Below are 72089 nucleotides of genomic sequence, written 5' to 3' on the forward strand. Positions count from 1 at the left end.
ACTGGAAAACATAAAAGAGATTCGTAAAGAACTTTAAACTTTATAAAATAAACTTTGAAGGAATTGGTGTTTGTTTACACATACATTTTCCAAATATGACTCTTTTCTCTCACACGGGTACTTTGAGTGTTTTCAGGAATTTTGTATAAGTAATTCTTCACACTTTTTTTTTCGATAACAACTACCCTATTTATATACAAATAACATAACTGTTATTAACGACTAAATCCTAAAACTGTGACACATGGCTTTCTTCCTTTCGCCAGATGCTTCCACGCGTCTTTTGCCAAACGTTACAACTTTTCAAATTCAAATTTACACTTTAAGTCGAAAGGACGTCTTCCTTCAGGATGTTTGTCGAATTATCAATATACTGCAATGTTCTCCATGTCTGTCAAAAGTACTTTTCTAGCTGCAAATATCTTGTCGAAATGACAGAACCTCCATTTTGTCGAAATGTCGAACCATACTTATTAATCAAATCGTTTTATCCCATGTCATCATTTGTCGAAAAAGTCATTTTATACACCAAATCTCATGGCGTCTAAAACGCACGTATACAAATAGTATAAAATTGTGTTTATCATTCTTTAATTGTTTTGGTCCGACCATAATGGTTATCGACTGACCACTCAGAGGGAGCCAAATTTCATCTAGAGCACTAGCATCCCATAGGAACTATCCTATGGAAGAATATACGTGATATATATCCAAGATACATACAATGGCTCCCTGCATCACACATCTAACAAATAAAAGGTTGTTACAATCGCCCCACTATATAAAGGATACGCACACAAAAATTATATTCATATTTTCAAATCTAATTTTCATTCACTCTTCCTTTCCACACACTGACTTAAGTGTTGGAGTGCTAACCTTGCAGATCATGCCCTCCTCCTCCATATATGAAGCAAAAATCCACCGTAAACGCCGATTATCCACCAATTTTAGTTCCACAATGGAACAGTGACACCGTCTGTCAAAATCGACTTCTGATTCTCGCGTTTTCCACAATAGCATATAATCTCTTTCATTCTTCAATTTGAAACTTCCTCCATTTATCGGATCAGAGTTCTTCAAATTTAACACTAGATCCTTCACATTCGATGTAGTCTGATACGAATCAACATTGATTTCTTGATTTTCCAGATCTTTGACTTCTGAACCTTTCAACAATGGATGGATCTAAAGCTACACGCTCCCCTACCTTACACAAAAGAACATATGTCGCTCAAGCAGTGATCAATCAACCGCCTTCACCTCCTCCTCAAGGTAGTGCAAATCAGGTGGTGGTAGATACTCCATTGCATCCATATTTATTCCAACCTCCTCAAATCGCAGGATCTACTCAAGTGCCCCTAGTCAGACCTCAGATATCACTGCTAACTTTGCAACCAGAAGCGTTAACTGGTTTCCAACTATTACGAACCAATATCGGAATACAGTGCACCAATGAGTTGTTGAACAACATATATAACACCGTTTGGAAACATAATTCATAGGAAATATAGGAGAGGTTGCTTCGTCTTAAAGTAAGCCTATAGAATGCGCCCCCGAGAGGAAATATTGTGCATGAGGCTTTTTCAAAGAGAATCCAAGCTTACATCCCAAAGTCGACCGCGTCCAGAATATACGAGGCTTCGAAATCAAAGAATCATCAAAAGAGTAAGAAACGTCAGACTCCTCCTCAGTGTCCTAAGGTAGACCGAGATAGCCATGCTCATCCGTAAAATTAGGTAGAGAGACTGTCGACAAAGAATCCGCAAAAACATTCTCTATGGAAAAGGAGATCCGAACGAGCATGTGCAACTTGTCAATGGACGATTGAACTTCTACCACGCTGGAAAAGCCTTCAAGTGTAAACTATTCTTGTTAACCTTGATTGCATAAGCTAGACAGTGGTTCTATGCTTTGTCGGATGAGACCATCGAGTCATGAATCAACTTGTATGAGCTTCTTCGCTCATTTCACATTCTTGAAAAGGAAGTAAGTCACGGTAGTCGTCCTAAGAGGGATTACACATGGAAGAAAGGCGAAGATTTATCATGAGTGTGCCAACACACAGTTCTGAAAGAGACAACTCAGAACTCTCTTTCCTATCTGAGAGTCATTGTGAACGAACAAGACAAAATACCACTGCTTCCGCAAGGGCCATGCCCTTAATACCGATGAATGAATCCAATTTAAAGATATCACCGATGGGCTAATCAAAAGAGGTTGTTTATCTGAATATGTGAAAGGTGGTAAGATATATATATATATATATATATATATATATATATATATATATATATATATATATATATATATATATATAGAGAGAGAGAGAGAGAGAGAGAGAGAGAGAGAGAGAGAGAGAGAGAGAGAGATTCCAAGAGTAAGTCCCTCGAGAGTTAACAAATGTCAGGACCATTGATGAGGATAAGGAAGCCATTAAAAAGAAGCGCCAATACTTTGTTGCTATCACTGGAGGGCACCTCGGAAAAACCCCCCATCTAAGGCGGCGATAAAGAGAAAAATCGCTGAAATGTTGGCAATCCACAAGAAAAATGGAGGCATGTCAACCAAAAATCATGACAGGATAATGCTCGGGTTCTGAGGCTGTGAGAAAATTGGAGGAACCCCAAACAAAATCTTCCCTCTCATCATAACAACAATGACCAAACATTTCTATGTTTCCCGAATTATGATTATGGTGGTAGCTTGTGCGATATCATGTACTTAGTTGTTTGAAAAGATGGGCCTCAATAGAGGAATTTTATCGCCTTATGAGGGGTCAGATTTGAAATTATTTAATTGTATGATGACCTATCCCTGGGGGTATGTCGAGTTAAGGATATCTATATGAGAAGCTAGGGATGTTCGATCCTCTGAATCACAGTTCCTTGTAGTCCCCTACAAAACTGTTTACAATTGCATCATAGGTAGACCCTTCACATCCACCTTGGACACCGTAGCCTCACTGATCCATCTCAAACTTAAATTCTATAATCTTCATTCAGAGTCGCTCATAATCAATGTTGGTCTTGAGGGGCTAAAAGGATACATCAAGCACTCCAGCAAGACTAAAATGAGAGAGCAAGGCAATGCAAATCAATGTTATTTCATTAACTGCCCAGCTCAAAAGCATGAACATTTGACCTCCCAAAAGGGGTTGATCGAACGAGAAGCAGAACATGAGGAATAAGTGGTGGTCAGTCCACCTGGTTATGTTTTTGAATTCATGTTTGATGTTTTATTCCATATAATTAGTTCTCTCAAATGTAGGATAAGTTCCCAATTATTAATACAAAATTACAAGTTCTTAAATATTCATTTTCTTTATGACTGTGTAAGGTTACGATGACTATAGGGTACGGCCAAAGAGATCAAGGCTCCAACACAAAGACTCAAGGGTGGTGTTGCAAATGCCACGTGTGTGCGGCCAAAATAATCAAAACCCACAATGTAGAGCATACATACGAAGAAAGTGGAAAAATCACTAAAATTAAAATAATGGTCCACCCTCTTATGGAAGCTAGCCACTCTAGACACTGCGGTGGGCTAGCCACACATCGACATCTGACCAGTTTTTCACCTGGGCGGGGGAAGGGAACCAACCCTTGACCGAGAACGGCCCTAGAGACGTCCAGAAAACTTCGAGGGAAGACCTCGTTAGTTTTCATGTAGCCCAGAGCGATGCACTCAGGGTCAAATGCATATATTGTAAACAGTTAAAAATAGCATATTTATTTCATTTCAGTTATTCTTTTCAGCAAATGTTGATACAAAAAAAGTAATATTCCACTTGTTAGTCTCAAAGAGAGACGACCTTCCCATCTTTGAGCATCTGGTCCGTCTGAATATGGTCCCTCAAAATATGTAGAGGATGGTAAAAATGCTTCACTTGTTGCAAGGCATTCTCAAAGGAATCCGAAGTAGCCATAAGCCTAGCAATAGAGCACTCAGTTAAACCTTAAGCCAAGGAAGCATTCATAAGATGAAGATCCTCTAGATCCCTTTGAACCACCAAAAGAGACGACTGAGTAGATGTTAAAGTAGCATGTGTATAAGCTATAGATTTGTCCTTCCTCGCGGAGCATTTCCTAACTCGATAAGAGTAGTAGAACCTTTTTGTATTTCTTGTAGGTACATCTCCCGCTGGAGCATCAAACCCCAAACATTTTCCTCTAGTCGTTGCTTCTCTTTACGATGATGGTCAAATAAGAAATCGTCCCACGGTTGGCCCCATTGATGATCAGAGCAGTAGATACACACTGAGTATAATGTTCCAAAGTAGACATTTCTTCTTCAATAGCATGCTCGGTAAGATTTTCTATGTGAGAATAATCTTCTTCTAGAGGAGATGTGTAACACCCCAATATTTTTTATAATTTATAAACAACATATTTGTTATAAATTTAATTATCATTTATATTTATAAATTTAAATATTTGTTTTTTGTGTATGGAAAACTTATTTTATTTAATAATAAATTTAAATATTATTTGTTTGTATATAATTGTTATATTATAAAATTTTATTTATGATTATTATAATTATAATAATAATAATAATTATTATTATTACTATTATTTTATTCTCATAAAATACTTTATAAGATATCCTTATTTTTATGTTGAACCATCCATTTTCGTAAAGAAAACTAATTTATTAGGTTTTTGTTGTTAGTTCCGTTTCCTTATTGATTTAATAGAAAAAAGTAAAATTTAACTTTTTCGAGCGCATACATATAGCGTCTAGATGTATTTGGAAAACATGTATCATACAACACATAATAAAATATTACACATGAATTGTATATATGTCTACACAATAGTCTTATACAAGATCACACAGAGAAAACATAATACGAAATAATGGAATCTTCAGGTCATCTTTGTTGAAAAAAGATTTGTTCAAGCTCCTAAAAAATTGTGATGATAACAAAGTATTTAAAAAATAATAGGGTTTACTAATGGGTATTCTAGTGTGCAGAATCAAAAGATATTAACCTTGATATAAATCAAGTTAATCACTCAGAACAACCATTAAAGGGAAGCAAAGTTATTATGAATCTGAAGGATCAGAACCAAGATTTCAGACTTGATGAGTCTACTCAAGTCTTTAAGATGTTGAACCCAAACTTACGTGAAATACAAATATCAACAAAGCCCTGAAGACTGGAATCATTTAAGGCAAGAAGACTCTACTTTAAAGGAATGACTTTGCATCTCCGGAACAACATTCATCAGCAATTCTGAAGATAAGGCTTCAAAGGAATTTTTCTACTTCAAGTCATCAACTCTGAAAGTGAAAATCCAAAGTAGTTCTGATCAAGACTCTGACGAAGACAAGCTCAGAACCTGTAAACTCTAGACTATGAAGTCTGATTTCAACCAGGTTCTGAAGACATACTTTTGCTTCTGATCATGCTTTAAATAATCTATAAAAATCCTCTGATTAAATAAAGATAAATATAAGGATAACAATCACCCTGAGTAAGCTTCAACAAACGTCTACAAGAAGTCTTTGATCAGAAGTTATCCAAAGAAGATCATGTGATAACGGTACACTATTTTATGTCTAATCAGCATAAATAAATACTGTCAGGATCTTATCTCTCCAACTGCTCTAAACTCTGCTCTGTTGCTCCCAACGTCTTTATGCTAGCTGAGTTTTGACTCACTCTATTGTACACCAGCTAAAGACCATCAACGACTACTTGTAACTTTGCTAGTTTTAATCCCCAACAGATCTATTCTCAGTACCTATTTAAGAAGAAGATTGAAAACATTCAAACAATCTATTATGACCAAGAATGAATGTGTGTTGAAGAATACATGACTGTGTTCACAAAGATGTGATACCAGTTTACAATATTTGTTAAGAGAGAGATTGTATTTATTCAGAAAACACAGATCTAAGAAACACACATTAAATAGAAAATGTAACCATATGGATTAAGTGTGTGAGAGCAAAGTGAAAATGACCAAGGAGATCATTAGAACAGAAAGGCACAACAAGAAGAAAATATGTGCAAGGAGAGGAGAAGAATGAACACTTCATTCTTCCACACTCAGGAGAAATCAACTTACGTTCTGCTCAAGAGTGTAAACCTTTGTGTATATGCTTAACCAAGAAGAACTGACATGAGCACAAGGTTAATACCATACTATTTTTTTTAAGAGAATTTGAATACTCTAGTAAATATGCTTAGAGTAAGTCTCTTTATGATTATATTGAGCAAATAAGTCTCTTGTTTGGAGCTTGAGCAAAAAAGTCTCTTGTTGGGTGCTTGAGAATTAAAGTCTCATGCTTGCGGGCAGAGTGGGAAGTCTTGATTAGGGTGATTGAGCATTGAAGTCTCATGCTTGTGGGTAGAGTAGGAACTCTCGATTAGGGTGATTGAGTGTTGAAGTCTCATGCCTGTGGGCAGAGCAGGAAGTCTCGATCAGGGTGATTGAGCAATTGAAGTCTCATGCTTGAGGGTAGAGCAAGGAAGTCTCGATCAGGTCTGATTGAGTAGGAAGTCTTGAGATGATGGCTTAAGCAATTGTAATTAGTCTGATTATAGTTAAAAGCTCTTGTGCTGCAAGGGGACTGTACTAATCTCGGTTTGAGTGGAATCAAGAAATATTGTATGTCTAATTATTTACTTCTACATTTATTTTCCGCTATGAAAATAAACTCTTAAGTCATACTCTGGTCTGATTCAACCTCTTACTTGTATCAGAATATGAGCTTGACACCTTAGATTCTGAAACAGAGTTGAAGAAAATGAAGTAAACTTCTCACTATTGTTACTCACTCTGGTATCAGACGTTGAACGTGGTTCAAAATTTAATATTCCAAAATCAGAAGTGAAAAGAGATTTTAGGAATACACAATTTAACCCCCCATTCTTATGTATTTTTATCACCTTCAATTGGTATAAGAGACTAGTTGTGCTTATTTCACTTAATAGTGAAATAGAAAAGATTCATTCAAAAGAAGCTACTCAAGCAGTGATTCATCTTTCTTTGAAGTTTTGTTTATTTGTTACAAAATGGAAACTACAGAAGGTAAAGAAAGTTGAGCTGAAGGAGATCAAGAAAATTGTTTCTACCCTAAGTCACTTGTTTTGTGAGTATGAAAGGATTTTTAACCTTTAAGACTGACTCGTGGGACAAGTGTGGTTGTTGAAGAAATTAAGAAACCTTTTCCGCTTTAAGACATTTTCTTTGTAAGTATGAAAGGATTTCTTAATTCTTAAGATTGACTCATGGGGTAAATGTTCCTACTGCACGAATCAAGGTTTAGTCTTGATTTTCCTGATTAAAAGGAAGACTGATTAGATTTCCAGTTCCTCAAAAATCAAGAAAACCAGAAGAAACTTATGTTTGAGAAAATTCTAATGGGGATTCTGATGATGAGGAAATGACCTTTCTTTTGTAATAGATTTCAACAGCTGAACAAAAGTATCAAGGAACTCTCTGGTAGAATCTCTAAATTCAAAGGCTTTTGTTTCAAGAACAAAGAAGATGGTCAGAATATCTGCTACAATTGCGACAAACCGAATCACTTCTGAAATGATTGTCCTAATCTACAAAATGAAAAATCATTTAAGAAAAGCCTTATGAAGGAAATTTTTAGAGCAAGATCAAGAAAGATCTCATGGAAACATGGGATGAACTTGATGATGAAAAAGATTTAGACAGAGAGCCTGAAGAAGCCAACTTTGCACTAATGGCTTTTACACTCTCTGATCCAGAGTCTGGGTCAGGTTCTGGCTCTGAATCTGATATAGAAGATTGGTATACTCTAACCTATCTTGGTCTGATCTTATTCATGGTTTCATGAGCCTTTTTCATGATTAGGCAAGGCACATGAAGGTTGTTAACAAACAACTTGAGTTAATTAAAGAAGAATTGAAATCTTCTAAAGAAACTTTTGAGACAACTGAAAGAAATCTAGATACTTCCTGGGCATGATATGGCTCTCAAAGATTTCTTAATAATAGATCTTAACAGAACTCTTCTTTCACCCATGATCTATGGGGTAAGCAAGAGCAAACAATATCACATGTGTGGTTTTCAGAACCTTGACATGAAAGAACCCTTTAGATCCATATTCTTCAAGTCATGCCTATGACTGACTATAGTCTAACACTGAAAGGATCTCTGAGTCAATGATAGAGAAGTTAAAGGTTCTGATAGAACCAGATACCTCAAGTCAAAAGTTCTGAAGAGTCAGGACCTAAGATCTCAAAGTTAGTGGTTTTGATGAAACCAAACACTATGATCTAAAATTAAAAAAAAGTCAATGGATTTCAACACCCAAGACTTATGGATCCAAGCTTCTGAAATGATTAGAACCTAATGCCAAAGCTTATCCATGACATAATTTCTTTAACAAGAAAGTTTGAAATAAGGCAAGATATTACTCTAAGGCAAGAGAACTCTTTGAGAAAAGGACTAGAGTAACAAACATAAAAGGACTCATATAATCCTTTTTTTTGTTAAACTTTTTGAATACATCATTTAAACAAAAAATCTTTCAATTATTTAATTTGTATCTTCAATTACATATATTATAAACAATTCTAATCAATTGAATTCAATGCATTTGTTTTCTTGTCTTCTCATTTTTTATAGAATATTGACTTTCTCTTTCACTTAAAATGACATTCACCATTCCTCTAAACTTTTAATTTTATTTCATTTAACACTTTTATAAAATATGTCATTAATTATTATTATTATTATTATTATTATTATTATTATTATTATCTTTACATCTTCATATTCCCCCTCTCTCTCTTTTGGTTGTATAGTTTCTATAACGATAAAATAAGAAATCTATTCCTTTGATACCAGTACCTCCACTAATCCTTCATATACATCAATCCTTAATCTTCAATCAAATAATTATGTAATTTCACTCATCTCTATATTTTAATTTGTCGATTCATACATGAGAGGTTATCGTGACCTTTGTCAGAGTTAAGGATGGCAATTTGACTCATTCATAATGGACACCTGCAAAATCACCCATAATATTCATCGCGTCTAATACCCGCACAATAAATATTTCTATATTTTAATTGATATTATTATATAAAAATGTATCTCCATCAATTATCAATTTTAAAAAATATATCAATGTTAAAATATTACGTATTTAATATAAGTATTAATTTGTTTGAACAATAATTCATTTTGAAAAGTTTTTAATATTTATAAAATTTTAAAATAATATGATATTTTATAATTGATCTATTTATTTTTAATACGAATACGGGTAATGGTTATGGATACTTACATACTCATATGCACATGTACGAGTGCTAACTTTGGCGCCCAAGCGGATATGGACTCGGATACGGAGATTTTTTCAAATCATGGGTATGGGGATGGATACTATAGTACCCTGCCCAATGTTGCATCTCGAAAAACATGCATACAAATCAGAGTCTCCACCAATGTTATTTATCCCAAGGGAGGGAAAGGAAACACTTAGTAAACCTACAAAAGGATGAAGCTAATGGTCTCGCAATCAAGAGACGGGTAAAAGAGTCGATTACGCAAGGGGAATGTATCATCACCCCCTCACGTCTGTAGTATTCTATAGGATCCACTCTTATTGTTCTGATCAAAAGAGGTGTGTTTATTCTAAAACTTACTGACTAAAAGGGAATGCATACAAAAGGATTGAATTATTTACAAACAAAAAGAAAGTTTTTATTATTGCGGTCGCTTAGGTTTTGCAACTCAATACCTACGTATCAATAAAGAATCAGAGCACCGTAGTTCTTCTGAAAAGTTTTGGTTTGTTGGTGCTTTTTATGGATAACCATCCTTATTGAAAATTTTCATAAGAAAAACCAAGCGGCAAAATAAGTTTGATTGGTTGAGTATTTTTGTTGAGAGAATACATCAAATGATCCACCCAAGGCAGGTGGCATCTGAGTACTTCTCTCTTATTGTTGAAAGAGTTCAAGTAGTATTAGAATGTTTTTGGATTTTGAATGGGAAAGGGTTTTTATTTTAGAATGAATACAAAAAGAGAGATAATCTAAGGGAATTCTAGAGAAAACCCTAATGTTAGCATGCAATAGTGGTCCTAAAGTTAGGATAAGAGGTAAACATCTACCTAAATTAGCATGCAAAGATTGACTTATGGTTAAGGATCAATGGGTCTACATAATATTGTCATGCTTGGTTAACAAACCTAAAGTCTATTTTAGTTCAATATTGACCAAGAATGACCCAAAGAAATCCTATGGGGGACATGTTATCTACATAAGGAAAAGAGATAGAAGAAGATGACAATCCATATCAAGTCATGGAAAAATAAGCAACAGAATACCATATCAAGTCATGGTAGAAAAGAAAAGCAATAGCAATCCATATCATGTCATGGGAGAAAAAGATAAAAGAATATAAGTACAAAGTAATCCATATCAAGTCATGGAAGAGAAATAAAGCAATGGCAATCCATATCATGTCATGGGAGAGAAATAAAGCAATAGCAATCTATATCATGTCATGGGAGAGAAATTGAAACATTCCATATCAAGTCATGGAAGAGAAATAAAAGTGAATTAAACAAGCAAGAGATAGAAGTGAATTATCAAGTCTAAACATGATTTAAGACATCACAAATTATCACCAAATGGTCACATGTTAACAAATAGCAACTATTCATTCAAACTAGTCATGAAAGGGAGGCAAAACTCAAACAAGTTGAGGCAACAACTTAAGTAAGCAAAAAGTTACCAAACCAAAATGGGAAGCAATAACTCATTAAAATAAACATGAGTACATTTTATCTAACTCCTAAAGGTCATGCATAAATGGTTTAAGCATCAAAGAGTTCAAGGAAGACGCACAAATAGACATACTAGCAAGCAACAATCCTAATGGGTTAAGTATCTAAACAAACATGACATGAGAAAAGTGAAGGGAAGGGAAAGAGATGAGAAGTCAAACAAAGAAGTATAAAACACATCAAAGACCTATGATCATCACCTAAACAAACTTGATAAAGATTCTCAAATAAATCACACAAGGGAAAGCAACCACATGACCATGACTGGACATAAGTCCTCATACAAGCAAAAAAAAGCAAAGAGAAGGGATCTATGGAAGTAATAAAAGACAAACATAAACATTTTATCCAATTAACAAAAGTCTCAAGATCAAGAATAAGGTCACATAGGCATTGAATCCATGGTATAAGCACCAAAGTACATAAGCATCATTCAAAGTTGTAAAGGGAAGTGAACATGAGTATGAGCAATTGAACACGGCAAAGTACATAAAAATGAATGAGACCATAAGCATAGACATGGTGTCAATAAGAAAACTCAAGAAATCACAAAGGCATCATATCAAAGCACACTCAAAGATTGTGACAAGCAATGATCCAAAATCAAACCCTAATCATGCTTCTAAAGGAAAATGAACTTCAAGCAAGCACATATGAAGTAAAAATAAGGAAGAAAGGTGCCAAACCCCATAAGTTAGAAGTATATGACATATTAAACTCCACTTACAAGTCACTCAAGTATCAAGAATGAATCACACAAGCTATGCTCAAAGATAGTCCAAAATATAGGCATATAAGCACACAAGTTCAAAGAAGTCTAAGCAATAAGTAAACAAACAATGAAAGTGTGACTTGTGCAATAAGTTAACTCAAGATGAGATTAAATAGCAACAAGGGAATTCATCCAAACTTAACACACACATCAAAGTCAAGTAACTTGATAAACAAATAAATATATCATCCCCGAAAAGGAGTCATTTAGCAACATTCAAACACGGTAACCAAAGATCAACATAGGGGTGCTTATAGGTCATGGGACAATAGAAAAGTCCTCTCAAAAGCAAAAAATACAACCACTAAACCTCAAGAGGTATCAACAAGCAAACAACCTCAAAGTCAAGTAACTAGTAAGTCAAAAGGTGGACATCATCCAAGCAAATAGTCATTTGTCCCACCAAAGTAAAAAGGCAAGGTAAAAATGAAATTGATACATAAATAAATGAGATAAGAACAATATCAAAATACACAAGGATGGATCCCAAGCTCCTAAGAGCTTGACCATCCATCAAACTCAAAACTAGGTCAAGAAGGAGAAGAATGTAGCTCCTAATGTGTCATCATGATGAATGGTAATGGGATGCCATTCAAAGAATCATAAGAGAAAAATATAAGGATTCCAAGATCAAGGAAATCATAAGTGTAGCAAGAGGAAGTAAATTCCAATGGACTCATAGTACTCAAATTGGAATGCACAAAACAAAGTCCAACTATGGTCCCAAAAGCAAACAAGTAGTACTCAAGATAGTTAAGCAAAGAAACATCAATTTGAGGCATCTAAAATGGTTTGTATGAGTGAATCTAGGGATCTTAAATGATGGTGAAAAGGTCAAGAGATAATAGGAAAGAGATCCCATATGGTTGCACAAGTGCATCCCAAAATAATCAACTAAGTGTAAAATGTATCCAAAGAAACAAACATGCTTTGAATAATTCAAGAAAAATAGTTATGAGCATAGAAAAAATATGAAAAATTATGCATAGAAAGATGAGGTCATAATCTTAAAGTGGCCCAAAGATATGTTTAAAATTATGTGTAAAATATGCTCAAACAATTAGCTAATTTAGGCTATGCACAAACAAGTAACCATACAAAGCAAACTTCAAAAATAGGTTCAAATATGACTCAAAATTAACAACCAAAACTCCAAATGGAAGCTCAAGTGACCTATATACATGTGTCTACATGTGTACAAAATATTGGAACAAAATTCAAATGGGAGAATTAAAAATCAAACCTTAACAAATAAAACTAGGTTAATTAGACATAACTATATACAAAAATCAAAACAATTAATCAAATAAATAAAAAAAATAAAAAATAAAAAAATGGAAAAATAAATAAAACTCAAAAGATCACTCATGAGTTAATTGAAGATTTTTAGATTAGTAGGGGTATTTTACATGAAAAAACAAAAGAAACAAATATTAAATAATAAAAGAAAAATGAAAGGGGGTGCAGACAAGTAATTAAGATATAAGGCCATTAAGTTGAAATGAGAAGTTGGGCTTGGAACAAAAGGGTGAGAAAAGCATAAATGCGCGCGGCCCAGTCCAAACCAACATCCAGAAAATAAAAATGAAATAAGAGTGGGATGTCACGTTTTAACATGTGGAACATTTCATCAACCAGTCATTTTCATTTTAAATACAAAAGGACAAAAAATAAAGACAACAAATCACACGCTGCCACCACTCTGTCTTCAACCTCAGGTCAATATGAAACACGATCCAAAGCCCTAATCTCATGCATACTCCAACAGTATCTTCTCACGCATATAACTTTGTCAACAGTTCATAAAAATGAATGAAATTAAAAGCAAAAACGCAAATCTCATGGAGTATAACAACATCATGTCAAGCAAATCTCAAAAAGATGGGTTAATCATGGATAAAAATAACACGAAAGTCAACAAACACAATTTTTTAAAAAAAGTTTCAGCAACTCAATCATCCCATATCCAAACAATCAATCAGAACACGTTAAACCAACTTCATACATCATATTCAAGTTGTTCATGACATGTGTATATAAAAAATGGAGGAGGTGAAGTGGGAAGAAATTTACCTAGTGGAGAAGATCCACTTCCTCTTGAACTTGTTTGAGCTTCAGAAATCCCTCCAATAAATCTTGGTATTCTTCTAAAGGAAGGGATGAAGTAGAACAAATGGAGAGGATAATCTTCCAAATGAAGAAAAGTTTTCAAGCTCCAAAGTTGCAGATTCTGGTTCTCTCTCTTAAATGGCCTCCCCTCTCGAAATTAGGTCATGGGCCTCTTATATATGGTGTTTGTGATGAGGTATGATGTTTGGCAATGTGAAAAAACCGTTGGAGGGCATGATTAGAAGTTTGTGCAAAAAATAAGAAGTGGTGTGCAAGGATGCATTTTGGAATGTGTTGTGGTCATGCTTGTTGCGTTTTGGAATGAGAAAAAAGGGTGAAAAACATCAGCATGGGCTTGGCACGTGACGGAGGGCAGACCCAATATGTTTGCTTGTTTGAAACACCTCTTCTTTGCCAAATGTATGGGAGAAATAATGTGCACGGAGAATGTTTGTTTGGGCCATTTAGGGAAAGGAAAAGAAGGTGTTGCGCGTGAAGTAGCCATGATGTAAGCAAATGATAACATCATGCACAAAACCAATGACAATTGCGATAAAGGAAATTAAGGATCAGTCATGTCCAAATCACTATAAATCCAGTGTTTCTTGGCCAAATGGAATGAATTAAAGCTTTTCAGAAAGAGGGAAAGGAGAAGAACAAGTTTCATGTTGGAGGAAAATTGAAAGAAGGCCTTGAGACCCTTTAAAAATGGCCATGAAAATGACTGCTTGAAATTGCATAACATAAAGCAAATTATAGGTCACTTAGTGATCTCGAGGTCCCAACTTGTCATGCCAATAACTTGTTCATTAAGCTACCAAATGAGAATTTTTTTGAAGCAAAAGTGGAGAGGGGATGGTGATCTATAACTCTTATGTTGAGGTCAGATCAAAATGAGGCTTGCAACTAAATGAAAAATGGGCATGAAGTGGGTTTCTTGAACTTATCAAACACTTACCAAAATTTTCACTAAGTATAAAACCAAATCAACAACTTAAGGTCATGACTTTAGAGGGTGACATCTTGAGTTGTGGCTCACCAAATGAGGTGTTCTTGGAACCATTGGAAAGAGTAAACTTGACACTATAATTTTTATGTTGAAAACATCATGAGATAAATCCTATAACATTCCTTAAAACTTCCATAAACATACTTGTAAATCCTGACTTGGAACACTTAGAAATTTTCTAAGTGTTGGGATAATTGAGTGAATTTGAAATATTAAACTTCCAATAACCATATCTCGAGCCATGATGATCCAAATGCTTCAAACTTGGTATCTCCTTAAAACTTGGAGAAAGAAGAACAAATTTCATGTTAAGTTCAGTTTTATTTGGGGTCTTGATTATATAGAACATTGGCCATGAAGGTAACTGCTCATTAACCCCAAACTTGCCAAAAATAGCAAGTTTCTAAAACCCTAATTTCTAATTTAGGTAGCTTTCCATAATTCTTGATTTTTGATGGATCTCTTGACTTTACTTGATCAAATTTCAACCATAGACCATATTTGACTTGTAGAATCTAATTTTGGCCAAAAGATCAAGAGTTTACTTTTTTAACCTGCTCAGTTGACTTTTCCCTAATCGAATCAAACCATTAATCATCTGAGCAATTGAACTTCCTCTGAATAGAATTGGTAGCCAATTTTCCAAACATAGATTCTTAGGGACACATAGAATACCATGTTATTAAGTCTTGCTCAAAAATTCAGAAATAAACTAATTTTATCACAAACCCTAATTTCAGTCTAAAAAGACAAGAGATGAGTGCACCACTTCACAACCTTGATTCCTCTAGGGAAAGTGGAGATACCTTTGAAAAAAGATGTCTTGCATAATAAAATGATGAAGATGTTTCAAAAAGGTTCATGGGTATGCCACTTTCTGAGATAATCAAAACTCCTAGCTTAAGGACCAAGGGATAAAAGAGGGTGATCAACTTCTAATATCTTGCCATTCTCAATCAACTGATGAAGTAATGGACCAATTGAGATGTCTTAAGTCATAATAAAACCCTTGTAGCTTGAGTGATCATTTGAGGATATCTCACACTCCTTGTACTGATTGTCACACTCTTCCTTCTAAAGCTTTAAGAAGGTTACAAGAGAGATGCATTGATCCCATAACCATAGAACCAATGATATGCATGAATGTATATGATGATAAAATACAAGCGAAGTATGGTTGAAAAGAAAAGGGTAAATTTTGGGGTATAACACCCAAACCTTTCCTATTATCATCCCTAGTCAGAGTGTCGTCGATGTTTTGTAGGTCGTCATACCTTACTCTTAGACTTACCTATGTGTTTCATTTCCCGATTGAAATTCTAAAAGAAAAAGTTTTGCTTTCAAGCCTACCTCTTCAATTCTATTAGGCTAACATACATTTCTTTCTTGTTTTTAAAAGTTTAACTGATAAAACAAAACATGATAAAATTGACTAATTTGTTAAGTATTGATGGTCATAGTTAGAAAATTATAAATTATATTTTATGAATAATAATTAGTTATCATTGTTTTGATTTTTGTTGCCTGTGTTGTTAGGTCTTTTGGGTTTTTTTTAAAGGAAAAATAAGCTATATTAGTATCAATGTTTGACAAAGATGGGATGATAAATTGGATAATCGTTCACGTTGGTTGCTACTGTTATTTTATTGTGTGAAAGCTTTGTTAAAGATAAGGGGGAGATTATGTTACTCATTGGCATGTTAAATTATTTATGATTGTATCATTGTTGTGTTTTATGTTGAAATAAAATATTTTGATTTATTTATGTTTCACTCTAGCATTGATCAACTAATAATGAAAGGAAATGAGGGGCGAATGCGATTAGGGATTTACTGTTCATCTTCAACCTAGTTTTCTGAATCTTCAATGGGGTCATAGGTTATTCCATGCAAGTTTCTTGAGGGTTTTGGAGAAAGCTCAGGTACGAAGGAAGGTATTGAAAAAGTTACGAATTTGGAAAAGCAACCAAAGTCTTTTGTTGAAGTTGTCGATAATGTATGCAACATCCCGTTGAGCCAACTGCCGAAGTCATGTGTCAAGGGAGATAAGCTAGCTATTGTCATTTCGGAAGAGGAGTATCATTTGGGTTTAGAAGCTTGCAAGCATAATCTTCATGGGAGGATTTTTTGACCAAAAGAGTGACTCCATTAACGGTTCAGAATTTGAAAAACAAGCTTTTGGCTCTTTGAAATTCAATTGGGAAATGGGGAATCACTTCTCTTGGTAAGGGGTATTTTAAATTTTCTTTTTCATCGATTGAGGATGTTAGGCGTGTGCGACCGATTAGCACTTGGAACCTTAACCTTGGGCTCTTAAAACTTTTTCCTTGGACAAAAGATTTTAATCCATGTCTGCTCAAGAATTCTTCCGCCCAGGTTTGGATTCGCATCCATGGTTTGCCTCAGGAATATTGGAGGCCCAAAATTGTATTTGTTATTGCTAGTAGCATTGGAATCCCATTGTGTACTGATTCTGCTTCCAGCAAGGGTTGCTTTGATTGGACTTTCGGTCATTATGTGAGGGTTCTGGTGGATTTAGAACTGACAAAAGAATTGAGTTATAAGGTCTTGGTGGAAAGAAAAGGTTTTGCCTTTTTCGTTGAGCTGAAGTGTAAGAACCTGTCGAAGTTTTGTTCTAACTGTAATATGATTATGAATAGTGTTAACAACTGCAAGAGGATTGAAGAGGAGGGTGGAAAAGGAATGGCTAAAGGAAATCAGAAAAGAAGAGGGGACGATGTTGTCATGGAAGATGATAAAGGCAATGATTTCAAAGGTTCTATAAAAGCTTATGTGTAAGTGATTGTGAAATCAAAGGAAGGTGGACCATAAAAACCCATTGACGTTGCAAGTCAAGATAGCTTGGTTGAGAATAAGGATGATGACTTAGTTGTTGAGGAGGGTATTTCAAACTTAAAACTAGTAACTCAGAATTCATAACAATAGAATTTTAGTCAATTTCTACAGAAGGACCTTATGGTTGAAACAATTGTAGTGTAAAATAATGATACTCTGGTTGGTAACTCGAGTAGTTTGCGTAATGATGTGGAAAATATGGATGCCTTTGATGAGGACTCATCTTTTGTTGAGAATACCAAAATAATCAACAAAATTGTTGATCTGAATACAATAGTCCAGGTGCAACAGAATTTGGATTTTTTGAATTCATCTTGGGCTAACATGGTTGAACAAGAAGATGTTAGACAAGGAATTAGTGATGGCGACAATGTTCAGGGTACTGGATTGGTTGACTCTGAAGGATTTCAAAAGGTTAGATCCAAATCAATAATGAAGGCCCATAAAAAGAGTGTGGCTAGAAGCAATTACATCACAAGGTCCAGGCTTGCAAGTGCCCATAATTCCTCATGAAATGTCTTTTTTGGAATGTGAGAGGTATTGTCAACTCTCCCACAAAATTGGCATTAAAAAGGCTTACTAAAAGTTCAATACCTAATTTTGTCTTAATTGTTGAACCTTGGATGGATTGCAACCTCTAGTTGGCTTAAAAGACTTAATCTCAAGTTTTTTATTGTAAATAATAGGATTGATCTTAACACTAATTTGTGGTGTTTGTGTGATATTAATATTTCTCATGAGGTTGTTTTCTTGGATGATCAACATGTTTCTTTCACCTTAAGTGTTATGGTAAAAAAAACTAGGGATTTTCGCTATTTATGCTTCAATCTGCTACATTGCTAGAAGGGATTTATGGTCAAAGTTACAAAGTGATTTTCATCAGTTTCAAATTCCTTAGTGTTGTATCAGATACTTTAATATAATCTTAGGGGCTCATAAGTATTGTGGTTCGAATAGCCCTACTATAGGCCCTATGGAAGACTTTAGGAGATGGACTGATGATAACCATCTCTTGAATATTCCCATCACTGATGCTAGATACACTTGGTCTAATGGTAGAAGAGGTATAAGTCTTACTCAAAAAAGGTTAGATAAGGCGGTGTGTAATCAAGAATGGATAGACTCTTGTGTAAAGCTTGCTTGTTCCACTTTTTTGAAAAATAGATTGGATCATTTTCCTTTGCTCTTGCAGTTTAGTTGCCAAGATGAAAGTTACATGTCTCAATTCAAGTTCCTTAATATGTGGAGCTCTCATTCGGAATGTCAAAATGTTGTGGATTCTGTTTGTAACACTGAGGTTGTACGCTGCCCCATGTTTGTGTTGACTAAAAAGTTGCAAATTCTAAAAGATAGATTGAAAGCTTGGAATGTTAGTTGTTTTGAAAATGTGTTAGACAAAGTTATTCAGGCTGAAAAAGATCTTAAAGATGTTCAAGAAATTATTGTAACAGATGGTCACTCGGAGAATTTGACAGCGCTTGAGAAGAAGGTGCAAGTCAGTTTGGATTAGGCCTTTGCTATTGAGGAATTGTTCTAGAAACAAAAAGCTTGTGTTCAATGGAATATGAAGGGTGATAGAAACACAAGGTTTTTCACAAATTGTATAAAATAAGGAACTCTACTAAGTCATTGCACTCTTTGAAAATTGGCAATAATGTTATTACTTGCAAGGACCAAATCGCAGATCATGTGATGCAGCACTTTAATGATTTATTTAACTCTTTTTATGTTTTGCAAGATGATTCTTTGGTGGATGAGGTTATTCCTAACCTGGTAACTGAGCAGACCAACAAAATTTTGACTATGATGCCTTTTGAGGAAGAAATTTACAATGTTGTCTTTAGTTTAAATAGAGACAACGCTACCGACCCTGACGGTTTTGGCCCCATTTTCTACCAGACATATTGCAAGACTATCAAAGAAGATGTCATTAGGGCTACACTTAAATTTTTCAAGGAGGGTTGGATCACTTCAAACTATAATTCGAATATTATGGTTCTAATTCAGTAGATCAATGAGGCTGAGAGTATTGAGCATTACAAACCAATAGCCTTAGAAAATTCCAAGTTTAAATTATAACAGAAGTTTTGGCTAACAGATTAGCTTAAATTCTTCCTCATATCATTTTGAAGGAGCAAAAGGGATTTGTTAAAGATAGGAGTATAAAGGATTCTATTAGTTTCACTTTGGAGATGGCGAACATTATGCAAAAGAAAACTATTTGTGGGAACCTAATACTGAAAGTTGATATTTCTAAGGAGTTTGATACTCTTTATTAGAATTTTCTCTTGAAAGTGTTGGCAAAGTTTAGGTTCAATGATAATTTTTGCCTTTGGGTTCAAAGAATTTTGCATTCAGCTAAGGTGTCTATTTATATCAATGGATAGCTTCATGGTTTCTTCAATTGTCATAGAGGAGTTAGGCAGGGAGACTTGTTGTCTTAGTTACTGTTTTGTATAACTGAGGACGTGCTTAGTAGAGGTTTGTCGCAATTGGTTTCTAACGGTAAGTTTAAGGTTATGCAAGCTTACAGGAGTGTATTGGTTCCTTCACATGTTTTATACACCGATGATATCTTGTTATTCACTAAGGGTAGTGTTAGTTCCCTTGATGACATTTGTGTGCTCTTCAAAAATTATGTTGACTATTCTGGGAAGGTGTGTAATCTTGCTAAGTCCATTATGTTTATTGGGTCTATGTCTCATTCTAGGCATTTTATGCTTTCCAATAAAATTGGTTTTTTGGTTGGTCAACTTCCTTTCACCTATTTGGGGGTTCCTATCTTCAGAGGAAGGCCTAAAGTTGTTCATTTTCTACCAATTGTAGACAAAGTCAGATGTAAGCTAGCAACTTGGAAGGCTACTCTTTGTCTATTGCTAGGAGAATTCAACTCGTGAAATCAGTCATTCATCGTATGTTAATGTATTCTATTAGAATATATTATGGGCATGTTAGTCTTCATATCCTTGAACTTCCTTTTATAGGACTAGGAAAATATTCGTTGGAGGATTTGAACATAACGAGCAAACTTAGTGAAGAAGTATGCCAAGAGAGACGTTGGAGACTAGCATTTGGTGTGAAGGTTTGTCCAGTGAATAATATAAATGCTCTCGGTACCTTTAAAAGTAATAGATATTTACCAAAAGGTAGAAAAGACTAAAGATGTCACATCTTTATTCCTTGAGCCTTGCACAACGAAGCCCTAGTTGACTTTATCCATAAATCTAGGGTTTTGATAAGACGAGACTACTTTTGTACAGTGTACAGATCAAATGCCCTTCATCCTTTCAGAATATGAGTTGTCATCAAAAGTTGAGTCTTGAGACCAGAGTCTGAACCTTTAGAGTTCGATGCCTTCCGATGCTGAAAAAACCACTTCAGATTTTGATCAATCAGAATTAGGAAAACATTGCTTCTCCACATATACTAACAATTAGGATTAGTTTTATGCTTGTGATTCTACACACTTGAACAACTATTAGCAAACCCTGTTGTTCTTTAAATACTTTGGTATCATCAAAACCTTTTAAGGGTATGAACAAATCTTGTTCCAACAAAATTCAAGACGGTGACGTCTCAACTTGAAAATTTGAGTTTCTCACACGATAAATTCCTGAAACATGAAAAGTGCATGGCCATAAATAGTGATAGGCGAGACATGTGGGAGAAAAACTATTAAAGGATGCATGCAAGGTAATGTCGGTCTAATCACAAGGAATAACGAGTTAAAAGCATTGGTCCAAAAACTTTAATTAGATTTTATGTTGTCCTTACTAAGGTTAAGTTCAAATCGAAAGATACTTAATTGTATTAACATTCACTACTACAAATAATAAATTTCATGACAAAGCCTTCAAATTTACCAACCTATAAGCGAGGTAAATTTCATGGGAGCGTCATGATTAATTTTTTTTAAAGAATAAATACAACATATTCCCTTAGTTATATCCAAAACAGATGGAATATATCTAACAGATGGAATATATCTACCAGAGACCTTATTCTGAATCCTAGATATTGTATTTTCGATTTTTCTTTTTTTTTTCAGTTGACCTAAGGACCATGCATTACTATTCCTTCGATGGTGCATTTCCCTTTTCAATTAATTTATTTATTTTGAATTACGAAATTAATATTTTGAAATGACTTTATTTTTCTATTAATTTTTTTATTTTTAAATTTTAATAATTCCTCTATTACTTTGCATAACCGAGGGGTATTATCTTTTGCATGAATTTCTCAGAATATGGCTCATATATATATATATATATATATATATATATATATATATATATATATATATATATATATATATATATATATATATATATTCCCTTGTTTTTTCTAAAAAACCGACGTCTAAGTCCTTTTGAATAAATTTCCAAGAGTATGACGATTTTCTATTTTTTATTTATTTTTAATTAATATGTTCCCTCAGTTTTGCCCAAAATCTGACGTGTATGTTCTTTTGCATGAATACTTTACAGAACTAGACTCTAACTTTTCATTTATCTATCAACACGCATCGTCTCATCGTCATTCTCTTAAAAAAAACATAGGCAATTTTCATCTTCTTCAATCTCAAATTCAATCATCTATTCCAACACAAGTATTCCAACATCAACTCTTCAAACTATCTCAAACGAATCTTCATCATCACGTTTTAGATACATGACCCACTTTATTACTGAAATATTATTGTTGACCACCGATATATATATATATATATATATATATATATATATATATATATATATGTATATATATATATATATATATATATATATATATATATATATATATATATATATATAGATATAGATATTTATTCCCTTGTTTTTCCTCAAAAATCGACGTGCAAGTCCTTTTGCATGAGTTTTCCAGAGTATGGTGATTTTCTTCTTTTTTTTTAATTTTTAATTAATCTATTTCCTCGGTTTTGCCCAAAATCTGACGTGTATGTTCTTTTGCATGAATACTTTAAAATACTAGACTCTAACTTTTCATTTACTTATTAACACACCTCGTTTCATCGTCATTCTCTTCAAAAAAACCTAGGCAATTTTCATCTTCTTCAAACTCAAATTCAATCATCTATTCCAACACCAACTCGAACATCAACTCTTCCAACTATCTCAAACGAATCTTCGTTATCACGTTTTAGGTACGTAACCCACTTTATCATTGAAATTTTTTTGTTGACCACTGAGATGTTGATTGTTTAAGAAAAATGGTGCCACTGACCACTGCAATGTTGATAAAAATGTTGTTTTTCTTGAATAGTGTTAGTTTTAGAAAATGATGTTATGTACTGACCACTGAAATGTTGAATGTATGTTGAATATATGTTGTTAGGTAGTATATGTTGAGTGTATGTTGTTAGGTAGTATATGTTAAATGCACTTGTTATTAGGTAGTATATATGTTTAATGTATGTTCTTACGTAGTATATATTAAATGTATATTCTTACATAAGTATATATTAAATGTATGTTCTTAGGTAATATATGTTGAATATATGATCTAAACTCATATTCCATCATGAATCGTGTTAGCTTAAGAATATGTTGAATGTATGTTCTTAATTTACACATACATGAGCGATTCAACCAACATCTCTCATACATCATCTGCTACAACCTTTGTTAATATTAAAAGTAAAAGAAATACTAGAGGTACCACGATGTTGAACAAGGTGACAAAAGCCTACGAAAGCGGTGTTCAGTTCCCGGTTAATTTTTGTCAAAGAACTTGTAAGTCTTATGGTGAACATGCTCATAGTTTTAGGGGTTGTGTGACAATACAAGGTAGAAGAAAAGTCAGTATTTTTATAGATAGTTGACACGAAGTTGACGGTGAATTTAAAGATAAATATAGGTGACCATTTATTTTTTGGTTAATACTAATATCAACTTTATTATGTAAACATAAGAATTGTTTATTATTTAAGACAATAGTAGGTTAAAAAAGAAATGGTTTGGATATGTTGGTGAGCACTGGAGGGGCTTTAAGACACGTCCCACACATGATTAGATTACATATCTAGATGATAACTTAGAGCCTTCATATGTGAAGTATCCATTTATTGATAAGAAAGTTTGGGAGGATTATTTCAAGTCTCGCACCACTCCTTATATCTTGGCTAAGAGCCAAAAGGAAAGGAAAATAGAGTTATAAATGGCTATCCACATAGATTGTCTCGTGGAGGATATGATAAACTGGAAGAGAAATGGTTAATGAAAAAAGAAAACAAAGAGAATTAGAGATGAGAGATCCTTTTAGAATCCTTGATCACAACCCATCTCCACCATCACGACATGAGAAATGGAAGAGGCCACGTTAAAGACCCAGAGGTGAGTTCACATCATAAGCTACACTCAAAGTGGCTGAAAAGATTGTAAGTGGATACCTTTTTCAACATTACTTATTTTAGTTAATTCAATTTGGTAAAGGTGAACTTTCATGTGTTATAGGATTTACTGGGTGAAAAATCCAAAGATGGTAGTTCTACGAGAATGTCATGACATCTTGGTAGAAACAATTGGATTCGAGGAGCATGGTGGACGTGTACGTGGTCTTGGAAGAGGTGTCGACTTGAGTTTTTATTTTGGACCATCACAAACAAGTAACAAAGTAAACCACAAGAAATAAATTGAAGAGATAATTTATCAAAAGGTGGGGGAGAAACTATAAGAATTATTAGAAATAGAGCAGGAGAAGTGAACTCAAGAGGAACATGAGAATGTGCATCTTGAGGATTAAGAGCGGTTAATGCAGTAGGTACATGAGAGGTTCTAGGAGGAGTATTATAAGTTATCTGAGGAAGTGAGGAAGAAGTGTATGCGCGATGTGATTAAGGTAAGTATAAGTTAAAAAATTTATTTTGTATGTTATTTTTATTGTTTGTGTATTTAAATTTTGTATATTCTGTTTCAGTTGTTTTGATGATTTAGCAATTGAAATCAATGGGTGTAGTCATCAACCAAAATTAAAATTAGTTCAACATACCTAAGAAAGTAGCTGAAAAAGTTTATGCCCCATAACACAATATTGACACCACACTATCTCAACCAGATAACACACAAAGACTATAAAGGATGATAGGGGAGATTCCAAACATCTACGAGTTTACATTAAACATGAACCAGAACAAGCTTATATACTTCATAAGAATTGTGTTATAGAACTTTTTTTTTTAGGGCAGATGATTGGTTTGACATAACCGTACTACAATTATGATGCTCATAAGTATAATTTTTACAATTATTTCAATTTATATTCATTGTTTTCATACTTTAACATCAAAATTTGAATTTTGTATTCATGCATGATATGTGTGTCGGATGAGAATTAAGAAAGTGTTGTTTCTTAGACCCATACAATATTCAATTTCAACAATTAGGACAAAGCGCTATTAAGATGTACATACAAAATAAGTTGGTTGATGAGAACAAATAATGTTACTTGGGACCGTTTTACCATGTCTAAGTATATATTAATTTGTGTTTTCTTTTATAAATCAATTATATACACATTATAAATTATTTTGAATATTTATGCATTTCACATTGGCAAATAGTTAATATATGTCAGAAGCAAAATATTGTAATCATGTTATGCTCGTTACACTATAAGCTTAATGAAATAATGCATGGTGTTTGAGCGGGTAAGTCGTATTATTTGTTATACTTAAATTTTACCTTTAATTTTGAATAGTTTTTATTCATGTTTAATTTTTACCGATATGTAGAGCTATGGAGGAATACAATTTTGTGAAACGTAATCTAAAAGGTAGAAAGTCAATGTTCCTTTTTCCAAAAGTAAGTATTACTTGTACTTTTTGATATTCTTTTATTTTCACTAATGTATTACTTGTGCTTTGTGTGTACTATTAACTAGTAACTATATAAAAATTATTTGTAGTCGTGAAAATAACCCGACATCTTTTTGTGTGAATACTATGTTATGAGACATATATTAAATATTGTCTTCGGAGACATTATCAATTCATGGGTTAAAGCATTAGCTTTATCCATATACATGTAATTTATTTATATTTGTAAAGTTAATGTTGTTGTTGTTAGCTTATCATAATTTAAATTTTGTTCAGATTATAGGTGTTTAACGATCAAACACCATTCTCACAAGAATATTAGATGGCATCTGATCAGGTTGGGTCGATGCCTTCCTATATTATTATGAATCTCAACAACACTAATTATTCTTGGTTGTTGTAAGCATTGTATAGAGGTTTTGTCATTGTAGATTCAAATATGTATAGGTTCAAACATGTACAAGTTCTCTTCCTAAAGGCTTTCTGTATCCCAAAGGTTATTATGGGTTTTGTATGCATTATATGGTTCTATTTTCAAATATGTATAAGTTCTCTTGGTGTACCATTTTGGATATGCATATATTTGGTTTTGTAAACAATGAAATTTAGTACTTTGTGTATATTTCGTTATGTTCTGATTTTGTCACAAAATTTGTAATTTCTAGGTAAAAAAATACATTCACTTTCCCTAAGATATTTACAAAAACTAAGAGGTATGTTATGCACGCTTTATAGTTTTAAAAAATAAAAAAAAATGTTGTTACTAGGAATCGAACCAATGACCTTTACAATTGTCCCCTCGGTTTTACAAAAACTGAGGGGTAAAATGGAAAGTTTCTTAAAGCCCTTTGTTACCTCGCATGTTAAACCGAGGTAAAACTCATTTTACCACTAAGGTAAAATGTAGTTTTCATAGTAGTGATTCTTTGTTTCTTTTTCTATAATTGGTCTTGTCATTATTATAACAAGTGGTGGATTGTTGTAATTAATAAAAATAATAATTACCATCAGTATGTTCCAAAATGACAAGAAAATATGCAACTGAGGAAATGAGTAATCGATGCATGAGAAGTAGTCCTACATAAAAAATTTCAGTCAATTTAAAAACCCTTATAAAGAGTTACATTCATTAACCCAACAAAAGAGGTAAAAAGGATAAAGTGCCACATGAACAAGTATGGTGGTCTCAAGTCTTATGCCATTTTTCTTTCCATACTCCCCCTAACCAATGTCTCAATCGGTAACACCGACTCATGGACCGGGTCTGAAGGTGTAGAGGCACTAATGGTGGCTTGTAGGTGCCACTTGAGCACTTAGGCACGATGCTCTGCCGGTTGTCTCTTGCTTAAATTTATTTTTTGAATTCGGAAATAGAAATTTTTTGTGAAGTGTTGCATTAAGCAATGATGACAGTCTCTCATTGCATGAATTTAGTTGAAGAATCAGATCAAAATAAGTGAAAGATAAGCCAAAATAAAGAAGAAAGACCAAAGAATGAGGAAAAAACAACTAAGTATGAAGATTGTGGACTTAGTGAAAATTTGGGTGAAAAGGGGAGAAAAAAGAGGGCATCTTCGGGAAAAATGACATACACCACCGCAGATGCGATAAGGGCCAAAAAAGATGCATTGCACGCCCGATGCAAGTCATCACGCGTGTGATGGTCTCTTTTTCTGACGTGTATAATCCATTCTGGGCTCTTTTTAAGGGGGATTTTTGCACTTTGATAAGGGTTATGAAAGTTAGAGACCAAAGTACGACTTAGAGAGCATCAAGGGTAATTTTTAGGGAATTTGAAGTCATTTGAGAGAATTACTTCAAGGGACTTCATATGTTATTTTCCTCTATCAATTGTGGTATTATTATCTGAATTATAAGTAGCTAAGATTCTCTAGGTTAAGTTGTATTATGATGAACCTATTTCAATATTGTTGGGTTATATGTTGATATGATTTTGTATGAACCTTTTGATCTATAGTGTCATTCAATTAGTTATTGTTCATAATCCTTTTTATGTGAGATACACTTTTAATATGATTATGGGCACATAGGGAATACTGAATAGTAGTCTATGTGTTTAACTTAGGGAACTTGTTGTACTTATGCTGGTTGAATATGAATAGGAGACCCCGACTAGTGGCATAGGGAATTAACATTTTGTACATTGCCTAATCCTTCTTATGCTGGCAGACTGGGGATAGAAAGCTCTGAGTAGTGGTTAATGAGTTATTTCATGAGGGGTCAACTATAACAGTTTTAATAATTCATCGTCGGGTTATAGTGATAAGATCATTATACAAGGCATCAAACATCAATAATAGAGGAATAAGGGATTCTAAAACACAACCTGTCCGCTTTCATAATTCTATTTAATCTCTTATTTACTTTTTGCTTTAAAACTCGAAACCCCCATTTTTATTAGTTTTCATACATTGCATACATTTTGTCTTGTTAGAAGCAGTCCATGTGGATTTTTCGGTTTTTTATTACTTCGACATTATCGATACACTTGCTGAGAAATCATCAAATTTTTGGCGGCGCTGTCGGAGATTGTTGATAATTTTAACAAGACGATGCTTGTGCAACGTTTAATTTTTATTAATTTTTTTTCAATTATAAATATTTTCATTTGTAAATATTCTATTTTTTTTCTTCTTAATTTTTCTTTTCTATTTCTTTTTCTTTTTAGTTTTATTTTTGTTTAATTTTTTTATCTAGTGTAGTGCTACTAAGGTATTCTTTTTTTTTGTATGCGAGGTCAAAACAGTCATGCAAGAGGACATCTATGCTACCTTGGCAAATTTTGAAGCTTATTCAAATGAACTTGCAGAAAAAACTCTAATACAACAAAATGTTAGAAATTATTCAGAACCAAAGCCTTACATTGATCATTCGTGGGAGGAGGATTCATCATCTTAGCTTGAAGAAACCTTGACTCTATTTATAAAGATGACTCAACTCAATTTCGAGAAAATCAACAGTCATCAACAAGTCGTGCGACGTAACATGGAAACATACTTCAAGATTTTAGATATGCAATTTGGTCAAATATCCAGCCAATTAGCATTAAAACTGAGATCTAGTGAGGATTTCTATAAAAATATATTAGATAGTCTTAGAGATGTGGAATTCGAAGAATACGTCAAATAAGAATGAGAGGTATTGGATGAAGGATGAGTCGAAGAAACCATGACTCAGTTCATAAAGATTACTCAAATCAATTTCCGGGAAATCAACAGGCAGAAAGAAACCTTGCAAAGGGACATAGAAGAATCCTTCGAGAACTTAGCTATGCAACTTGGTTTAGTATCTAGCCAATAGCATTGAGCTCTAGTGGGGAGTTTGATGGTAAAAATTTAGATAGTCCCGGAGATAAGGAAATTGAAAGAGAATTCAAATAGGAATGTGAGGTTGTCGATGAATGAGGAATTGAAAAAGAGAAAGAAGAAGAAAAGTGCACACCATATGAAAAAGAAATAGAAGCAAGAATAGAAGAAGCCAAGGTGAAAATTATATGTGTGAAAAGAAAAATAATGCAATATCAAGATTATATAGTTTTGGATGAAGTTCCAAATGCAATAATTTGTTTAGATGTAGATGTCCAACTACAAGATCTTCAACAAAAGAATAGTCCTACACATAACAATAAGGCTGATAAAATAGGAGAAATAGATGAAGTATTAGATGGAATTTATATCTTGTTGATACTATCAAACTGAAGAAAATATGAAAGAAAACCCCTTAATTCCTAAAAGTGATGGAATTCCTACCAAACAAAAGGAAGAAGAAGGATGATGTGTTTTTCGTGTCACATATGCTGCCCTAACACAAAAATCGAAAGGTTAAGCTTAGGACCTTAAAGAATCTCTTGATGGGAGGCAACCCATCAGATAAGTTTTTATTTCATTTGCAAAATGTTTTTGTTTTGTAGCATGTCACATTCAAGAGCAGTGGGACAAAGACTTGAGAAAAGGATTGAAAGAAGAAAGAGAGACTAAAAACTCTCTCTAATCCTATTTTTTTCTAATCTCTTTGCGCTTTCTAGTGTTGTTGTTGTTGTTTCAAGGAATGAGTCTAAAGCGAAGTCATTCCTCTCGAGCATCAACATCAATCAGACGAGGGCGGAGTGGGCCAAATAGAACCAAGACTTCAACAACACCATGCAAGACGTACAAGACTTTTTTCGCTCCAATGACATGTTAATTTGGAGTTTTCTGAGTTTGTATTAATTTATGTGATTCCCTTTTACGTCCAACAAGTCAATATCTCAATTAAATCTAGAGTATTAGCTATAATACTTGATTCCCCTTTGTACCAATAAATATATGTTTGTCTTTAATAAACAAGTTTGTTGTTGCTGCTTCTTTCAGATTTACAAAATTGCAATTTTAGCAATGAATAAATGAACCATAAGCATCATAAAAAACAAAGGAGATCATCAGGAAAGTTCCTTGCAGATTGAGAGTGGAGGAAGAAAGAAACAACCAACTACCTTGTACTCAATCTCCAGATACCTCAACTAGTAATGTTCGAGCCAAATATTCCGTTATTTACTTTTCCTTCTTATGAGAGTATCCGTATAATTTCTATTTTCTATAATTTTCATTATTTCTGATTTAATCTATTGGTTTGATAAATACACATTGAGACACTTGTTTGTGGTAAACTCTGAGCCTATTCAAAATAACCCATATATCATGTTTATATAATTTGCTAACCACTTTGATCCTAAGCCCTTTCTTCCGGAGACATAGCCACAATAATTAGTCAATTGACTTGAAAGATTAAATCTTTACACCCTCTCTTTGGAATTAGGTAGAAAATTTAGTTCCTTGGTCATATGCAAAAGAATAAGTTTGGAGTTGCTCTTGGAAGTGAGCAAAGTTTAAGTTTGGGGTTGGTGTATTAGAGATTTTGGTCAAAAATTCAAAAATAAAAATGAGAAAAATTAAGAAAAGCAATGTTTAAGACCATAAAATATTATTCTCTAGTATCAAATTAATTAAGCAAGAGTTGATATGAACATGAATATGATAAAATAAGGAAAATTAGGTACCTAACTCCAAAGGTTTAAGCCTATTATCCCAAGTTATTCTACCCTGACATAAGCCCTATTACAACCTTGAAAGACCTCCAAAATTGCGTCTTTAGATGACTTTGATTGATTTTATTAGAAACTTTACAAACTTATGGTAAAATACTTGTGTACGTCGATTGTGTGATTACCTTGTCAATTCGTGTGCAAAATTAATAAGCTGAGAGATAGGTTGAGTACTTGTTGTGTTGGAAGAATTGTTCCAAATTTGCTCAATTGAAGCCGGGAACTAGAATGATGATCAGGTAACACAATTGATGATGTTCATTCGTTATTATTGCAATTTGTTTTTCTGTTTGAAATATGCAGTTGCAAGCGAGTTACTTGATGACAAGCAACGATTCAAGTTTGAAGTTGTGATGACAGACTGTCATTACATGTATGTAGTCGAAGAATCAGATCAAAACAAGTGAAAGATGAGGCATAATGAAGAAGAAAGACCAAAGAGTGGGGATAAAATATCTAAGTATGAAGATTGTGAACTTAGTAAAAATTTGGGTAAAAATAAGCAAAAAGAGTGCAGCTTCGGAAAAAATCACATGCACCATCGCGCGCATGATGGGGGCCATAAAAGCTGCATCGCGCGTGACACAAGTCCTCACGCATGATGGTTCCTTTTCCCGGTCTTTTTCTGACGCGTCTAATCCATTCTGAGCTTTTTTCAAGGAGAACTTTTGCACTTTGATAAGGGTTATGAAAATTAGAGAGCAAAGCACAATTTGGAGAACATAAAGGGTGATTTTTAGGACATTTGAAGTCATTGGAGGTCATTACTTCGGGGACATCATATGTTATTTTCATCTATCAATTATGGTATTGCTATCTGAATTATGAGTAGCTAAGTTCCTATAGGTTAAGTTGTGTTATTATGAACCTATTTTAATATTGTTGGGTTATATGTTGATTTGACTTTGTATGAACCTTTTAATCTATGATGTCATTCAATTGCTTATTATTCTTAATATTTTTTATGTGAGATACTTTTTTAATCTGATTTTGGACACATATGGACCATTAGTCTATGTGTTGGACTTAGGATAATTGTTGTACTTATGCTGGTTGAATAGGAATAGGAGACCCCATGTAGTGGCATAGGGAATTAAGGTTTTGTTCATCGCCTAACCCTACTTTCGCTGATGGACTAGGGATAGAAAACTCTGAGTTATGGTTAGTGAGTTATTTCGTGAGGGGTCGACTATAACGGTTTTGTTAATTCGTTGTGAGATTATAATGATAAGATCATTCATACAAGACATGAAACATCAACAATAGACATGAAATACAACCTGACAACTTCCGTAATTTTGTTTAATCTCTTATTTACTTTTCACATTAAAACTCGAAAACCTCATTTTTATTAGTTTTTATGTATTGCACATATTTTTATTAGTTGACATTATCTGTATACTTGCCGAGAAGTCATCAAGCAAATAGGCAACGTCTGTGAAGTGTTGCAGTTGACAAAAGGTTGCAACACTTAGTAAAAAAATGTTGTTAAAAGAGTGTATTTCATCAAGGTCGCAACATTGTGAAACAACACTGCTTAACCTATAAAATGATCATTCCGAATTAAGAAAAACACATAACAAAAGTACAACCTATTCACTACAAATTTCAGATTTCATTTTTCCTACATTCGAATTTTTATTTATCTTGTGTAAATTCGAAATGGGTCGAATTATCCTGAGTATTCCTGCACATTAGCTCCAAGATATTTGAGAGATTTTAAAATACAATTAAAAAAATAATTTCATTTACGATTCAACAATGAATTCATTCATCTTATAAGCGCTAGTTTGTGTGTGTTGGTGGTTGTTTTCAAGTATGTTGTATGCATTCATTTAAGCGGGTTGTGATTGTATTCATCAAAAGACATGTAGTATTTGATATAGTTCTAAAAAATTGCTTATGCTTTGCAAAATCGTCTCTTTACTCACCCCACCGTCTAGATTTGATAGTCCAACATTACATGACAAAAGAAAAATATATGTTTCAAGATGTATGACTCAAAGATAATGGATTTGGGTTTGTGTTTGGAGAAAAATATAAAAGACATTTGCTAGTTATGTTACTATAGTAAAGGTGTTCTAAAATATTTTATTGGTTAAAGGGTTAAGGAAAAATATATCATATATAAGTTAAGTAAGTGATAATGGTTATAATGTCTTCGATCATAATACATTTCAAGCTATTATTCAGCATGATGACTCTAGTTTTCATTGCAAAGAATAAGATAGCATTGATAAAACTAATCTATCTTAATTAGAAAAACATGAAGTACTCTTCCATATGAGAATAAAGAGAAATGAGTTTGACATAAACAATTTGGGGCATGCAAATTGGAGAATGATCGGTAAGTTAAACTCATTTTCATTAAAAATTTAGAGTGAGGTCAATAATGTTGGAAAAAATAAGTGTGAACAAATGTGAGTTTGAAGTATTGAAATATAAGTGTTGAAAAATCTTACATTGATTAAAAAAGTGGAGATTTAATATTTATAAGTGAGAGAACTCACACATCAATTATTTTAAAATTTTGAATAAATATATAGTGTGTCTCTCACAAGGCGTGTTGCTCAAATAAAGGCCGCAAAATAAAATTGTTCATTCATGTTGACCTCCAAGATTGATGACCTAAAAGTGGTATCAGAAGACTTTGGTTCGAGTGAGGACCGACTTCCTTATATCGAAAATCCTCCCCACATATTGGTGGGTATGAGGCATGTCCCATTGAAAAAATTGTCAACGGCGGTACAAAGTGTATGTGGATAAAAGAGATCCTACTTGAGGGGGAACATTGCTAATACCCTCACATTTGAGGGGGAGTGTTAAAAAAACAAGTGTAAACAAGTGTGAGTTTGAAGTGTTGAGAAACAAGTGTGGGAAAGTCTCACGTTGATCAGAAAAGTGAAGACTTGAATATTTATAAGTGACAGAATTCAAACACCTACTATCTTAAAAGTTTGGATAAATACGTGATGTGTCTCTTACAAGATGTGTTACTCGAAGAAGGATCCTAAAATAAAATTGCTCCATAAAAATTGACCTCAAGATTGATGACTCAACGAATAAGAGTGTAAAGTAATTTATTGATCTATTATTACTTATCACTTCGACAATTCAACAATTTTTATTTTTATCCAATTCACCTCGACAATTTATTTTTATCCAATTCGAAAATTTTTCATTTTCTAATATTTCCACGAACTCTAAGTTTATATCTTTTGTAACATAACTAAGGTTTTTAAAAAAACTGTTTGCGACCGCGAAAATGACAAAACGTTATTGGCATTTTTGATACTCTTAATCACCATTTTTATGTTAAAGAACAAATTGTGATTAATTCACACCGCGACGATCATAATCAATATCGCAACACCTGTACTGACCAAAATCGCAAAAGTCTTTATGCGACTGCATCACGACCAAGACCCTTTTTTAAAACCTTGAGGATAGCAAAGACACTTACTAGTTACAAGTGTATCAAAAAGTATATTCTATATAATTTATATATCGCCTTGTGTATAATAAACAAAGATAGTCATCATTAATTTAAGGTTCAAAGAGGTGGAGAGATTGTGTGTGCTGAACTCGCCATCATATGCATGAAACAAAGAATACCTGCATGGACAAGAGTTTTGCTATGTTAATAGAACCATCACAAATACACGACATTAGATTTTTTTTGACATCCTTTGGATTAAAACTTGTCAAACAACTCAATAAATGAGCTTGCACATGAAGAACATTTGATTGTGTTAATCCATTGCATTTGTGACTTTCTTTAAGCTAAAGTTATTTATTCAATTGAGCTATGGGACATCATTTGTCAAGATTCAAACATGTGGAAATGATGAAGTACCCAAATCTTCTTTGAGGAAATTGGAAAGCTTGTAATTCACAACTTGACACCATCATCTGCATGCATAAACTATGACAGGTCAATATGTTTTCTACATTTTGAGACGGAATTAGTAACAGAAAACTATTATTGAACATTTGAGCATTCTAACCTTTGGAAGAAGAACTTTTTTCTTCATCAAGTGGAGTTTCAGACGAAGGAGAGGTTGGTGATTGGTTGACATATTCCCTGGCATCGATCAACATTGCAATAACCTCTCGCATCGTAGGCCTATTAAGTGGAGAGGTACTTGTGCAAAACAGTGCAATTTTTAGAATAAGAGACATTTCTTCAATGGTTCTTTGTTCATCCAGATTCAATCTCTTGTCAAATAACTCAGATGTAGGTGTGGATGCTTGAATTGATCTTCTCACCCAATTCACTAAATCACCGCCTTGTTCCAATGGTTGAACGGGTGACCTCCCAGTAACTAGTTCCAGCAAAACTACCCCAAAACTATATATGTCACATTTCTCAGTCACCTTCATGGTGTAAGCATATTCTGAAAATATATATAAATCGAGCAACAATTAGAAAAGCACATCGATTAAAAGGACTCGATCATCGTTCTGCATTGCAATCGCAGCTGCACTTACAACCTTGATATAGTGGGAAAATGCAGGCAAATACGGCCACAAGTGGTTGCCATGCTTTGTAACTAGACACATAGGCACAAACAACTGGCCGAACTAAGTGATCAATTTTTTTTCTTTATTTGCATTTTTCGAATCAGTTTTCTTTTGATACTATCTCTTACTAGGCTTTCTATTAAGCTATTTTCTTTTCAGCTCATTTTCTAAAAATGAACATAAGAAAGTAAATTATATAGCAAAAGATGAAAAATGAGACTTAATTATTATAACAAGTAAAACTATAATTGTTGTAGTACCTTTGTACTGAACTTATTCATACCTGGGGCAATGTATCCATATGATCCAGCCACAGAAGACATAGATTTCGAGAATGAAAAATCAATCAATTTTGCCAATCCAAAGTCTCCAACATGGGCCTGAAAACTTTGATCAAGCAAAATGTTGTTTGACTTAATATCGCGATGAATGATTTGAGGTTTACAATCATAGTGAAGATAGCATAAACCTTCTGCTGCTCCTAGAGCTATTTTATATCTAACATTCCAATCCAATGAACATGTTTTTGAACTTGAATGAAGTTTTTCTCCGAGGCTTCCATTTTCCATGTATTCATACAATAGAAGATTAGAATCCTCGTGAAAACAAAATCCATGCAGCTTTACAATGTTCCTGTGCCTAATCTTTCCAAGAGTTGAAATCTCGGCAATGAAGCTCCGTTCGACATTTCCTGCTTCTCCGCCACGTGCATTCAGCTTCTTGACAGCAATAACTTCACCATCATCCATAATAGCTTTGTAGACAGTTCCACAAGCTCCTCTTCCTATAACTTCACCTTCTGAAAAATTTCCAGTAGCTTCCAAGAGATCATTGTAAGTGAAGCCTTCTTTCGGAAAGTAATAGTTATCATCTAGAACATGAGGCTTTGTTTGTTCTTCAATTGAAACAAAGGAATCGCTGCGGCGGCGCTTCATCATAGTCCAACATATACAAACAATGAAAATAAGAGAAACAAAACCAACCACACCAGAAACAATGCTCACTATCTTTTCCCTCGACAAACCGTCTTTCGTCGGCTTTTCACAATGAGATGAAGCTAGAGATGGATGACAGTGATTAGTACCTACACGGCACAAACCATTGTTCCCTGCAAAGTTCGTGAAATCCATCTTTCTAAATGTTGTCGTGTCTGGAACAGTTCCAATCAGCTTATTGTTAGATACATTGCATACTAAAAGACTAAGCAAGTCACCAATTGATGAAGGAATTTCCCCGACAAGTTGATTATCATTTAAGTAAAGCGATTCTAGCATTTGCAAGCTCCCTAAGCTATCAGGAATTGTATCAGAAAGATTGTTGTGACTCAAGTTAAGCGCTATCTGAAGAGCAGAAAGTCTTCCAAAAGGAAAAGGGATCCTTCCTGAAAACCGATTACCGCCAAGTTCCAAATCGGTAAGCCGAATAAGGTCTCCCAAAGCGCCTGGTATTTCTCCAAAGAGCATATTATCAGAAATTTTTAGTAGCTCCAAATTCACAAGATTTCCAATTGAATTTGGAAGCATACCAGTAAACTTGTTCCTGCTAAGATCAAGCCTCTGCAACCTCACACAGTTTCCTAACTCGTCTGGAATACTTCCACCAAAATGATTCGACGAAACATTGAATGTGACAAGTTGAGTCAGATTTCCAATCTCAGAAGGTAGATAACCAGAAAAATAGTTATCTGACAAGTGCAGCCTCTCTAAATTTTTAACCTGACCAATTCCAGGGCTAATTAGTCCAGAGAATCGGTTCTGATGAAGCTCGAGCGCAGTAAGATTATGAAGTTCATACAATTCAACAGGTAAGCTTCCTGTCAAAAGATTATCCCCTAGCATTAACTGCACAAGCGACTTGCAGATTTTCAAGCTATAAGGAATATTACCAAAGAGCCTATTTGATCCAAGGCTAAGGAATTGAAGTTTCTGATATTCACAAAGATGAATCGGTATCATACCGACAAGATTATTTGAAGATATATCAAGAATAGTAAGGTTCCTAACAGCTCCAAGATGAGGTGGAATTACACCTTCAAGTTGATTATCAAATAGCTGCAAATCTTCCATGAGTTCCAGATTTTGAAACTCCAATGGAATTATACCTGTTAAGTTGTTCAACGACAGATCTAAATTTCTCAGCAGCCTCAAATTTCCAAGCTCCTTTGGAATATGACCTTGCAAATTGTTTTCAAATAAGTGAAGCAAGCTAAGATTAGAGATTTGACCTAACTCTTTTGGGATGATACCAATCAAATGGTTTTCAGATAGGTCAATCTCAATAGCATTAGTACAATTTCCTAACTCAGCTGAAATTGTACCATTCAACTGGTTTGTGTACATGTACAATCTCTTCAACCGCGATAGCCTTCCAATATCGTTCGGGATACCACCAATCAATGAATTTTGATGCAAAGCGATTAATTCTAGGCTACTAATGTTTCCAATCTCAAGAGGAAGCTCACCGGAGAAAGAGTTTTGCCATAGAATCAAATTCGTAAGATTCTGAAGCTTTTGAAGCTCCTTTGGAATAGAACCTATTAACTGATTCTGTGCTAACCCTAATGTCTCTAAGCTTTCACATTCACTGATTTCTGAAGGTAATTTTCCTGAGAGACCATTCAAACCCGCTCTTATAACTCTAAGCTTCTTCAACTTACTTATCGACGCAGGAATGCTTCCTGTTAAGTTGTTGCTATAAATCACTAACTCTTCAAGTGATGTTAGTCCACCAATATCTTCAGGAATTTCACCATACATATAGTTTTCACAAAGGTAAAGCTTTCTAAGTGTTTTGATTTTCCAAACAAGGGTCAGAAATGGTCCATGAAACCTATTTGTACAAAGGTCTAAAACCTCGAGTTTATCACAGTTAACAAAAAAAGCTTCAGGAATTGGACCAGAGATAAAGTTTTTAGACACATTCAACTCAATTAACCATGGAAGGTTACAGATTGTAGGAGACAAATTACCAGAGAGATTAAGGTTGTGAAGTGTAACAGAAGTTACTATTGAATCAGTACAATACACACCAGTCCAATTGCATGGAGTTAAATCAGAAGGATTCCAGTTAACAAGATTATCATTTGAGTCTAAAAGAGAAGTTTTGAACTTCAAAAGAATTGAAACCTCTTCATTGACAGAACTTACAAGGAATATTCCAAGGCTAAACAATAGAATCATATAAAAGTTTAAAAACAGATTTTTTGAGTTGAAACTTAAATCCAATGTCATTTTCTCATAGGCAAATCAACAAACACATAAAGGGTTGGCTTAAAAATCAGAAGCAAAAAACACAGAAAGTATGAACATGGGACAATTGAGAAGTTCAAGACAAAACAAAAGATACCGTGTTGTGAAAGAAAAGAGATAGCTTGGTGGTGAGAAGAAACAACGTAACCAAATTGAGAAAAATAAAATGACCCTTTTGGTTAGAGAGAAAAATTAAATAGACCCATGAAAGCAATGAATACAAAACAGAGAGATAAAGAAGAGAGAGAGTAAAAGACATAACTTTGATTGATGAGAGCATGAAAAAGTGAAGATAAACCGTGAAACAATCACGATTATTGAGTCAACGCTATTTTTGTGTTACACAACTTTACAGCAAAGTGGCATAAACTAGGTACTGTTGTTGTATTTTTGTTTTCAGCGTTTGTTCATGTTCTGGCAATGTAAAACCACAACCATAATGTGTGGTTTTTTTGGTTCATGCACTGTTGCCATGATTTGTGTGTTTAACAGATGGAGTTGAAAAAATGGTGTGTGGATTGAGAGAGGACGAGAATAAGGACGTGTGGATTTGTTAGGATCATTACAATTCTCCGCCATTGTTGCTGAGCCTACCAAAATGGGAATTTAGTTTCTGTTGAGTCAGAAGTGTAATCATTTATAATATGAATGTATGAAAGTTAGTGCCATAGTGCCTAATTACACCACAATTATCTACTTGTTTGATCTTTTTTCCACTGCCACTCATATTCAATCACTTTGTTTTTCTTCTTCTACATGTTGGTCAATGTATACTACTTATATAATGACATAAGGGTACTTAGGTGCAAGGTAAGTGATTTGTGACACAAGCGTTAAATATTAGTATTGCATGAATTAAGTGTTTATTAGTATAATCAATCAAAGGTTTAATACAATTATGTTTCTATATTCTTCTTAATGAATGGTTAGTTAGTTAAGAGTTAGTTTCAACATTACTTGTTTCTCAAGTAATGATTCCTACTTTATATCTACTTGTATAAGTAATAATTGGTATATAGCATATGAATGGGAATATAGCATTCTGATCCATCAAGTGGTATCATCACTCTGGTTGGGATCTTGATCCCGTTTAACTGAAAACATGAGTTGTTTCATTTGTAACAACCGATTATTTTCTCCCTCTTGCGTGATTGCCCCTACTTTTCAATATCATTCTTGAACCCGGCTTATTTCTCACTCTTTCACCATGATTGAATCCTCACAAGAAAGATTCATTCAGCCAACAACTCTAAGATTTGAAAGTTTCTATGATTGCTCGCTCGACTTTATGAGTCGAATTGGGGTACAAACTGCAAGTGCACAGTTCTATCGCGTAGTTTTAAAAGATATCGATCCCACAGGGACTTATGAATCGATATACCGTTATCTAAGATTACTTCGTAAAGCTAAGGCAGATGATATTTTGATTGTTTGGGGGAAACGTTAAAACTAAAATAAGATCTAAAATAAATATCTAATAAGCGGATATCGGTATGTAATTCGTCGTAATTAGGGAATCAATTCTTTATTGGTTTCTTGGTTTTAAAGTAAATCTTTTCAGTTGACGCTATTGGTTAAAAGTTTTATCTCAAACTCTCGCTCTGTTGAATAAACTATGATTTTATATTAACGTAGCTGTCACTTATAGTTAAGTCAAAAACCACTTTTTGAAAACAGTAGAATCCGTAGAAACTCTTTTTAAGAAAACACTAATCGTTTAAACATCCTTATCTCAAACTCTCGCTCTGTTGACTTAGGTTATATAATTAAATTCAAATGCTTAACTCTCGCCCTCACATTCAATCTTTAAAAATACTTTTTGAAAAAGGTTAGAATTTAATTAACTCTAAAAATTTGCTCTCGCCCTGATCTAGAATTAATGTCCAATTTACACTGTCCAGTCAAAACCTCAAACTCTCGCTCTGTTGATTTTAACTTCTTTATATCTTTTACTTTCGTACAAAAACTTTGTTATTAAACCTGTAAATTGAGACCGTAAAAAGAGTGATTTTAATTTTAAACTTAATTAAACCAACTTAGTTTTGATTCCTTCATTCCGCTTACTTTACATACCGATACCTAAATAAATCAGCCAGACATGATAAACAGACTTAAATAAATAACATGCATAAACAGATTCATCACAGGCAAGCAGCAAAAATTAATAATAAAAACAAGCATATATAAATTCAACAAATAAATAAAGAACCTGAATAATTAAATAGCAGTCTTGAACACTCCACCACAGACCGGTTGGATTTGTTCTTGAGTTCTTCAATCAGGCAGAAAAATAAAACGAAGGAATAAAAAAACTAGATTCTAACGTAAGGTTAGATCCGGTAAAAGGTACACAATAGTTTCCGATGTAGAGACTATTGTGCGAAAAATTAATTAAGAGCTAGAAAAGAAAATAGAATTGTAAAAGAAAACAATATAGAAATTTGTAAAAGTAATACTATAAAAATATGCCTAAGCTGCTGGAAGAAGAAAAATGCGAAAACGGCAAAAATCTAGAAAAAGCGTGGAACCCTCAGCTTTCCAAAAAGCTACTATTTATATGCTACCTCCTGCAACTGCCTTCCGCGTCAAAAGTCTTCAATTCAACGTGCAGAATAGTTGGGCGTGGAAATAGGGCTCAACTCTCTCTCAACGTCTCTGAAGCGTTCCTTGTGCCTCAAATATAGGGGAATGGTGTGACGTCCGTCACACATGGTGTGACGCTCGTCACACAAGTGCATATAGCGTGACGCTCGTCACAACCTCTGTGACGTTCGTCACAGGCACAACGCCTGTGCCTTCTTTGGGCTGGGCTTGACTTTTGCTATTTGTTTCCAAAAACTTCTTTTTGCACCTCCTTTTCTTCCTTTTTTTACTTCTGCTTCAAATAGATCCCTGAGATAAATAGAAAGGAAATACCGCGTAATATCTGATAAAATGAAATAAATTAAAGTAAATAATAATATAATTTAATTGAATTAAGTCCTAAAATGTGATATAATTTCATGTTATCAAACTCCCCCATACTTAGATCTTTGCTTGTCCTCAAGCAAAATACGGTATAGAACTTAAAAATTTTAGCCAGATGAAATTTCAAAACACGCATCAATTCGTATTAGGTTGCATGTAAACTTTGTTTAGAAGTGACTTGAGTTTAATCTTGACATCGACAACCACCGTCACAACCTCAGATAACCTCACCTCATGCAAACCAGTTCAAGTAATGCCATTATAGCTGCCCTAGTTCCTTTACTCTTATTTCACCCGTTTTCATTCTAGCGAAATCACATTAAGCCCTTTATCTTTTCGCGCACATAGTGGAGTAACCGGTTAGTGATTTTGATCCCCTTTTAGCTAGAAGTTCTGGTACATAAGTCGGATAACTTCGTTATTCAGTCCATTGCAAATTGCGGGGGATCGGACCGTAGTCCGCCCTACCAAGTTCAGTACCAGATACCTACTGAACCAACTCATAATGGATCTCTCGTATTATGCTTTTGTATGATCTGCAACCTTTAGATTAAATGATCTGGTAAGGATCACCTAACTTAATTAGTGCATTTCCTGATATATATTTTTTATGTTACTTTGGGAATCATTCACTTATATTCATCGGCTCTCCACGTAGTTTGCTATTAAGATGGTGCTGACTTCTCGTATAAACTACTTGGGGTTACTATCAGGTTAAAAGTCCATGGACTTGGTATAATAGGTGCTTATCCTGATCTAATGTGTTGAGGTTCTCAGAGCGTTGTTATGGTAATAATTTTTGTTTTTGATTTCACTCAAGTTTTATAAAATAAGCAACCTTTATACTTATCGGGTGTGTTGAATTTCTGTTATGGCTCATGAAAATTTGAGGGGAAATAGATAATAGAAAGTTTTTCACGCTAGGGACTTAACTTAAAATAAATCTATATTATTATTATTATTATTATTATTATTATTATTATTTTATATAAGAAAGGGAAATAACAATGAAAGGAAAAGTACATACTTGAAAAGGAAAGTGGAGGATAGAAAGAACATGGTTTTCCCCCCCATACTTAAATTAAACATTGTCCCCAATGTTTTAAGGAAACAAAATGAAATACAAAAAGGAAGGGAAAAGAAAAGTTAAGGTTGCCTTCCGCCTCTTGTTCTTGGGCCTGGTGATCGCTGACGTAAGTCTAAGTTGTCGAACCTGCTAAACAACTCAGTGAACCGCTGATCGGTTATGTTATTCCTCTCTGCCTGCTGTTGTTGCATTTGGCGCATCATTTGCATCATTTCGAGATTCTGTGCTTGCATACCATCAATGGCATCCATGATGTCGTCGTTGGTTGCAGGCCTTCTTCGTCGACGACGTCGGGAGGATGGGCCAGCTGCAGTATCGGAAGGGTTGAGGGGGACTGATTGTTGTTCAGGAGCGTTATCACCTTGCTCCATTTCTTCAAACTCGTCTACAGGCGGGTTTGTATGCGAAGGCTCGGTAGCTTCGAGAGCATTCAGATCATAGAGGTGGCGGTTGGGATTGGTGACAACGGTTAGGGAAATGTTGGGGAGAACAACGCTTGGGACGGCCTGGTTATTCACCATAAGGTAATATTTTCCGCCTATTCGGTTATTTATTAGGCAGCTGGACCGACAGTAGCTTATATCCATAAATAGGGGAGGTAAAGATTCTAAAGTTTGGAGTCGGTCCCCTAGGTTTAAGCCAAGTGCTATGGTGGTTATTAATCCACCAATTACAAAAGGTTGACGGCCTCTAGCACATAAGGTGCGGATATGATGAAATAGGAAGGAGGCGGCGTTTACCTTAGCCTGTGGTTCGAAGACGCATTCGAGGAAGAAGAGTTCCTTTGCGTTGACCTTGCTGTTGCTCGGTCTTCCAAAAACGGTGTTTTGTAGGATACGGATAAAGTACCGTATAGTTGGGTTATGTATATGGGAAACGAGGAGCTCTTCCCAATTGTTGGCATCTACTCCGGATATTTTCCTAAAGAGTTCGAAAGCAGCAACTGTGCTCCAGTTTAGGTTTGGAGGGATTTTGGGGTAGACATGACCTTCTGTGGGAAATTGTAGCATGGTACTCAATTGGTTTTGGGTTAAGGAGTACTCAGTGTTGAACATACGGAAGGTTGCGGTACCGGTTAAGAATTCGTCCTCACCGGCTGGAGTGTTGTACGCGTATGAGCTTAAGAATTCTAAGGTTAGGGAGGGGTAGGTGGTTTGATTATGTGTACATAGAAAGGTTAGATCGGCAAGGCAGAGCATCCACTCGATACCTTGAAGTAATCCTAATTGTTGTAAACAAGTTGAATCAGGATACCTGGTAGAGATGACGCCTCGCTGTTGAAAGCGCTTGAATTGCTCCCTTTGATAGTTTTCATCTCCGGATCGGAAGATGATATTTCCGAAATTCTGATTTCCCGCCATACTGATGAGTGAATTTAAAGGAGTGGTAAAGGAAAGAAAGAAATGTATTTGATATTAGAGAGTGGTTTGTGGTGAATGGAGGTGGGTTTTGATGGGTATTTATAGGAAAAGAATTTGGAAGTTGGAAAGGAGGTGGTTGAAAAGTGAATAAGTGTGGGTTAATGGGAATAAATGGGGAAGGTAAAAAGTAAAAGGGTATAACGTTCGTCTCCAACGGCACTGTAACGTTCACCTAGTCAGAAAGGTGTTACGCTCGTCACAGGGGCGTGACGGTCGTAACAGGTACTTGGCATGCCGTCCGTCATAGATTGTGTGACGCTCGTCACACAGTCTTTTTTGGCATGGCTTCAGCTAGCGTTCTTCAGAATAACTTGGTAATTTATTTTTATTATTTTTTTGTTTTGTTTTGCTTTTGATTATTTTATTTTGCTATTTAATTTTCCTGCACGTCATTCTACTTTGCACAATGATGCATATATATATTGTTCTTTAATAAGTCATGTAGGCAGCAATAGTAGAGAGCATAATAGATATTACGTAATAAAATGAATAAATAGCTTCAATAAAATAATCATAATGTAACAATGGAGAAAAACAAAAAGTGTGAAAGAGAAACAAATACGAATATAATTTGAAATAACATTAACGAATTAATCTAGCTTAAGACTAAATAACTAAGAAAAACAAATAAATTATATCCATCTGCACGATCTCTGGCCGGAGGAGCAAAGGAGTTAACACGGTATAGTAACTCATGAAACTGGTTTGTCATATTGTTCATGTATCCCAGAAATTCGTGCCTCAAGCTAGTGAACTCTTCTCTGAGGGCATCTTGTTCTGACATCAAAGCTTCCATGGCAGTGTTATAATCAGTTCCGGGCATATGATGTCTAAGGTCGGGTATTGCCGATTCTTCGGTCTGAGCAGGTTGAGGAGGAGGATCAATATCATAATATCCAAATGGTGTCTGAGGATCTGATTCAGCATAAGGAATCTGGTCATCATAAGTCTCATAGTCATCACAAATCTCATAGTCCTGGATGGATTCAGTGGATCTAGCAGGAGAGGTGGTTTCGTTCAGATTGTAGAGCCAGTTATTGCGGTTGTGAACACTAGTCCTAGGATCGGGCATGGTGAATACGCAAAGAACTTGGTTATCAATAATAAGCTCAAACTCATCAGACCCTAGGTTTGCTATAAACAAAGTGTTGAAGAGGAAGGGTATACTCATAGTAGTAATGCCACAAAAAGGGCTTAAGTCAAGTATATGCTGACGTAATCCAATAGCATTACCTATCATAGTTATCAAACCGCCTATTCGGATTGGTGCTCGCTCATCTTGGATAAGGTGGTCCAAATTTGCTAACATAAAAGTGGCACCGTTTACTGGACGGTTCTAGGAAGCACAAAATATGATGAAGAGTTCATCACGTGAAACTGTGGTACTGTTTGGCTTCTTCCCAAATAAGGTGTGGGTCAGGATCTTATGGAAATAGCGAAAGGCCGGGTTATGTATGTTTTCAGAGAGAAACTCATGTTCCTCGGGATCGTCATTTCCAGTCAAGTTACCCCAAAAGTGTTCAAGTTCTCTATATTCGAAAAGTTCCTCTTGGCTCACTGTGAATGTGTCAAAGGATGTAGGGAAGCCTAAAAGGTTGGTAAAATCTTGAATATTAAATTGGTACTCCATGTTAAACATTCTGAACTGTATAAAACCTCTGCTTATTCCTTTTCCATGGCTGGGTAGATAGATCAGAGAACTAAGGAATTCTAGAGTCAGTCTCCGGTAAGTGACAAACTGTCTACGGATAGGAGCGGTTTCCCACCCTATCTGATTCAGCAAATACAGGACACTTTGTCTTAGTCCAAGGGCAGTCATTGCCCAGTCATCAGCATACAGGCTAGGTAGCATCTCTCTCGTGGCTAGTTCCTCAAACTTTTGTTTCTGAGTTGTTCCTCTGAATTTGATACCCATACGATCAATATGTCCCATCAGGTTAGTGTTAGCTAGAGAAAAGAAAAACAATAGTTTTAGTCAGGATTTGGCCAAATGCCGAAAGAAGAGAAAAGTTTTTAATAAATTAAAATAAATTAAGAATGAATACTAAACAGAAATTAAAAGAATAATTAAGGAAGAAATAGAAAAATAATAATAATAGAATAATAAAATAATTTGTGGATTGTCTCCCACTAAGCGCTTTGTTTAATGTCGCAAGCTCGACATAAAAACAATCAATTATAATCTATGATTTCTGGAGGCATTTCGTCTAAGTGCAAGACTTGCGAATCTTCATTGTTTTCTGCATAGTGATAATGTTTTAGACGTTGCCCGTTTACGGTAAATGGTTCCATAGATTTACCTTTAATTTCTACTGCTCCACTGGGAAAAACATTAGTGATTTGAAAAGGCCCTGACCATCTAGATCGTAGTTTTCCCGGAAATAACTTTTGTCTGGAGTTAAATAAAAGGACTGTATCGCCTTGTTTGAAGATTTTCCTTGATATGCGCTTGTCATGCCATTGTTTTGTTCTTTCTTTGTAGATTCTGGCATTTTCGTAAGCGTCTCTTCTGAGTTCCTCTAATTCGCTTATATCAAGGATTCTCTTTTCACTGGCGGCTTTATAGTTTAAATTTAGATTTTTAATAGCCCAATAGGCTTTATGTTCTAATTCTACCGGGAGGTGACAGGATTTTCCATAAATTAGCTTAAATGGGGTTGTCCCTATGGGTGTTTTGTAAGCAGTTCGGTATGCCCATAAAGCTTCTGGTAATTTCAATGACCAGTCTTTCCTTGAAGTGGCGACTGTTTTTTCTAGTATCTGTTTGATTTCTCTGTTAGATACTTCCACTTGCCCACTGGTTTGAGGGTGGTAAGGTGTCGCTACTCTATGTCTTACGCCATACTTAAGCAGTAGTTTTTCGAGTACTTTGGATATGAAATGCGATCCACCATCACTGACAACTATTCTTGGGACACCAAACCTTGGAAATATTATATTCTTAAAGAGTCTAGTTACTACTCGTGTGTCGTTTGTTGGAGAAGCTATAGCTTCAATCCATTTTGATACGTAGTCAACTGCCATGAATATGTATTTGTTGCCGAAAGAGGATGGAAAAGGTCCCATGAAGTCTATCCCCCACACGTCGAAAATCTCGACTTCCAAAACGCCCTTTTGTGGCATCTCGTCGCGTCTAGATATGTTTCCTGTGCGTTGACATCTGTCACATTTCTTAATAGTTGCATGTACATCCTTCCATATACTTGGCCAATAAAAACCGGCTTGTAGGATTTTAGAGCAGGTCTTGGATGTACTTGCGTGTCCATCATAAGGAGCGGAGTGACAATGTTGGATTATACTTTCTACCTCTTCTTCGGGTATACACCGACCGAAAATACCATCGGGACCTCTTTTAAAAAGTAAGGGGTCATCCCAGTAATAATGTTTTATATCGTAGAAGAATCGTTTCTTCTGTTGGTAGGATAAGGTAGATGGAACTATTCCGGCAGCTAAATAATTGACGAGGTCAGCGTACCACGGTGTAACAGATATTGCTAAGGTAGTTTCTACCTGTCTATCAGCGTTATTTTCTTCTAAAGTAGCTATAAGCTTATCGTACGAGAAATCATCGTTAATTGTTGTTCTTTCCGGTTCAAGGTTCTCAAGTCTAGAGAGGTGATCTGCTACTACGTTTTCAGTTCCTTTCTTGTCTTTGATTTCCAAATTGAACTCTTGTAGTAACAGGATCCACCTTAGGAGTCTAGGTTTTGCATCCTTTTTAGTTAAGAGGTATTTGATAGCAGCGTGGTCAGTGTAGATGATTATTTTGGCTCCGACTAAGTAAGAACGAAATTTATCTAGCGCAAACACTACTGCTAGAAGTTCTTTCTCGGTTGTGGTGTAATTCATTTGTGCTTCATCTAGAGTTCTACTTGCGTAATATATAACATGAAGCTTTTTATCTTTTCGTTGTCCTAAAACAGCACCTACAGCGTAATCGCTGGCATCACACATTATTTCGAATGGTTCATTCCAATCTGGTGTCTGCATTACGGGTGCGAAGATCAGTGCTTGTTTAAGCGTTTGAAATGCTTCTAAACATTTATTGTCGAATATGAATTCAGCATCTTTCATCAATAATCCGGTCAACGGTTTAGTTATTTTAGAGAAGTCTTTAATGAATCGTCGGTAAAAACCGGCATGTCCTAAGAAGCTTCGTACTTCTCTCACAGTCTTCGGAGGTTGAAGGTTTTCGATTACCTCTATTTTGGCCTTGTCTACTTCGATTCCTCTATTTGAGATGATGTGTCCTAAAATAATTCCTTCTTGTACCATAAAGTGACATTTTTCCCAATTAAGTACTAGGTTTACTTTTACACATCGCTCTAGAACTTTCTCTAGGTTTTCAAGACATTCTTCAAAGCTTTGTCCGCATACGGAAAAGTCATCCATAAATACTTCCATGATGTTTTCTAGAAAATCGGCGAATATTGCCATCATGCATCTTTGGAAAGTTGCAGGAGCATTACACAAGCCAAACGGCATTCGTCTATAAGCGAAGGTACCAAAAGGGCACGTGAACGTTGTCTTTTCTTGGTCATCAGGGTGAATTGGTATTTGAAAGAAACCTGAGTAACCGTCTAGATAGCAGAAATGTGAATGTTTTGCTAATCGTTCTAACATCTGGTCAATGAATGGTAAAGGGAAATGATCTTTTCGGGTTGCTTTGTTTAGTTTCCTATAGTCAATGCACATTCTCCATCCCGATTCGATTCGTTTGGTTATAGTTTCTCCTTTTTCATTTTCAATGACTGTTATACCTCCTTTCTTTAGTACTACGTGTACAGGACTAACCCATTTGCTATCAGATATAGGATATATGATACCTGCCTCTAATAACTTGGTTATTTCCTTCTTCACTACCTCACTTAGGATCGGGTTTAGTCTTCTCTGGTGTTCCCTAGAAGTTTTATAGTCTTCTTCTAACATGGTGCGGTGCATACAAATAGAAGGACTTATTCCTTTAAGATCGGTGATGTTGTAACCTAGTGCGGCTGGATATTTTCTTAAGATATGCAGGAGTTTTTCTGTTTCGAGTCTTCCTAGGTCAGCATTAACTATCACTGGTCGTTCAAGCTCTAAGTCTAGGAATTCATATCTCAGATTCTTGGGAAGTGTTTTCAGGTCTAAGGTTGGTTTCTTAAGGCATTGCGTAGGATCCGGTGTTATTGCTAAACATTGGTTAAGTTTGTCTTCTACAAGGTAGTCAGATGATTTGTCTTTTTCTAACTCCGTTTCTTTTATGCATTCATCGATGATATCCATGAAGTAACATGTATCTTCTATTGCAGGTGCTTTCAAAAATTGGGAAAGGATGAACTCAATTTTCTCTTCCCCTACTTCGAAAGTGAGTCGTCCTCGTTTTACGTCTATGATTGCACCGGCGGTTGCTAAGAACGGTCTTCCCAGTATAATGGGTGTAACTTCATCTTCTCTAATATCCATAATTATAAAATCAGTTGGAATGTAGAATTGACCTATGCGCACTGGAACGTTTTCAAGAATTCCTACAGGATATTTTACGAAATGATCTGCTAGTTGCACAAACATTTTAGTTGGTCTTAATTCTCCCATTTCAAGTCTCTTGCATATGGATAAAGGCATAACACTAATACCGGCTCCTAAATCGCATAAGGCTTTGTCAATGACAAATTTTCCTATGTGACAGGGTATAGAGAAACTACCTGGGTCTTTAAGTTTAGGAGGCATATTCTGGATTATAGCGCTACATTCAGCAGTAAGTGTAACGATTTCGCTATCTTCAAGTTTCCTTTTATTAGAAAGAATTTCTTTTAAAAACTTGGCATATGAGGGCATTTGCGTAATAGCTTCTGTAAACGGAATTGTGACGTTTAATTGTTTTAGTAGGTCGACAAATTTTTTAAATTGGTCCGCATCTTTGGTTTTAACAAGCCTTTGAGGGTAAGGGGTAGGTGGTTTATAAGATGGTGGAGGTACATAAGGTTCCTTCTTTTCTACGGTTTCCTTATTACTCTCTGCCTTTTCCTTAGGTTCACTTTCCTCAGTTGACTTTTCAGAGTTTTGGTTTTCTATCCTTGGGTCAGACGGTCCTTCCACTTCCGTTCCACTTCTCAGTATAATTGCATGAGCGTGGCTTCTTGGGTTAGGTTGGGGTTGGCCAGGAAATGTACCAGTTGGGGCAGCAGTAGGCGCTTGTTGTTGAGCTACTTGTGATATTTGCGTTTCCAGCATTTTGTTATGAGTAGCCAGGGCATCTACTTTACTTGCTAGTTGTTTAATTTGTTCGCCAGTATGTACATTCTGGTTTAAGAAATCTTTATTGGTTTGCTGTTGAGAAGCTATAAAGTTCTCCATCATGATTTCCAAGTTGGATTTCCTAGGGGCGTTATTGTTAGATGTGGATGGGGTCGGCTTCTGATATCCCGGAGGTATAGCTGGGGCTTGATTTGAAGATTGTCCAGGTGCGCATAGAGCATTATTACTCTTATATGAAAAATTTGGATGATTCTTCCAATTTGAGTTATAGGTATGCGAATAGGGGCTTCCTTGAGCATAGTTTACTTGCTCCGCTTGGATTCCTGTTAGGAGTTGACAATCTGCAGGAGTGTGACCTTGGATTCCACAGACTTCGCAATTCTGAGTTATGGCAACTACTGTGGCTGGAGGTGATACATTTAAACTTTCAATTTTCTGGACCAGAGCATCCACTTTTGCATTAACATGATCAAGGTTACTTATCTCGTACATGCCAGTTTCCGTTTGAGGTTTTTCCACCATTGTTCGTTCGGTTCCCCACTGATAGTGGTTTTGAGCCATGCTTTCGATAAGTTGGTAAGCGTCTGCATAAGGTTTGTTCATTAGCGCACCACCTGCGGCGGCATCTTATTGTTAACCTCGTGTTGTACAGGAGACCATTATAGAATGTATGAATTACTAACCAGTCTTCTAAACCATGGTGTGGACAAAGTCTCATCATGTCTTTGTATCTTTCCCATGCTTCGAAAAGAGACTCGTTATCTTTCTGTTTAAATCCATTTATTTGGGCTCTTAACATAGCTGTTTTGCTTGGCGGAAAATATCGAGCAAGAAAAACTTTCTTCAACTCGTTCCATGTGGTGACTGAGTTGGAAGGAAGAGATTGAAGCCATCTTCTAGCGCTATCTCTTAGTGAGAAAGGAAAAAGACGAAGTCGAATTGCCTCTGAAGTGACACCATTAGCTTTAACAGTATCAGCGTATTGGACAAATACGGATAAATGAAGGTTAGGATCCTCGGTAGGATTCCCAGAGAATTGGTTCTGTTGCACTGCCTGCAACAGTGAAGGTTTTAGTTCAAAGTTGTTTACTTCGATTGCGGGTGGAGCAATACTTGAATGCGGTTCATCTTGCGATGGAGCGGCATAATCTCTAAGAGCACGAGCTGGTTCTGCCATCTCGGGTATCGAAGGGAAAATATTTTTGAAATCAGGAAGTTCTACAGGAGGGAGATTGTTTGCAGCACGATATTCCCGAATTCGTCGTAAGACTCGGAGATATAGTTCGATATCGTTGATTCGTAAGTAGAGCGGTTCGCCTTGAGAGCGAGTGCGTGGCATACAAATCAACGAAAGAAAGAAAAGAAAAAGAAAAGCCTTAGTCTCTACAGCGTAACAGGAGAGTTACGATATCGACTAAATAAAAGTCCTTGACAACGGCGCCAAAAACTTGCTCGCTCGACTTTATGAGTCGAATTGGGGTACAAACTGCAAGTGCACAGTTCTATCGCGTAGTTTTAAAAGATATCGATCCCACAGGGACTTATGAATCGATATATCGTTATCTAAGGTTACTTCGTAAAGCTAAGGCAGATGATATTTTGATTGTTTGGGGGAAACGTTAAAACTAAAATAAGATCTAAAATAAATATCTAATAAGCGGATATCGGTATGTAATTCGTCGTAATTAGGGAATCAATTCTTTATTGGTTTCTTGGTTTTAAAGTAAATCTTTTCAGTTGACGCTATTGGTTAAAAGTTTTATCTCAAACTCTCGCTCTGTTGAATAAACTATGATTTTATATTAACGTAGCTGTCACTTATAGTTAAGTCAAAAACCACTTTTTGAAAACAGTAGAATCCGTAGAAACTCTTTTTAAGAAAACACTAATCGTTTAAACACCCTTATCTCAAACTCTCGCTCTGTTGACTTAGGTTATATAATTAAATTCAAATGCTTAACTCTCGCCCTCACATTCAATCTTTAAAAATACTTTTTGAAAAAGGTTAGAATTTAATTAACTCTAAAAATTTGCTCTCGCCCTGATCTAGAATTAATGTCCAATTTACACTGTCCAGTCAAAACCTCAAACTCTCGCTCTGTTGATTTTAACTTCTTTATGTCTTTTACTTTCGTACAAAAACTTTGTTATTAAACCTGTAAATTGAGACCGTAAAAAGAGTGATTTTAATTTTAAACTTAATTAAACCAACTTAGTTTTGATTCCTTCATTTCGCTTACTTTACATACCGATACCTAAATAAATCAGCCAGACATGCTAAACAGACTTAAATAAATAACATGCATAAACAGATTCATCACAGGCAAGCAGCAAAAATTAATAATAAAAACAAGCATATATAAATTCAACAAATAAATAAAGAACCTAAATAATTAAATAGCAGTCTTGAACACTCCACCACAGACCGGTTGGATTTGTTCTTGAGTTCTTCAATCAGGCAGAAAAATAAAACGAAGGAATAAAAAAACTAGATTCTAACGTAAGGTTAGATCCGGTAAAAGGTACACAATAGTTTCCGATGTAGAGACTATTGTGCAAAAAATTAATTAAGAGCTAGAAAAGAAAATAGAATTGTAAAAGAAAACAATATAGAAATTTGTAAAAGTAATACTGTAAAAATATGCCTAAGCTGCTGGAAGAAGAAAAATGCGAAAACGGCAAAAATCTGGAAAAAGCGTGGAACCCTCAGCTTTCCAAAAAGCTACTATTTATATGCTACCTCCTGCAACTGCCTTCCGCGTCAAAAGTCTTCAATTCAACGTGCAGAATAGTTGGGCGTGGAAATATGGCTCAACTCTCTCTCAACGTCTCTGAAGCGTTCCTTGTGCCTCAAATATAGGGGAATGGTGTGACGTCCGTCACACCATGTGTGACGCTCGTCACACAAGTGCATATAGCGTGACGCTCGTCACAACCTCTGTGACATTCGTCACAGGCACAACGCCTGTGCCTTCTTTGGGGTGGGCTTGGCTTTTGCTATTTGTTTCCAAAAACTTCTTTTTGCACCTCCTTTTCTTCCTTTTTTTACTTTTGCTTCAAATAGATCCTTGAGATAAATAGAAAGGAAATACCGCGTAATATCTGATAAAATGAAATAAATTAAAGTAAATAATAATATAATTTAATTGAATTAAGTCCTAAAATGTGATATAATTTCATGTTATCAATGATCACTGGTTCATGCTAATGAAGAATTTGCTTTAGTTAAAGGAGTATTGAGGATTGATCGAAAACAGTATCATGGTGCCACCTTTAGATACAACTCAAGAACAATTGAAGGTTACGAAGGAGAGTAAATTGACAGACTTAAAGGCCAAGAACTATATGTTCCAGTCCATTGATAGGTTGATCTTGGAAACCATCATCATGTGTAACACAACCTAAGACATTTGCACTCGTTGCACAAAGAATTATAAGTTCTTGCAATGGGAGAAATTTAAACTTTTGACGAGTACTTTGCAAGAACACTTGCCATTGCAAATCGAATGACTGAACATGGAGAGATATTAGAGTAAGTAGAAGTTTTTGATAAGATCTTGAGATCATGTCAGCAAAATTCAACTATGTTGTGTGTTTCGTTGAAGAGTCTAATGATGTGACAACTCTTCCCATTAATGAACTAGAAAGAAACCTGCTTGTGCATGAGCAAAGGATGAAAGGTCAAAGAGATTTCATTGAAGAACAAACACTGAAAGTGTTCAATGTAAGAAGAGGTACTGAGAGAGGTATATGAAGGTTCTCAAGAAGAGGTCTTGACAGAGGTAGAAAAAGTAGAGAATTTGTGGAATGCTACAAATGACACAAATTAGATCACTATCAAAGTGAGTGTCCTAGCTGGGAAGAAAGTGCCAACTATGTTGAATTCAATGAAGAAAAAGATATGATCTTTATGGCCAAGAGTGAATCAAAAGGTTGGGCTAAGGAAGAAATATGGTATCTTGATTATGGATGCAGTAATCATATAGTTGGGGTTAAATCTTGGTTCTTTGAATTTGATGCAAATTTTAGGAAATTTGTTAAGCTAGATGTTAACTCAACAATGTCTGCAATGGGGATTTCAACAATGTCTGTAATGGGATTTCAACAATGTCAATGAGAAATCCAAAGCCTACAAGGTATATGAACCAGTTGAAGGAAAAATCATCATCAGCAAGAATGTTGTGTTTCAAGAAACTAAGTGTTAAAGAAGATGAGAGTGAAATTGAAATACAAGAAAGACATGATATAACAACTCCAGGAGTAGCAAAGAATTCAAATAAAGAACATGTTGAAGAACCTTTAGATGTCAATACAAATAAAGAGAATGATGGAAGAGCAGAAACCACTAAAGAATCTAATGAGCCAGCTCATAAAATTAGAATACCTCCAAAGTATCTTAATGACTATGTGACTTGCTTATAAAATGAAAAGGATTATCAACTGCATAACTTTGCAGTCTTTAGCTCAAATGAGGACCCTACAAGCTATGAGGTATTTCTCATATTAGAGCTATGGAGGAAAGTAATGGATCTTGAAATAGAGTCCATAGAGAGGGATGATACTTGGGAATTGACAACACTACCTAAAGGCCTAAAAACCATTGGAGTAAAATGAATCTACAAAACAAAGTACAATGAAAAGGGAGAAGTGGACAAATAAAAATCCAGATTGGTAGAAATAAGATATTTACAAAGGTATGGTATTGATTTTAATAAAGTGTTTGCACTTGTGGCTAGGTGGGACACCATTAGGACCATACTAGCAGTAGCAGCAAATCAAATATGGTGTGTGTTTCAACTAGATGTAAATAGTGCCTTTCTACATGGTGAGCTATCTGAAGATGTTTAGATAAGCCAACCGGAGGGATATCGCAAAGAAAAACTTGAAATGGTGTATAAACTGAGAAAATCACTATATGGCCTAAGACAAGCTCTAAAGGATTGGTATAGCAAGATAGACTCATATTTCTGTATTGATAAGTTTTTGTAATGTCCATACGAGCATACTCTTTTTGTTATTCATGGAATTAAAGGGGACGATTCACATTGTGAGCTTGTATGTAGATGATTGTATCTACACTAGCAATGATCTTCAAATGATGAATGAATTCAAGTTGTCAATGAAGGGAGAGTTTTCCATGACTGACTTGGGAATAATGGGAATGATGAGGTAGTTTTGGGGAATTCAGGTGAAGTAGTGCAATTATGGGATCATTATACAACAACAAAAGTATGCAGCAGAAATTATATCAAGATTTGGCATAGAGGGGTGCAATAAAGCATGTAGACCTATTGTTTCAGGTTGCAAATTAGTGAAAGATGAAAGTAGTAAAGTTGTTGTTGCCACCATTTTCAAACAGATGGTAGGAAGCTTAATGTACCTTATAGAAATAAGACCTAACATGGCAGTTGATGTGTGTTTGGTGATTAAATACATGGAAAGACCCACAAAAATGCATGTTGCTGCAGTTAAAAGAATCATGAGATACCTGCAAGGCACCTTAGACTTTGGCATCTTGTACAAGCATGAAGATATTGTTGGTGTAAGCCCTAGAGGCCAATACTTTCGGTACTTGTATCGAATTATTTATTAATAACAAAAGGATTTTTCTTTATTATGTTTGTTTAATAAAGTCCCTAGAATAGCTAGTCCGTTTAATGTATCAAGTGTGACTTAATCATGAGATCTCATTAAATATTAGGACATTATTCTTAAAGTATTCGTAGTCGAGCTTTGTTGTAAAGTGGGATAACATTAAACCATTAAGCTATTATGTATATAGACTGATGATCACATCTCATGAATCATGGATAAGGAGTTATCAAGTCTTAAACATAGGTATGAATATTAAGAGTAATATTTATACTGGATTAACCCACTATGAGAATACTATATAGAATGTTATGCAAAGTGTCATAAGTTATTCTCATGGTGATAGTGGTGTATACCACCCTTCGACCTGAAACCACTATGGACCTTAGATGTAGAGTCGAGTGTCTTATTGTTGATCAATCATTGTCCATAACTGGATGACCATAAAGGCAGTTGATGGGTACTCCACGAAGCATGTTGAGGGACATGAGTGACCTAGATGGAATTTTCCCATCATGCGCAACAGGATAAATGTCTAAGGGCCCAATATAGACATAAGGGAAAAAGGGTAATTGTACACATAAGTATTATCACAAAAGGATTTGTCAGATTACATGACATTTTCGTGTCTTGGGTAGCAGTGATGTGTTGCTAGATACCGCTCACTGTTTATTATGTTAAATACATTATTTAATATAATTACCAATGTCGCGAGAACCTACAGGGTCACACACAAAAGGACAGATTGATGAGAGATAGAGTAAATAAGAAACACCGTAAGGTACGGTGCACTTAAGTGAATTGTAGAACATCTTAAGGTACGGTGCACTTAAGTAGAATAAGAAATATGGTAAGGTACCACGTGCTTAAGTGATTTTGGTATATCATAAGATATGGACCACATACACTTAAATGGGCTTTTTAGCTTACAGCCCACACAAGTGGTTCTATAAATAGAACCCTTGTGTAGAAGCATTAATATATATGAAATTTCGTTTCTCTCTCTCTCTCTCTCACTCAAAGCCTTCATTCGTAGCAGCTAGCACTGAGATTGAAGGAATCTGTTCGTGTGGACTGAGTAGATGCGTTGTCACCATTCAACATTCGTGATCACTCCTTAGATCTGCATCAAAGGTTTCAATCGCCACAAGAGGTAACGATTCTATCAACGGTCATGCCCATTCATAAGAATCACTAAAGGAGAAAATTTTAATTTCCTATGCGTTTTGGATCGCTATTCTTCTATAGTGGTATCAGAGCCACTTACGAAACCATGCATCTGATAGCTGTTTATTTTCTGTATTTTCTATATTAATACGATTAAAAGACAGAATGGATCAAAGAATAAATGAGTAATTAAATTTGGCATCATGTGTGTATGACTTGGATGATTGATGTTGACTATGCTTCGGAATCCGACGTTAGCATGATGAAGCAGCGATACATCGATTGTCCATAGGTTACACAATTGAGATCGATCAAGTTATATATATGATATAAGTAATTCTGATGCAAAATACGGTATATATGATATATTATTTCTGTTTCATTCATTCAAACACTTAATGGTTATTTTCCTTTGAGCGATCAATGGTCATTTGCTTCTTGATCTGGCATTAGTATGGTGAAGCAATGATGTGTTGATCAATCATACTGAATTAACAATTGAGGTGTGTTTGACGATATGAAATTGTTGCATTAGGGTTCATGACGGTACAAAGGTTGTGCTGTCAAAGAGTTATGCGATTAGGGTTATGACTGCGCAAAAGTTGTGCTTCAAAGTATCAAGTGTTAATGCGAAAAACGACGTCGATTTCAAATGAATTGTTCATTAAAATTTTGTGTAGTGTGACCGGGCAGGGGAACCCCCGGCTAACTCTGCGTAGTGTGATCGGTCGCCGAAATTTAATTTGGTTTATTTAATTAACAGAATTTAAATTAATAATAATAATGTATATATTATTATTGTCTTCTGGTGATCATTTATGGCCTTAGTTTTCCTTTATTTTGTTTTGGGATTTTAAAATACGACCTGCGTGTCGTGCCTCTATTTTAATCTCTTAATGTAACTTCTTTTCTCATCCCACTCTCTCGTATGTAAAACGAGTTTCTTTTATGTAATATAATTTTATGAAGAAAGAGAAGAATATAATATCAAAGGAGGACAACCTTGAAGATCTTGCTTGGAGAAGCTTAGATCGTTATTAGGTTAGCTTAGGTTCTCTCATTGGCTTGGGAGAACAATTGCATTAGGGGTCATAACTGTTTCATTTTGTATGTATGTTGATGCATGTGAGAGACAATTTATATGATAAATAAGTGTAGCACCTCAAATTTGCACCCTCCCATTTTGTACATTCATTTCATATTAGGTCATAACATAACATGTCCACTGCATAACATTGCATTGTCCATTTGCCCAAGTGCAAGCTCAATTGATGGATTGGGTCAGACTGATCAGGAGAATCAGTCAATCAAGCAAGCATGTGCTATTTTCATTGAGACAAAGCCCTAGGGTTGATTTTTCAAGCTCATATGGTCCAAGGATCATTTTGAAGTGGTTTGGCCAAAGATTGGATGCTCAGAAGTCACCAGTCATTGTTCAGTCAACCAGAAACCCTGGAAAGTCAACTGTGGTCAACTGTGGTCAACTGTGCCTGATTTTATGGATTGGAAGGTGGGAAATGGTTTGAAAGGCCTCATTCATGTCCATATAAGTCTCATTTGACATGCCAAAGACCAAGGTTGAAGATTTGGAGGTCAGACAGAAAAATTTCCAAAAATAGCAGGTGACCTGTAATTTCAGCTGCCCAAAATGGAAACTTTTTCTCCTCAAGATAACTTCATCATACAAGCTTCAAATGGAATTTTGTCCAACATGAAAGTTGAAGATCTTGGTCTCACCTTTCCAAAAAGTCCAAGAACTCCAAAATCCAATGTGTGGTTTGCAAAATATGGCTCAGTGAATTTCAGAAAAGACCCGTAATCAGGAGGGCATAACTACCACATGGTTTGTCCAAATTGCAAGTTCTTTATATGCACAAACTCCATTTAATGTGTACTTCAAGGGTGCTTAATTGGATTTCTTTGAAAAGGCTCAATGCAAAAGCTCATTTTTGAAGTGAACTAATTAGAGGGAGGGGCAAAATGGTCCAAAATGAGAAATATGGGGAATTTGAAAATAAGGCCAATACCATTAGCTTCCAAATGATTTTTGTGGTTTGCTCAAAATGATAGTTTGCTGCTAAGATGCTTCTAAAGGTTAAAAGGCAAAAATACCAAATGCATTACATGAGCTAAATTTCACTAATCCATTTTTTGGCTTAATGGTGATTATAGTGGGATTAAGGACTGCATATATAAACTTAATCTAACAGAATTTTGCAGCGTTAATCACTTCTCACAAGTCTAACAGAAAATCAAAGAAAAATTCTCTCATTCCTCTCAAAATTTTCACAACACTCTTTAGCTTGAATTCACCAATTTCATGGATCTTGGAGCAAAATCTTGTTGAATTCGTCTTCTATATTGGTTGCTGAGTTTCTGTTTGCAGGTGTGAGATCAAAAATCATCAAGAAATTGCACTGTTGAAGCAACTTCCATTTTCATGACAGCTTGAGGAATCCGTCGGAAACAGCACAATCGAGCCAAAAGATTGATCCTACTGCACTTCCTGATCAACGTGCTGCATCTGTTTCTGCAAATTGGAAGCTCAATCCGCGCGATTCCGTTGCTGCACAATCTCAAGGTTGGAAATCGAAACTCGCGATTGCTTCGATTAGCTTAGGGATTCTGTAGTATATTCATTGTAGAGCATGTATAAGCTTGTAGAATTGCATTTCGTTGAGAATTGATTGATTAATCCGCGATTGAAGTTTCGTCGCCATTTGTTCGTTCGTCCGATTCGCACTGTATGTTAATTTATAGACGAAATCGCTTGCATATTTGTATTCCTGCTGAAATGCCGGTTCGACCGGTGTGTGGATCGTTGATTTCTGTTACGATTTGTCCAAAACCTAATTTGGAGATGATGAAGCTGAAGAACAGACGATGAACATCAATTTTCTGGAAAAAATGCTGTGTAGATCCTCTTCCCCGCGTTTTCACTTTCGTTCCGTGTTTTCCATCGCCAGAGCCAATAGGACAGCGCCACATCACTTTAGTGGCACGCCGCGTTTTGGCCTCGTACGTAAGAATTACCGATTATGCCATTATCATCATAAATAAATTAATTAATCCATATTAAATCCAAATAATATTCAATAATTATTTTTAAAAACTTCTAAAAATCATATCATGACCAATAATGATCCAAATAATCTCAGGATTTTTTTGTTAATCATCTTTTTTTCTCTATTATTTTATAAAAATCAAAAATAAGATTGTGCTTGGTAGAAAAATAAATTGCCATAGAGATATTCATGATATGTACAAAATTCACATGTCTCACCTTTTTAATTATATAATCACCATACTTAATCCAAATTAATTGAAATTTTAGATGTAGATTCTTGACACTCCCCTGGAATTTTTGGCATAGGTTTTGTAATTTTTAGCCTTCTGGTTTTTTATATATGATTTATTGAAATTGAATGTGGAAATAGGTGACACCTTGTGATATGCTGAATTCACCAATTATTTTTCCATGCTTCCCTGTGGCCAATGGCCTTGATTTTTTGCATGCAGCACCATTAACATGTTAACGTTCACTGTGAATTTTTGTGGATTTTTATAATCCATTTTTTAATTGATTAGAATTTTTGCTTGCTGCCTAGCATTTTAGGGCTTTACTTGTGTAACCTTTTGTATATATGTTGCCAAATCCACATCCTTAACCCTATGACCATGAAAATTGATAGGGTAGTTCCTAACACATTAAGCTTGCATTCAGCTTTGGTCCCATCCATTTCCCATTAAATGTCACTGTTTACCATTGAATTGAAGTTAATGTACCTTTTATGGACTCATTTGATGTTGTTTTTGCATGCTTTGTCATGTTTAATTAATTCCTATTGATCTACTAGTCCAAATGGCTCGAAAATTGACATGAAGCTTGTTGAATGTCCCCTGTTTATGATATGATTTTTGTGGATTTTATTGATCCTTTTTGGCATTTATTTGTATGTGATCTTGCTGGCCATTCATATGTGACTTAACATTGCATCTTTTGCCTTATATGTTGCATAAATTGAAATGTGTGCATAGTTAGGGTGTGGGACCAATTGGTATCCCTTTGTAATTGAAATGGCTTGACTTTGATCATGAATTGGTTGCTGTTTTAGGATTTTTCCTTCTTTTGGACCCTAGGCTAGTCCTAGTGGTCTTGTCACTTACATTTGAACTTGTTTTTGGCTTTTCAGGTTAAGAAGTTAATGATTAAAGGAATTGTTTCACATTTGGGATATTTTACTTGACTTGTAAACTAATGTGGCTGTTTTGTAGGATGTTGGTTCACATTGAGCTTTGTGCTATGCACCTTGTTGTTTGATTGTACATTATTGATTGATTCTTAATGTTGTTGTTTTGTTTATGTTGGGATGTTGATTCTGTTTGACTGTTTCCAGGTACCCTTAGTTGCTCAGTTCTCTTAAGAACTTGCATTGCTTTGCTTATAAGCAATTGGCATTGAGGTATAGAACTTTCTTCTTCATGTAGTCTGGAGACCCGGCTGTTACCGGGCGGGCAAACTGTCTGAAGTCCTCCTTAAGAGGCAATGCTTGTGTATGTTTATATTTGTCCCAAGCAGGAAAAGTCCTCATTTGAGGCAATTGGTGGAAGGTAGGGATAAGCAATCTATCCCCCACTATTCTGTGAGTCTTCTCCTTGCTCCCATTACATGGTTGTAGCATTGAGATCCAAGCCCAAGATCTTGTACATTGTACAGTCGAGTCTATGTCCTAAGCGTAGAAGGGTCCCCCATTCTGGACCCACGCTCCCTTGTCTGATGCTCTCTCTGACCAGAGATAGAAGCAGTGAGGCACACCCCTCACTCATCTTTTCATCAGCTTCACCTTAGCCCCTCAATGGCAAGGTTAAGAGCTAACCTGACCCCGATACAGAGGCTTGTTTGTTGAGGTTGATATGACCCCTCGACTAAAGCCTAACCCTGATGTTTGAGCCCCTTGTTGGTGTGTTTATTTCATGCTGTATATGTTTGTGTGGTGTGATTGTATCCCCTAGGTTTGCTAGACTCCGCGTAGTCTCGTTTGCATGTCAATTAAGGTAGCACGGTTCCTTCGTATAGGACTTCCTTTCTTGCTTGAGCTTTCCTAAAACACAAACAAACATTATCCCCTCGTAAGGATACGTCAACTCCTTCTACCACAGGTGAGTAAGTCTCCAAAGGTCGAGCATCCGGTAGATTGCGTAGTGACGTTGTCCACTTAAAAAACACAAACCAACAGGAATAGTTTAGCCGAACTACGGCAACTCTGATTCTCATGTTCAGGTGAGATACGTAGGCACGAGACGCGATGTCTTGTCGAGTTTGACTAACAACTAACACTAATTCTTTTCTCTTGCCCTAGTTGCAATCGAGACCCTTCTTCTTCCTGTGTCTTGTTGTGTGCTTGGAAGCTGATGTAAGTCCATCGAGTGGCGTTCGGGTTCCAGTGTGTGTTTTGGTTCGGATGCTGATGTAAGTCCAGTGATTGGCATTCAGGCTCCTCGTTTGCCTCCTTGTGTGTGTTTTTGGTTCGGATGCTGATGTAAGCCCAGCGATTGGCATTCAGGCTCCACGTTTGCCATTGCCTGTGTTCGTTTGTGTGCGTGTCAGCCGAGCTACGAATGCTCTGATTCTCCTTCGTCCAGAGGAGATACGTATGCATAGGATGCGACATCCTAGCGAGCATGTGTCGTTTCCCCTGTCCGAACTACTTTGACTCTGATGTCTATGCTTGATAGACTAAGTAGGCCCAGGATGCGATATCCTGCCGAGTCAGTCTTGTTTGTCTCTTGTGTCTCTTTCAGCCAGTGTAGATGTTCATTTGAGCAGTGTTTTAGCAACCATTTTCCTTCCTATAGTGCGTGGATCCCGTCGAGTACGACGGATGCGTAGGGGTGCTAATACCTTCCCTTCGCATAACCGACTCCCGATCCCATTCTCTTTGGTCGCGAGACCATACTTTTTCCAGGTTTACTCTGAGCGTTTCCTTTCCCTCTTTTGGGATAAATAACGCACGGTGGCGGCTCTGTTGTTCTTGTTTTCCCGCCGGTTTTTCGCGTAATGCGACAGCTGGCGACTCTGCTGGGAACTTACTAGAGAAGTTGACCTGTGCTGGTCCTTCTTCCCTAAGCGAGTCTCTCCTAGCGCTCTCTAGGTTAGGGCTTTGGTTGCTTTTTGCTGTTATTTATTGCATTCATTGTTTACTGTTTGCATTTATTGTTTGCATTAATGTTTGCATTCATTCATATTCATCTGCTGTGCTGGCTGTGTTTTCTCTGATTGGGGGTGGGAGTTACTCGAGGTAAAAGGCCCAATACCCAGGCTATGAGTGAAATCTAGGAAACCTAGGAATAGAGTGATTCATGGGAAGCGGGTGGTATGCGCCACTTAGCGGAACATTGACATCACGAGCAGTTCAGATTCTGATGGGGTATCATCGGTGCATACATCTGGTGTGCACAGGATGATATTCTTGAAAGGGTTATTTATCCTGCGTTTCTTTTGACCTTACCCTGGCCTAGATGACACCTGTGAGTGGGAGGGGATGATTGTTACAGGTACTGTTGCTGATTTGTTGGTGACTTGTTGGTGACTCTTGGTACTGATGGTGACTGTGAATTATGGACATTTATTTCTGGGACGCCGGAGTTCTGTCTGTGGTTTATCAGCGGGTTCCGTTTATTTCGGATCCCCGGGTTGAATTCGAGAGTACCTGTTCAGAGGATCTGGCTGTCATCCGTTCAGTGGATGTTCCTGTGATGATAGTGATGTAATCTCCGGTTCCGTTTATTTCGGAACTCCCCAAGTTGGATTTATGGTGACTTGGTCCCACAGATGGGACTGGTTCAGAGAAGTAATGGGTTTTCAGAGGAATTGGTGGCACAGTGACCTGCATTCATGCATTTGCATCGGTCTCATTTCGCATTCATCTGCATTCAACCCATGTCTGTCCGTATTCAGGGTCCATTTTTGATTAAGATTCTGGTTGAGAGATATCCAGATGTCAGAATGTTATTGATGAATAATTATTTGTCTCTGTGGTGCTAGAATCAAAGGACAGATATTCCTGGTACGGGTAGACACTGCATGCGTGAGTCATACTAACCCATTTGCTATTTTGTAGGTGTCAACCGGTACACATAGCTCGTCTGCTCAGACATCCTGCTAGGGGTAACAAATCCAAACTGATGGATCCACTCAACACCGGTAAAGGCAGACATGTTTGGGATCGGTTATCGGCCAGATCAAGAGTCGTCTAGACCAAACAGAGGACGTCGTCCATCGTACACCTTTGTCAGTGCAGGAATGCTGGATCCTGGTCATGCTTGTTCAGTAAGTGAAGAGATCGACCGCGACCGCGAGCTCGAGCTGTGGATAAAGTCGTGCGTACCAGGCGATTGGAAGGCCTCCAAAAGCATCATTGTCGCTCATCCGGAAGTATAGTATTTCTGTGTTTTAATTTTGTTTGCATGAAAGCCATACGTTTTGCCCGAAACGTACTGGTCCATTGTAAGGGCCACCTCATGTTTCATTGTGCAACATTTTGCATCAGTAATAAATGGATGTTTTTGTGATCAAAAGCGGTGTTCCCTGTTTTTCATTTTTTGCAGTTTTAAAAAATAAAAATGGCAATGTTTTTCGTTTTTCTTTTGAACTTGTCTCGTTCCAACCACAAAAGTGATTACCCTCCTGATCTCATCGATAACAATTTGGTTACACCTCTATATGACTTCGACAATCCAAGCTATCATGCCGAAGAAAAAGGCGAAGAAGATTGTGATCTGCTGGAATTAGCTAGGTTGTTGAAACAAGAGGAGAAGGTGATTCAACCACACGAGGAGCGAGTCAAGATGGTAATCCCACGTACCGCCGAGGTCAGAAGGGAAATGAAAGTTGAGGCTGCTTCAGAGGCAAGTCAAGAACAGAATGGTAGCCCTGTTGAAAAAGCAGGTTGATATCTTCACCTGGTTGCATCAAGATACACCAGGGTGGAATACCCATGTTGTGGGGTACGAGCTACCGTGGAGAGAAGACTGTCCTCCAAAGAAGCGGCTGGCGCCGAGAAAAGGATGAGGAAGAGAGAATGTGTATGGACTACCAAGATGTGAACAGAGCTAATCTGAAAGATGGATTCCCGGTACGTCACAACGAGGTATTGGCTGGTTATAATGCTCAGTTTACTTTCATGGATGGCTTCTTGGCCAAGACCAGATCGAATTGCTGCCAGATGATATGAAGTAAACCATGTCCATCACACAGGGAGTACAGTACCTTCTTGTTATAAGGTGAATAAGAATGCTGGTGCCACGGATCAAAGGGCTACGGTGACTTTGTTTCATGATATGACTCATCGTGAAAGCAAATGCCATGTTGATGACATGATGACAAAGTCCCGAACAGGAGAAGGGGCACCCGGTGGACTTGATCAAGTTGTTTGACCGGTTTGAGATAACTCATACTGTTGAGTTCGAATCAGTGCACTTATGGAGTGTTGTCCAGCAAGCTGCCGAGGCATGTTGTGAATGAAAGAGGAGTCGAGGTCGATCCTGCTAAAAAAAAAAGAAAAAAAACAATACTAGAAACGCCTGAACCGAAAAAAAAGAAAACAAAAGAAATCAAATGGTCAGGTGGAATGATGACTGCCAAGGGGCATGGAAAGGAAAATGAGTAGCAGGAACCTCTGATTATGATACCTTCCTTGGAAGAAACAACTGTTAATCTGGTACTTGACAGCCCTCAAGGGGTCTATGAGGTGTATTGGGTCAGCATGACTAGTCTTGTCGAAAAGAGCATGCAATTTACCTAAGCAAAAAGTTTATCGACTGTGAAACAATACACTCACTGCTCGAGAAAACTTGATGTACTTGGGCATAGGCTGTTCGCCGACTGAGACAGTGTATGCTGATTCATACCACCTTGTGGATGTCCAAAATGGATCTGATCAAGTATGTGCTTGAGAAGTCAGCATGGACCAGACGGGTTGCGAGAAGGCGAATGGTGTCGACTGAATACGATATTCGGTATACCTCCCAGAAAGCAATCAAGAAGAGGGTATTGTATGGTTATCTCGCCCAACAACCCATTGATGATTCTCAACCAAGGAAAGTTGAAGTCCCTGATGAGGACATCTCGAGGTACTCAAATCGAAAGATTGAGAGTGACCGATCCCGGAGGAGGGGCCTGACCCTGAATCCGAACGGGTTCTGATGTCTGATGGGGAGAGTTCAAAGTGAATGAGCTGGTGCTTCCCCGATAACATTTTGAATGCACCAACGATGGTGGCTGAATACGAAGTTGGTATCCTGAGTGTCGTACTTCGACACGTGCATCTACTGGGGCAACACCTTCCTCATTCAGTACGGGATGGAAGTGATATCGCCTGCTGGAGGCTAGATCTCATTGTGGAGAGTCCAGATGGATGAGAAGTTAGAAAAGGGCGAGTGGATGAGGACTCGGTATGACGCGTTGAGCCTGATTGAGAAAAGAGGCTGGCAGTTATTTGCCGCGGGGCAGTTGTACCCAGCGAATGAAGCGTGTTGTTAACCGAGAAGTTGGACCTCGTGGGTATCATGAGAGATATGGTGTTGAAAAGGATCCTTCCTCCTCAACGATCGTGGGGCAAGCGGACACACAGTTATGAATGTCCATTCGTGGTCAAGAAGGTTTTCTCTGACAGAGCCTTGTTGCTGACGACCACGGATGATGAGGATTTTCCCTCCCCTGCAGATGCGGACGCAGTTAAAAGATACTTCGTGAAAAATTGACCCGCTGGATAAAAAAGGAAAAGAGTTCAGGCAAAAAGGGGCATCCCGGCGAACCAAGGAAAAAGAGAAAAGGTTCGGGCAAAAGTTAGGGGTAATGAAAAGAATCTGTACACCCGGCAAGTCGAAAACCCCACAAGGGCGACTTGGGCAAAAAAGGGTATCCCGGTGGACTGAAACCTGAAAGGGCGGTCAAGGCAAAAGAGGGATTGAAACGAACAACTGCGTCCAGCATGATCGTTTGCGCTTGAGATATGACTTGGCTAGTCTCCGACAGAGATCGATCGGAAGCGTCTTGTTCAGAAGACAGAAGGTGAGGAAAGTCTTGAGGACATATGGGGTATAACCGAGTTGGAACCCGATGAGATCATGGTTTCACATTGCCATTAGGGTAGATTTTTTTCCTTTTGTGCGCAATCACCTCTTTCCAGGGTTTGCCTCCTGTGGGTTGCTCAATTCTGAGCCATTTTTTTGTTTCAGTCAATAGAGTGTGTGTTCAGTCAAATAGTTTTGTTTTTGTTTTCATTACCGCTTTGATTGCGAAAACATCCGTTCGTTTTGATAAAGAATACTTGCATTTTGAAACATAGAGGTCCCTTCCGATGCATGCTTATAAGATTGAAATCTGGAAATCTTATTCGGAAGTTTGAGTGACCAAGATGTTGAAGTGTTGGCACGCCTGGGGCACGCTTTTATCTAACAATCTCTTGTGCAGGTGCTGTTAGATATCTGCATTCGCTGGCAAGTAGTGATATGAAGCCTTTTGACAAAAGATCCCCACAGAGTCCAACCAGGGGCAAGGGATAGACGAACAATGAAAGGACGGTGAAGGATTACGACGACGATCCTGGAAAGTTGACCAAGAAGACTCTTCAAAGTCTATGGACTGGAAAGTTTGTATGAATCCCAGGAATTCGATCTTCGTGGGATGAATCAGAAGAGTCCAGGCAAGTCTGGGAGTTCTCAAAAGTGGAAAGTCAACACTGTGGTAGGATGGTGAACACCAGTGTTCGACGAACCGAAGGGCGGCCCGTGTCCGATAGGCCGTATTTCCCCAATGGGTTTGAGAGTGTCATCTCCCTAGCAGATTCGAGATCGGTGCATCCCCAGCAAGCCTGAAGGTTACCATATCCTCAGCGGAGTTGTGATTGCTTTCCAAGTCTGAAGCTGTCTTCTCGGCAGAGTTTGTGTTGATGTTTCTCCCCCAGCAAGGTCCCCAGGCAGATCGAGTCCGGTGAAATCATCTCCAGTAGAGACAAGCATTGGTTGCCTCCCCTAGCAGGGTAATCGCCAAGCAAGTCCGGGTTGATGGTTCTTCCCCAGCAAGGTTTGTCTTTCCCCAGCAGGGTAGAAATTGACTTAGTAATGAGAACCTCAGCAGAGTTCCTGGAGCTCCCCGATGTTGTCTCTGGAGGAGACGTGTGTTTATGCATCCATCATTTAGATAGGCATAGCATATTGCATCATTAGTGCATAGCATTTCCATGATCATGGGGCATTGTGTAGAAAAAAAAAACTCATGCATCAACATGGCAAACATATCCATTAGCCCAAGGCCGTGGTGACCATCCGAGGTTGGGTTGTTGGAAAGAGGTTAGCATCGCGCCATTGGATCGGCTTCAGAGCTGGGTTCCCCAGCATGGCTGAGAGGTTGGTGTTTTCTCAGCAAGCGACTCCTTAGTCGAGCGGGTATCCCCAGCAGTGTTATTCCCCTAGCAGATGTTGGTGTGTCTGATCTCTCCATGTAGAGTCTACCCCTTAAGCAGAAAAGTGTCTACCATTTCCTTCTGCGCTCCCCACGAGTTGTGTCCTCGTGGATGACGGTTGTTTCCGTTCCCTCCCTGCACATCTAAGGGGATGGGTTTTCCCTAGTGAGTTCTTTCCTCATTAGGATGTCTTGGTTCAGTTTGCCTTTTTGGATCGATCCTGAATTGGCTTCCTTGTGGCTGTCTCCTGTTTTTCCCTGGGGCATAAATGAATAGTTGCTCACTAACCGGCACTCATTCATCTTATCCTCAGCGGAATTTTTGGGCTTCTACCTACAAACCGGTAGTTGTAAGTCCTATCTTTGTGGTTTTCTACCCACAAGCTGGTAGTTGTAAAATCCCACTTTCACCCCATGGCGGAGTTTGTTTGTTGGCCTCTACCTACAAACCGGTAGTTGTAAGTCCTATTGTTGTGGTTTTCTACCTACAAATCGGTAGTTGTAAAATCCCACTTTCATCCCCTTGGTGGAGTTAACCCTGTGTGCTCATCTTATCGATGACTGGTTACTTTCCCGTGGTTTTCTACCTACTAACCGGTAGATGTAATCCCCTCTCTGCCGTTATCAGTACCCCGTTTGCAGTATTGATAGTCTTGTCCCCTCTGGATACTTGCCTTGATCAAGCAGTATTGTCCCCAGTGGGTCTTCTCCTTCCTTTAGGATATTTGCTCCGAGTTAGCAACTTTATCCTCTTTTGATTGGTCATCTTTTGCATACCTATTCCTGGTACCCTGATGCCTTTCTTTTCGGTCGTTTATCCATTTAACAACCTACAACCCGGTTATGGATAATCTTCCATGCGAGTGTATTATCTACGTTTTGACGGCTATAGATGATATGTCTCATGCGCTCTCTGGTCAGTCGTTTGATTGTTTTCTCCAGCAGAGTAAGATTCGTATTCCTCGTGGAATCGGATGTCCATCCTATAACAAGTTTGCTTTCGCTCTCTTCAGGATGATGTCGGTCGATCTATCCATTTAACAACCAACCCGGTTATGGATAATCTTCCATGCGAGTCTATTATCTACATTTTGACGGCTATAGATAATATGTCTCATGCGCTCTTGGGTCGAAGTTTTGTCCTCCCCAGTCGAGTAAGATTCGTATTCCTTGTGGAATCGAATGTCCGTCCTTTAACAAGACTGCTTTCTAGCCTTCTTCAGGATGTTGAGTGTTTTGGGACAACAAACCAATTCACGTTTGGTCGGTCACCTGTTTCATACCTACAACCCGGTATCCTTGGAGTTCCTTCCTGTTGGCTCGCTGTCGTGACCTTGATCCCCAGTGAGATCCCCTGCAAGTGTTTAGTCTTGCCCTGTCATATTGTAAATGCCAGTATTCTGTCAGCACCCGCGTGTGTTGTCTCTTTGGTGTCGGTAAACACCATCTTTCGGTGATTTCCAGTCATGCGTAGTGTCTGGTCTTCTTTGGTGTCGGTAAACATCATCTTTCGATGTTCGTAACGTCGTCCCTTCCCTAGTGAAGTTCCTCCTCTCCGTTGGTGTCGATAAACGTCGAGTTTTTCCCGATCATCCGTTGATGATTTGGTTGTGTTCGCTCTCCCCAGAAGAGTTTCCTCCTCTCCGTTGGTGTCGATAAACGTCGAGTTTTTCCTATGCGTCCGTTGGCGTATAGTTGATATCTTTCCCCACAGGGTCGTCCTCAGAAGTTTTCTCCTCTCCGTTGGTGTCGATAAACGTCGAGTTTTTCCTATGCGTCCGATGACGTCTAGTTGTTTATTCCCCACAGATCATTTGGTAATGCCTTATGATTCCCCTCAGAGTCCTCCTCTCCGTTGGTGTCGATAAACGTCGAGTTTTTCCTATTCGTCCTATGACGTCTAGTTGACCCTTCCCCAAGTGGATTTACCTCCCCGTTGGTTTCGATAAACGTTGTGTTTTTCTCATTCGTCCGCGAACGTTTGATTGTGTACCCTATTCCCATTCATTCATTAATGTCTGGTTGATTTCCCAGCCAGAATCCCCAGTAGACGTCCTATTCGGTTTCCGGTTGTGGTGCCTTTCCCTCGTGAAGTGGCTTTCTCCTTCTCCCTTTCGTCCTATGACGTCTGGCTGAGTTTTCTCCTTCTCCCTTTTGTCCTATGACGTCTGGCTGAGTTTTCTCCTTCTCCCTTTCGTCCGATGACGTCTGGTTGAGTCTCCCTTTCGTCCTATGGCGTCTGGCTGAGTTTTCTCCTTCTCCCTTTCGTCCTATGACGTCTGGCTGAGTTTTCTCCTTCTCCCTTTCGTCCGATGACGTCTGGTTGAGTCTCCCTTTCGTCCTATGACGTCTGGCTGAGTTTTCTCCTTCTCCGTTGGTGTCGATAAACGTTGAGTCTCCCTTTCGTCCTATGACGTCTGGCTGAGTTTTCTCCTTCTCCGTTGGTGTCGATAAACGTTGAGTCTCCCTTTCGTCCTATGACGTCTGGTTGAGTTTTCTCCTTCTCCGTTGGTGTCGATAAACGTTGAGTCTCCCTTTCGTCCTATGACGTCTGGCTGAGTTTTCTCCTTCTCCCTTTCGTCCGATGACGTCTGGTTGAGTCTCCCTTTCGTCCTATGACGTCTGGTTGAGTTTTCTCCTTCTCCCTTTCGTCCGATGACGTCTGGTTGTGTCTCCCTTTCGTCCTATGACGTCTGGCTGAGTTTTCTCCTTCTCCCTTTCGTCCGATGACGTCTGGTTGAGTCTTCCCATTCATCCTATGATGTCTGGTTACCTCTCCGTTGGTCTTGGTAAACGTTGAGTTTTTCCCATTACGTCCGCTGACGTATGGTTGTATCTCTCTTCCCATTCATCCGATGATGTCTGGTCACCTCTCCGTTGGTTTTGGTAAACGTTGAGTTTTTCCCATTACGTCCGCTGACGTATGGTTGTATCACTATCCTTCCAGTCATTCATTAATGATTGGTTACCTCTCCGTTGGTCTTGGTAAACGTTGAGTTTTTCCCCATTACGTCCGCTGACGTATGGTTGTATCCTTTCCTGGTTATCCCCAGTAGAGTTGAGTTACCTCTCCGCTGGTTTTGGTAAACGTTGAGTGTTTCCTAGTTGTCCGTTGGCATCTAGTTGAGATGATTTCTGTTCCCATTCATCGTGTTGAGATGTCTGGATGTGCTTGTACCCCTGAAAGAAAAAAACAACAAAAACAAGAGAGACAATTCCCAGCAGTGTGCAAATTCTACGGTTCTTGGTATTCAATCCCTGTTTACCCTGAAAGTCTGACAGCCGTTGCTCTCATCCATTCGGGTTCCCAATTGATTGAATAGGGGCAGCTGTAGCACCTCAAATTTGCACCCTCCCATTTTGTACATTCATTTCATATTAGGTCATAACATAACATGTCCACTGCATAACATTGCATTGTCCATTTGCCCAAGTGCAAGCTCAATTGATGGATTGGGTCAGACTGATCAGGAGAATCAGTCAATCAAGCAAGCATGTGCTATTTTCATTGAGACAAAGCCCTAGGGTTGATTTTTCAAGCTCATATGGTCCACGGATCATTTTGAAGTGGTTTGGCCAAAGATTGGATGCTCAGAAGTCACCAGTCATTGTTCAGTCAACCAGAAACCCTGGAAAGTCAACTGTGGTCAACTGTGGTCAACTGTGCCTGATTTTATGGATTGGAAGGTGGGAAATGGTTTGAAAGGCCTCATTCATGTCCATATAAGTCTCATTTGACATGCCAAAGACCAAGGTTGAAGATTTGGAGGTCAGACAGAAAAATTTCCAAAAATAGCAGGTGACCTGTAATTTCAGCTGCCCAAAATGGAAACTTTTTCTCCTCAAGATAACTTCATCATACAAGCTTCAAATGGAATTTTGTCCAACATGAAAGTTGAAGATCTTGG

General features: G+C 36.7%; 1 protein-coding gene and 1 non-coding gene across 2 annotated transcripts; one reads left to right on the top strand and one right to left on the bottom strand.

Moving 5' to 3' along the window:
• Positions 1–34094: 34094 nt before the first annotated feature.
• LOC127121470 (leucine-rich repeat receptor-like serine/threonine-protein kinase At1g17230) lies at positions 34095–38971 on the bottom strand. Its single transcript, XM_051051989.1, has 3 exons — positions 35282–38971; positions 34482–34871; positions 34095–34386 (listed from the first exon to the last, which is right to left on the bottom strand). The coding sequence occupies exons 1-3, from the start codon at positions 38226–38228 to the stop codon at positions 34367–34369; spliced, it is 3357 nt and encodes a 1118-aa protein (XP_050907946.1). The 5' UTR covers positions 38229–38971; the 3' UTR covers positions 34095–34366.
• Positions 38972–50650: 11679 nt separating this feature from the next.
• Positions 50651–50757, top strand: LOC127116097 (small nucleolar RNA R71). Its single transcript, XR_007801081.1, has one exon. It is a non-coding gene; the product is annotated as a small nucleolar RNA R71 (small nucleolar RNA).
• Positions 50758–72089: the final 21332 nt, after the last annotated feature.

The sequence above is a fragment of the Lathyrus oleraceus genome, chromosome 1 (genome assembly GCF_024323335.1).
Source record: "Lathyrus oleraceus cultivar Zhongwan6 chromosome 1, CAAS_Psat_ZW6_1.0, whole genome shotgun sequence".
Lineage (NCBI taxonomy): Eukaryota > Viridiplantae > Streptophyta > Magnoliopsida > Fabales > Fabaceae > Lathyrus > Lathyrus oleraceus.

What these genes read in the sequence shown, in the direction of transcription:
- LOC127121470 (XM_051051989.1), bottom strand. Translation starts at nt 38,228, where the DNA reads ATGACATTGGATTTAAGTTTCAACTCAAAAAATCTGTTTTTAAACTTT. An exon ending in ATATGGATACATTGCCCCAG is followed by an intron (nt 34,872 to 35,281) that starts GTATGAATAAGT and finishes ATATATTTTCAG; the next exon opens with AATATGCTTACACCATGAAG. An exon ending in AAAAAGTTCTTCTTCCAAAG is followed by an intron (nt 34,387 to 34,481) that starts GTTAGAATGCTC and finishes TTATGCATGCAG; the next exon opens with ATGATGGTGTCAAGTTGTGA.